The sequence below is a fragment of the Suncus etruscus genome, chromosome 1, assembly GCF_024139225.1.
Source record: "Suncus etruscus isolate mSunEtr1 chromosome 1, mSunEtr1.pri.cur, whole genome shotgun sequence".
Classification (NCBI taxonomy): domain Eukaryota; kingdom Metazoa; phylum Chordata; class Mammalia; order Eulipotyphla; family Soricidae; genus Suncus; species Suncus etruscus.
In genome coordinates this window covers 174,834,703-174,905,773 of record NC_064848.1, presented here as the reverse complement: position 1 = coordinate 174,905,773, position 71,071 = coordinate 174,834,703, and the positions used below count along the sequence as shown (strand labels likewise).

Here is a 71,071-nt window from a genome sequence, read left to right as displayed (position 1 = left end):
ATTTGAACCAAAACCACCTTAGGTCCTGGACTGGCTGCTTGCAAGGCAAAGGCCGCTGTACTATCTCTCCTCTCTGGCCCCTAAAGGTGAATACTTTCACATTGGGAAGTGTACAAAGGTTCTATCTGCCTCTTAGAGAAGCCTGCACTCTCTCTTGAGCATGTTACTTTCTCTTAATCTCTCCCTCCATTCCCTCAGTACCTCCAAATAAAACCTGGTTTACTTACTTGTTGTCTCCTAAAATTCTTTTATGAAAGGCAACAGATCTGAAAGGCCTGGTTAAGGACTTACTGGTTAGTCTTACTGCTGGTTAAGTTCTGACTACTGTTGAATTAAATAATTAACGATGGGGCTGGATGGCGGTGGATGGAGGCCTTTGTGCTTAGGCCCCAGCCACGTGGCTTCATCCCCCATCCAGCTGGCAAGTTCCAGGCCCAGGTAGTCGGCGTAATCAAGACTCACTCACACGCAGGCTTTAGGAAGAATCATCTTTATTTATGCCCTAGCCACCACAGGTGTGTGGCCTATGTCAACCTTTTAAGCATTCAGCTATATTTTGCTAGCCCTGCATCTTATCTCCTGTTAGCCATCTTCCCTTTGGGCTCCATGCGGCCCAAAGATCCAAAAGCCAGGAAACCGAGCCGGGCCAAGAGAGGAACGGCCAAAGGGCAAAGAGCCAAAAAGGGCCGAATTCCCTTGGTCCCAGCCTTATCTACCTTTTTCCAAACCCCTCCCAGGAATGGGAGGGGCTTGCAGGTAAAGTTACACCTACTATCCGGTTCAGACCCCTCCCAGAAATGGGTGGGTCTTAGGGTACACCACAGACTACTTTCCTGCAAAGAGCAAGGCTCACAGTCCTACATCTCCCCCAATTATTCTGGGGAGAAGAAGCTGTTAAGATTCCCTCTTTGAGGCTTCCTTCCCACTCACCACTCCCCTCCTTACTACTTCACATTAATCACTCTGGGATCTCCCCTAGCATCAGAAAGTGTTTTACTCTGGGACTACTGGGTCCATTTCTCCTTATCTTTTTTTTTGGGGGGGGGGTGTCACACTCCTGGCTCTTCTCTCAGAAATCACCCTTGGCAGGCTCGGGGGAACCTATGGGATGCCGGATTCTAACCACCATCCGTCATATGTTGGCTGTGTGCAAGGCAAACACCCTGCAGTTGTGCTATCGCTCTGACCCCCATTTCTCTTTATCTTAATTCCTTTACTATCTCATCTATTTTGGGTTTTAAGTTTTCGGCCACACTGGGTGGTACTCAGGGCTTACTCCTGGCAGTCAGTGCTGGGATATGGAGAATAATAATATATAGTGTATATGGTACAGAAGTAGGGGATAGGATAATATATACCAGGGGCAAAGATACTTATATCAGCTGTATTATTTGCTCTCCCCTCATTTTTTCTTTAAGGCATTGTTTGACTAGGGAATATGGCTCAGTAGTAAAGGGCATGCTCTAATATATACAGAAGATCTGAGTTTGATCCTGTGCACATTTTGCCAGACAAAACAGAGCACTCAACAGGCTGAGCACCTGCAGATAGGAAGTCAGGTTCAATTCCTGGTACTGCATGGTCCCCCAGCACCAAGTCAGGTGCAGCCCTGAGCACTACTGGATGCTGCCAAACAAAGCAAAATGGGAGGAGGGACAGTCTGGAGCATACCAGAGGTGCTCATTGCTACTCCTGGCTCTGTGCTTCAGTGTTTCTAGCAACACTCCAGAAACCATGGGGTGTTATGGATTGAATCTAGGCTTCCTGCATACAAAGGATATACTAAGTTAAGTATCCCTGTCCTCAAATTTAATCTTCCTTTACTCTTTTTTTTTTTTTTTTTTTGGCTTTTGGGTCACACCCGGCAGCGCTCAGGGTTTACTCCTGGTTCTATGCATGCAAGGCAAATGCCCTACCTCCATGCTATCTCTCCGGCCTTTTTTTTTTTTTTTTTTTTTTTTTTGCCACAGCCGGCAGTGCTCAGAGGATACTCCTGGCTCTGCACTCAGAAATCGCTCCTAGCGGGATTAGAGGACCATATGGGATGCTAGGAATCAAATCCAGGTCTGTCCCATTTTGGCTGCGTGCAAGGCAAATACCCTACCGCTGTGCCCTACATTATTTTTATGGTTTTCTGTTGGGGAATACACATAGCTTTGTTCAGCTGTGTGCTCAAGTTACTCTGTTGGTACACAGGAAATCAAAGGCAGTATAAGGATTAGAGTGGGTCAGCCACTTGTCTGTGATGCTAGACAATTTTGGCTTGGTTTAGTTGATTTTATTTTTTGTTTGTTTATTTCTTAAAGCTTGGTCACTTTTGTTTTGCTTTCTTTCAGCTTAGAAACCATACTTCATGGTACTCATGAATTACTCATTTTGGAGGTCAGATGATCAAATAACTAAAAGCTCCCCCAAACAGGCTGGAGAGATAGCACAGTGGCAGGGCGTTTGCCTTATACATGGCCAGCACAGGACGGATGGTGGTTCGAATCCCAGCATCCTATATAGTCCCCCGAGCCAGTTAGGAGTGATTTCTGAACATAGAGCCAGGAGTAACCCCTGAGTGCCACCCGGTGTGACCTAAAAACAAAATAAAACAAAACAAAAACGGTTCCCAAAACAAAGTCGGGTCTGGAGCAATACATTGGTTAGGCGTTTTGCCTTGTATATGGCTGACTTGCTTTGCTTCTCAGTATCCCCTATAGTCAGCTGAGCCCACTAGAAGTGATTCCTGAGTGCAAACTTGTGACCTTGATAATAAAAGGTTAAATTCATAATGAAAAAAGGCAAAAAAATTCATAATGAATTCTAAGAAATAATACTGTGAGCATGATAAAAAAAATTTCTTTTTTTTTTTGTCTTTGGGTCACACCCAGCAGTGCTCAGGGGTTACTCCTGGCTGTCTGCTCAGAAATAGCTCCTGACAGGCACGGGGGACCATATGGGACACCGGGATTCGAACCAATCACCTTTGGTCCTGGATCGGCTGCTTGCAAGGCTAACCCGCTGTGCTATCTCTCCGGGCCCGATAAAAAATTTTTTTAAATAACTTACAAAACTCACCTAATTTGTGTTCATGGTATCTTCCCTGCCAGCTAAGTATGAGTTGCTGTCCCCTCCTGACACCAGACCTTCAGATCATAAACACGCTGTAGTTACAGTCATTCATTTCAGGAATATATCGTGAATGAACAAACAAGCATTTCTTTTTTGTTTGTTTGTTTTTGTTTTTTGTTTTTTGGGCCACACCCGGCGGTGCTCAGGGGTTACTCCTGGCTGTCTGCTCAGAAATAGCTCCTGGCAGGCACGGGGGACCATATGGGACACCGGGATTTGAACCAACCACCTTAGGTCCTGGATTGGCTGCTTGCAAGGCAAACGCTGCTGTGCTATCTCTCCGGGCCCACAAACAAGCATTTCGACAGTCATTAACAGCCAGGTTAAATACTTTGGATACAGAAAAATTTTTTTTATAATTATGGATACAGAAATGTTTGCAGAAAAGACTTAACAGATATAATTTGGGAATGAAGCCAGGTGCTTCCGCCATTATTATTATTATTATTATTTTTGGCTTTTTTTGGCCACAACCGTTTGATGCTCAGGGGTTACTCCTGGCTAAGCACTCAGCAATTGCCCCTGGCTTGGGGGGACCATATGGGACACCGGGGGATCGAACCGCGGTCCTTCCTTGGCTAGCGCTTGCAAGGCAGACACCTTACCTCTAGCGCCACCTCACTGGCCCCAAAAATTATGAACAAATTTCTTTTTTTTTTTTGGTTTTTGGGCCACACCCGGCCGTGCTCAGGGGTTACTCCTGGCTGTCTGCTCAGAAATAGCTCCTGGCAGGTACGGGGGACCATATGGGACACCGGGATTCGAACCAACCACCTTTGGTCCTGGATCGGCTGCTTGCAAGGCAAACGGCGCTGTGCTATCTCTCCGAGCCCATCTTCCGCCATTATTAACATACTCCTACTCCTCTCCTTTTGAGTGTCCTCAGTCGGTAGTCACTGAAAGTGTTGATGAAAGGGCTAATGGAGTGGCCAATGTAAAAAAAAAAAATCCACATCTTAGTTCTTGAAACTGAGAACGTTACCTTACATTGTGACAGATTTGCAGATGACCATAAGAGTTCAAGAGATCTGGAGTAAGGGACCTGAATAATAGTAGAGTGGGTAGGATGCCTGTCTTGCACGGGGCTGACCCTGCTTCCACCCCCAGCATCACACATGGTTTCTACTCTGCTAGGAGTGATCCCTGAGCGCCAGAGCCATAAGTAAATCCTGAGCCCCACAGAATGTGTCCCCCAAACCAGGAAGATTTAAGGAAAGGGGTGATGGTAGAAGAAATGGAGCTGGAAAAACAGGACAGCGAGTAGGGTGCTTTGCACCCGACAGACCCTGTTGGATTCCTGGCACTGCTGATGCAGATGCAGGAGCGAGCGGTCATGGTGGTTTGTGAGTTCAAGTCTAATTTCAGGTTCAATTTTTCTTTTCTTTTTTTACTGATGGCAATCTGGGAATATGAGGGAGGATGACAAGAGATTTATGGCATAAGGAAAGTGAAGGAAGGTGATGAAGAATTCCAGAACAAAAAAAAAAAAAAACAGAATCATCAGCATAAAAAAGGAAGCAAAAAAGAGTTGGTTTAATGCAAAACATCTTTTTTGTTTGCTTCTGGGCAACAATTTTGCTTGTTGAAAGGCCACTTGAACAGAACAGGCTCAGTTCCAGGAGTTGCCAGGGCTGCCTGAATTCTTCCCCATACACCAATAATCCCCTTTCACTGTGTGTGTGTGTGTGTGTGTGTGTGTGTGTGTGTGTGTGTGTGTGTGTGTGTGTGTGTGTGTGTGTGTGTGTGTCATAATCACTCCTGGAAGGTAGGTGTGTGTGTGTCTCATAATCACTCCTGGAAGGTTCAAGGGACAATACACATCTGGGATGGAACTCGTGTAGGCCGCTTGAAGTTCCACACCATACCCACTGTGCTATCTATCCAGACAACCTAGTTTTATCTCAACTCAAGTTGTCTAAGACTGCTTACTTTTGTAGTAAAAATGTAAAATCTCAGAGTCGATCGTTTCTCTGTTCAGGACTGAGGAAGAGCATGGACAGAAGTCTTGGTTTAAACCTCAGAGAAAAACACAGAAATGTCATAAATATAGGGAGGGAGTTAAGTGAAGAGATGGGAAGACCTCACATCATCTGGCAAATGGAAACAGTACAGGAAGTAGGTGTGCCCCAGAAGTAGAAAGAGATACTGGGGGCCGGTGAGGTGGTGCTAGAGGTAAGGTAATCTTCGCTGCCTTGCAAGCCCTAGATAAGGAAGGACCGCGGTTCGATCCCTCGGCGTCCCATATGGTCCCCTAAGTCAGGGGCGGTTTCTGAACGTTTAGCAGAAGTAACCCCCTGAGCATCAAACGGGTGTGACCCAAAAATAACTAATAAAAAATAAGAGATAATGGATGAGCACCGGACATAAAACATGACCCGAAAATGGCAAGGAGAACCGAGCTTACAACGCCTCCTACTGGTAGGAAAAGAGAAAACGTAGTATATAAGATCTGTTTTTAAACAACGAATACCAGGGGAGAGCGCGAACGCAGTCCCCCACTACCACAAATTATGCAGTCGAGTTTCCCACATTTGGGGAAATCGCAGGGGTCAGCACATCCGGAGTGCAATGGATAAGCCTCGCCCTGGGGAAACCACCTTCGTGATCATGGTATCTCCCCTGCCAGGTAAGTATGAGTTGCTCGGCTCGCCCGCCGCCTCGCCCTCAGCTCGCACACACATCGCACTGACGGTTGTTTTCTCGGTCATGCTCAAACCCGGCACAGAACAAGTTTTGGTATGGACATTCATAGCCAGAGCAAAGAATTTGAATAGTAAGCGACTTTAGTTGAGACTAAATGGATATAAAATTGTAGACAGGAGCAGAGAATAGGAGCCTTATTAGCATAACCACGCCCCTTCCCGTGACATCAGCACACTGTTGGCGGTTGGCGTGGCCAAGGGTAAAATCCGCGTCCTGGCCTTTGAAATATGCCTTTCGTCGTGAGATCTGTGGATGGACCACCAGAGATCAGACAGATCCAGGCCAGTGGGAAGCAGACGATACCCACTCACCCGCATCGCCAGGAATGATCGCCACGCACAATACCAATGTGCAAACGACATGAAATTTAGTCGTGTGTGCATATAGCGTGTTCCATAGGGGTGGAGGGGAGGGGGAAGGGGGGAGTGAATGGAATGTAGCTCAGCTTATTCCTGATGGGAATCCTGGAGATCTGTGCCAGGCGAAGATCTCGTGTTTTAGGTTATTTTTTGTTTTTGTCTTCCGTTTATAAGATGTCGGGAGAACCAAACCTGGGTAAGCTTACGTGCAAGGATAACGCTGTGCGTTATCATTCCGGCCCCGAGTGCTTTATTTCTAAGCAAATACGAGAAGAAAACGGGGGAGGAAAATACCACTTCCCGCACATACAGTAGTCAACACCTTTAGTTACTAAAACCAGCTGGATTAAGCATAGCAGCAAGCAAAAAGCACTACTGACGCCTACTTAGAGAAGCCGGAACTAAACGCTGGCTTTGACATTCACTCCTGATTAGTTCTTTCGTTCAAACAACTAAATCAGGGGAGAGCGCGAACGCAGTCCCCCACTACCACAAATTATGCAGTCGAGTTTCCCACATTTGGGGAAATCGCAGGGGTCAGCACACCCGGAGTGCAATGGGTGAGCCTCGCCCTGGGGAAACCACCTTCGTGATCATGGTATCTCCCCTGCCAGGTAAGTATGATTTGGAAGCCGTTGGTCCACTACCCACCGACGCTTAAACCACTGTAAGATTCGGGTCACTGCACCTAATAGGTGTCACTCTAATAGGTGCTGATTTTACAGACAGTGCATCAAAAAGATGGTTCTTGAACTGTCTGTTATGTTATCACTGGTCATGAAAATAATAATGTGTGTCTTGCCAGAAATCGTGGCTCCAGTGGTCCTGTGCCTGATCTACATACTCCACCCCTAGCATTACGTCACGAGCAATGGCGCTGAGAGCAGGCAATCGCCCTGCTTGCGGATGCCAACTGCGTCCTCTCGTGGCTGTTTTAGGTGAAGCGCTAAGTCTGGTCCATCAGCTATTTTCCTGATGTAAAACCCTTCTTCCAGCCTGTGGTGCAGGGGTCACACAGTATGGTGTGTCCCTGAGTGTAGCAGGTCAGCCCCTGAAGAGGTTGACTGATGGAGGGATGGAGAATGAGGCCCTTTTCTTCCAGCTCGGAGCACGCGTCTGCCACCCTGTCTAGCCCACAGTTCTGAGGTGAAACGGCGGGTAAACAGCTCGCAGACAATCAGGCTCGTGGAAATATTTGCTTTATTCGGATGGACAAAACTGAAGTCCAAAGACTCAGATTCAGTTCCAGCCAGCCAAAGGCCCTCGCCTTCCACAGACCCTTGCTCTTATAGTCCAGAGTCAGGTCCCACCCAATGATGGGATCAGATACCAACCACCAATGGTGGAAGCAGAATCAGGTCCTACCCTAGGGTGGGGGCAGAATGCCAGGTCACACCCTAGGGTAGGGCACAATCACCTAATCAGATTAGGGTGAGCAACATAGTAATCCCCCAAAATATTTACATACACAACACCTGAGCAAAGGGACACAGTACATTTTTTAGTCCTTGCTGAGTCCAACTCTTCCTTTGATATCAACACTCTATTCCTGCACTGCCCAGCACCGTTTTTCATTTATTCCAAGGGCATAAGGAGCAAGGCCCAGAGTATTGTGCAAAGTGGCTGCCTGCCAGCAGATATACTAAAAGAGGAGGATCACTGGGATTCCAACATATGGACTGTATTTCAATGTGCACAATGCACACTGCTCTAGATAAATTGCTGGCTTCTAAACATGTTCCTCGTTTTCCATAAGGTGGAAAGGAGGCCTCCGACAGCTTTCCCAGCTGCAGGCCCACTACTAGTCTGGTAAAAACCCTGGCAGCTAAAATTGAAGTCCTTGGTAATAACTATACCAGTCATACAAACGCTCTATTCGCTTTACTCTCTCCAGCCCCTGGTTCTATAATTCTATTAGCAATTAATGTGTTTTTGACTAGGATAAATTTTTCTTGCTTGGGGCCAGAGAAATAGCATAAGTAGGACATCCTATATGGTTCCAAAACCCACCAGTAGTGACTACTGACTGTGCAGTCAGAATAACCCCTAGCTCCCAAGCACTGCTGGCTATGGCCCCAAAACAAAAAGATTTCTTTTTTTGGGGGGCCGGCACAATGGCGCTAGAGGTAAGGTGCCTGCCTTGCCTGCGCTAGCCTAGGATGGACTGCGGTTCGATCCTCTGGCGTCCCATATGGTCCCCCAAGCCAGGAGCGACTTCTGAGTGCATAGCCAGGTGTAACCCCTGAGAGTCACCGGGTGTGGCCCAAAAACAAAAAAACAAAGATTTTTTTTTTTTGGCTTTTGGGTCACACCCGGCAGCGTTCTGGGGTTACTCCTGGCTCCATGCTCAGAAAATAACCCCTGGCAGGCCTGAGCCTGCCCATATGGGATGCCTGGATTCGAACCACCATCCTTCCACATGAAAGGCAAACACCTTACCTCCATGCTATCTCTCCGGCCCCAACAAAAAGATTTCTTTTGGTCTTCAGTCTACTTTCTTTCTTTCTTTTTTTTTTTTTCAACAGTCTACTTTCTTTACAATGAAGTCAATCCAGATTTATTTGTTGTTGGGTTTTTTTCTTTTTGTTTCATTTTGTTTATGTTTTGGGGTCACATCCGGTGGTGCTCAAGGATTACTCCTAGCTCTGCACTCAGGAATCGATCCTGGCAGTCTGGGAGGACCTTATGAGATGCCAGGGATCTAACCCAGGTAGGCTGCAAGCAAAGCAAATACCCTACCCATTTTGCTATCGCTCCAGCACCCCAATCAGGTTTAATCCTCATCATCCCATATTATGGCTTAATAGTAACCCCTGGAGCTCTACTGGATGTGTGCCAAAAACAAACAAAACGGGGTAGGAGAGATAATACAGGGGGTAAGGTTCTTTGCCTTGCATCCAGCCTATCCAAGTGAGAACCCTGAGATACATGTTGTGCCCCACTACTGTTAGGAGTGATCCCTGAGCAAAGAGCCAGGAGTATGTTCTGAGCACTGACTGGTATAGCTCCCAAACCATGACTATAATAATTGGAGAGGGGGGCTGGGACCTTATTCAGGGACACTAAGGTACTGTTCCTGTCTCTGCTCAGAAGAACATGTGATGCCTGGGATTGAACCTGGTCAGCTGGCATGCAAAGCAATTTTTTTTGGCTTTGGGCCACACCCAACGGCACTCAAGGGTTACTCCCAGCTCTGCACTCAGAAATTGTTCCTGACAGCTCAGGGAACCATATGGGATGCCGAAGATTCAACCCGAGTCCTTCCTGAGTCGATTGTATGCAAGGCAAATGGCAAACCACTGTATTATCTCTCTGGCCCCATGTTCTGAATTAAATTGAGTTATATCTTCTGGGGCCAGAGTGATAGCACAGCTGTAGGGCCTTTGCCTTGCACGTGACTGACCTAGGACAGACCTGAGTTGGATACCAGGCATCTCATCTGCTCCCCTGAGCCTGCCAGGAGCAATTTCTGAGCGCATAGCCAGGAGTAACCCAAAAACAAAAAAATAACTGAGTTGTATCTTCAACCCTTTAATTAAAATAAGCTATGGAAGGGGAGAAAGCAATTGTACAGTAGATAGGGCATCTGCCTTACACATAGCTGACTGCGGTTTGATCCCCATCCTCCCATATGGTCAACTTCAGATAAGAGTGATTGCTTAGAACAGAGCCAGGAGTAACCTCTGAACACCGCTGGTATGGTCCAAAACCCAAAAAAGAAAATAAAAGATTGTGGAAATATAACTGACATAATTTATACTAATTTCATAAGAACATAGCGATTCTATATTGAGAAGCAATAGTCAAACTAGTCTGGTTACTGTCACCAAAGTTCATATAATATTGGGTTGAGGATATAGCTCAATGGGTCAGTGTGCATAACCCTAAACACTTAAGTTAATACAATATTATCAAATACATTTTATGTTGTACACCCTGTCTCCCAGTATTATTTTTGTTTTGTTTTGTTTTGTTTTGGTTTGGTTTTTGGTTTTTGGGTCATACCCGGCAGCTCTCAGGGGTCACTCCTGGCTCCATGCTCAGAAATCTCTCCTGGCGGGCTCTGGGGACCATATGGGATGCCGGGATTTGAACCACTATCCTCTGCGTCTAAGGCACATGCCTTACCGCTGTGCTAACCCTCCGGTCCCCTTTTTATTTCCAGTATATTTTTTATTTATTTATTTTTATATATTTGTTTTTTAAAAGGACCCTTGTCTTTTTTATTAATGTTTTTTTTGGGGGGGGCCCCACACCCGGTGACGCTCAGGGGTTACTTCTGGCTATGCACTCAGAAACCGATTGCTGCTGGCTTGGGAGACCATATGGGACTCCTGGGGATCAAACCGTGGTCTGTCATGGGTCAACCTCGTGCAAAGCAAATGCCCTCCACTGAGCTATTGCTCTGGCCCCTAAAAATTTTTATTATGACTTTTTATCTCCTTTTCTTTAGTTTCAATATATTATTTGTGCGGTAAGCACATGTAATTTGTATTTTTATCAAACTCTCCAGCATGTAGGATCATAAAGGCATTGTTATGATTTATTACAAAAGAGGATTCTGGGGGCCGGGCGGTGGCGCTAAAGGTAAGGTGCCTGCTTTGCCTGCGCTAGCGTTGGATGGACCGAGGTTCGATCCCCCGGTGTCCCATATGGTCCCCCAAGCCAGGAGCAACTTCTGAGCGCATAGCCAGGAGTAACCCCTGAGCGTTACCGGGTGTGGCCCAAAAACCCCCCCCAAAAAAAAAAAAAAAAAAAAAAAGAGGATTCTGGGGCCGGAGAGATAGCATGGAGGTAAAGACGTTTGCCTTGCATGCAAAAGGACGGTGGTTCGAATCCCGTCATCCCACATGGTACCCCAAGCCTGCCAGGAGCGATTTCTGAGCATGGAGCCAGGAGTAACCTCTGAGCGTTGCAGTGTAACCCAAAAACCAAAACCAACCAACAACAGCAACAACAACAAAAAAAGAAGATTCTGGTTTAACATAATTCTGAATTATAAACATAATCCAAAGGGTGAGCACTGAACAGTGAACCCTCCATCTTGACGGAAAGGGTAACAGTAATTAAATAAACTCCTTGAAAGACCAGACAGATAGCACAGTGGTAGGCATTTGCCTTGAACACAGCCGACCCGGGATGGACCCGGGTTTGATTCCTGACATCCCATAAGGTCCCCCCAAGCCTGCCAGGAGAGCGATTTCTGGGTGCAGAGTCAGGAATAACCCCTGAGCGCCACTGGGTGTGGCCCAAAAACAAAAACAAAACAAATAAATAAACTCCTTGACAGGTTTCTGGTTCCCAGGCACAAATCAAAATGTAGGAAGCCAATTAAAATCCCTAATTTTCATCACTTACAGTGAGGAACCCTCCAGAATGTTTCAGCCAGTTTCTATTCCCAGAAAACAGAATCCAATTGCTAGCTCACAACAAGGCAAAAAAAATCCTTATCAGTAGGAAGATGGTGGTATCCGAAAGGTGGGAAGAAACTATCCTAGCCTGACTCCAGGCCTAAATCACAAGGACAGCCTCCTGCTGGGATTTCAGGTATCTAACCTCAGCCTCTCTGGCCCTCTCTCATCCATTAATGCAACCCTAATCGCATCCATTAATCCGTTTTAGTGTTTAGGGGGTCACACCCTTTGTTAGTAAGGGGGGACTGAAAAAAAATATTCACAAGTTGTGAGACGATCCCAGAAGCTATGTTTCTAACCCCTTAGGCAGACAGGTTTGAAGAAGCAGAGTAGTGACAAAGAAATAATACCAAGCCAGTCAGGCAAGATATTGTGGTTAGTCTGCTTTTTGCTTCATGGCCTCTCTGCCAGGACCCTGTCTGCACCTTTGCCAAAGCCAAAAGTCCCTCCATTTCTCTTTGTCTCTGTCTCTGTCTCTCTCTCTCTTTGCGGGGGGAGGGTCACACCCAGCAGCGTTCAGGGTTTCCTCCTGGCTCTACACTCAGAAATCGCTCCTGGCAGGCTCGGGGGGCCATATGGGATGCCGGATTCAAACCACCATCCCTTCACATGCAAGGCAAACACACTACCTCCATGCTATCTCTCCAGCCCCTGGATGTGTGAACTTTATTTTATTTTTATGTGTGAACTTTATAATATGTTACCCAGAACTGAAGAGATAGCTTAATGGACTAAGATACATGCTTGCATATAAAAATGGTAAGAGTCTGAGTCTAGGCCTAGAGCACAGAGTTGGGGGATTAGGTTCAAGAATCCAGTATGACCCAAAACTAACAACAAAATAAGAACCTTACGTAATTATGTTTGAGCCATACCTAGCAATGTTCAAGGGCCACTACTACCTTTTCAGTCTGCAGAGTTACTCTCCTGGAACTCAGGAATCAAACAGTGCTGGGAACTAAACATAAATCTGGCTATCTCCAGATTTATGGGTGTGTGTGTTACTTGTTTTGATTGGAGGCTACAACTGGCAATGCTCAGGGATTAGTCCTGGCTCTGCACTCAGGAATCGCTCCAGTAGAGCTCGGAGGACTAGAGGGGGATGCCAGGGGTCAAACCTGGGTCAGCCAATGTGCTAAGGCAAGCTCCCTCCCTGCTTTATTCCCAGAAGGAATCTTTCTGTAAAGCCTCTCAAACAGTGCTCAGAAGTCCTAAGGACCCTAACAGCAACTCTCAACAACCAGGCTAGAAGCAATACAAGGACTCCAATACAAGAATGCAATACAAGCAATACAAGAATGCCACTTGTAAGATCCTGTGGTGCCAACAGGAATACTCAAATCACCTTGGCAGTGTTGGGAGCCCTCTAGGGCTACACCCAGCAATGCTCCAGAGGGGCATGGAATGCTGAGAACAGAACCTTGGTCAGGTACATGCTAGGTATTGGCCCTTTTCACTATATCACTTACTGACCCTTCCTGGTGATTCCCATTTTCTTTTGAGGGTGGGAGAGAGTCACACCCAGAAATATTCAGTAATTACTCCTGGCTCTGTACTCAGGAATTATTCACAGGAGTACTTGGGGTCAGTGCTGGGGCTAAACCCAGGTTGGCTATATACAAGGCAAGCTCTCTACTTGCTGTACTATCTCTCCAGCCCAACTCCTGGTTAATTCTAAAAGAATTCAGAACCATTGAACCCAGTCATATGTGAGAGGAAGTGAGATTGTGTTTCCCTTTTTTGTTTGTTTTTGTTTTTGGGCCATACCCAGTGATGCTCAGGGGTTACTCCTAGCTATGTGCTCAGAAATCACTCCTGGCTTGGAGGACCACCATATGGGACATTGGTAATCAAACCGAAGTCTGTCCTGGGTCAGTCACATGCAAGGCAAACACCCTAACTCTGCGCCACTGCTCCGGCCCCAGATTGTGTTTCCTATTAATCTTCTCATGCCATGTTCTCAATTCCATTCTCGCTGAATTCAATACTTTCCCTGTCCTGATTCTTTTCCTCTTCTTGTAAACAGTCATTGATCCTTCATACAAAAAAAAAAAGAAAAGAAAAGAAAACAAACAAAAAAAAACTTTCTCACTTCCATAGTAGTCTTACAATTTTCTTGCTGGGGCCAGGAGGTAGTATAGTAAGTCAGGTGCTTGCAGCAGCCGATCCAGGACCAAAGGTGGTTGGTTCGAATCCCAGTGTCCCACATGGTCCCCCGTGCCTGCCAGGAGCTATTTCTGACAGACAGCCAGGAGTGACCCCTGAGCACTGCCGGGTGTGGCCCAAAAAACAAAAACAAAAAAACAAAAAACAAAAAAAAAAAGTCAGATGCTTGCTTTGTTATATGGCCAACCTGGGTTTGAGTCCCAGCCCTTGAGTTCTAGTTAGATGTGTCCATCCAGTTTCCACAAATAAATTCACCCAAAGTAAAAACAACCAAAGATATACTGTAGATTGGTTATAAAAATAGTAATGGCTATGGTTAAATATTTAACCTTCACCTTGTTCTTTATTTATGTTAATGATTTGAAATTATTAATGTGTGGGGCTGGAGCAATAGCACAGTGGGTAGGATGTTTGCCTTGCACATGCTGGTTCGATCCCCAGCATCTCATATGGTGCCTCAAACCTGCCAGAAGTGATTCCTGAGGATAGAGCCAGGAATTACTTCTGAGAATCGCCAGGTATAGGCCAAAAACAAAAACAACCAACAAAACAAAAGTTACTAATGTGGCCAACTAATGTGGACATGTATTAACATTTTGGGGGGGGGGTCACCCCGGCAGTGCTTAGGGGTTACTCTTAACCCTGACCTCAAGAATCATTCCTGGTGAGCTTGAGTCATTTTGGGACACTGGAGACAAACCCAGGTTAGCCACAAGCAAGGCACTGGCAAATAAATGCCCTTCTCGCTGTACTATTGCTCCCACCCTGTTTGTATTCTTCTCACTTCCCTCTTTATTAAACTCACTAGGTGTTGCCCAAAATTAAACAAACTAAAAACAAGAACAAAAAGCAAAAACAAAAATGTATATGAAATCTATAGCTATACAACTAAATAATGTTAATGTCTTATTCTAGCCACTGAGTTACCTGTTATTATTATTATTATTATTATTATTATTATTATTATTATTTTGGTTTTGGGGCCACACCAAGTGGCGCTCAGGGGTTACTCCTGGCTCTGAGCTCTGAAATCACTCCTGGCAGGCTTGGGAACCATATGGGATGCCAGGAATTGAAGCTGGGTCTGTTCGGGTTGGAAATGTGCAAGGCAAATGCTGTGCTATATCCCGGCCCTACCTCTTTTTTTTTTTTTTTTTTAATTCTTTATTCAATGTGTAAATACTTATTTGATTATTTGTCCTGATTTTCAAGAACCCAAATGGTTATGAGATAATTTTCGTTCCTTGAGTCCTGCTTAAAGACCTCAAATATCATGCTTCCAATTCTGGACAGCTGGCTTTAGAAATGAATGGCCCTTCAACATAAGCAGGGCTCCAAATAAAATTTTGCCTCACTGGGGTCCACAGCAGTCTAGTTCCAGGGCTGCTCCTGGCCATACTCAGGAGATCATGTAGTAAGGTAATTGAACTCTGCTTGACCTTCAAGCAAACTATATGCTCAGAGTTTGGTTTGGCATACTGTGGTTGGTTTGTGTGTATGTGGTGCAGCATTCATGTAAAGAATTTAAACAATCAGGGGCCGGCAAGGTGGCGCTAGAGGTAAGGTGTCTGCCTTGCAAGCGCTAGCCAAGGAGCAGGACCGCGGTTCAATTCCTGGCGTCCCATAAGGTCCCTCCAAGTCAGGGGCAATTTCTGAGAGCTTAGCCAGGAGTAACCCCTGAGTATCAAACGGGTGTGGCCCGAAAAACAAACAAAAAGAACTTAAAGAATTTAAATAACTATTATCTTTTTTGTTTATTTTGGGTCACACCTGGGGCACTCTGCAGTTATTCGTGGTTCAGGGGTCAGGGATCAGAAATCACCCCTGGCAGGCTTGGGGATCATATGAGATGATGGGGTTGGAAACCTTGGTTAGTTGCATGCAAAGCAAATGCTCTTATTCTCTTTTTATGAAGCACTTAAATTATATCACTATACTACATAATATATATTATGCCACCTCCTCCCAAGGAAATGCTAGAGATAAAAACACTAGGGTTAACAAGTGATATGCACTTCCCAAAGTAGCAAGGAAGACAAGAGTCCAGAAATCAATCTAAAGTAACTATCAGCAAAAAGCACACAATAAAGGCAGTCTAGCACAGCAAAGTCTATCTTTTAACAACTAAGTCAGGGGAGAGCGCGAACGCAGTCCCCCACTACCACAAATTATGCAGTCGAGTTTCCCACATTTGGGGAAATCGCAGGGGTCAGCACATCCGGAGTGCAATGGATAAGCCTCGCCCTGGGGAAACCACCTTCGTGATCATGGTATCTCCCCTGCCAGGTAAGTATGAGTTGCTCGGCTCGCCCGCCGCCTCGCCCTCAGCTCGCACACACATCGCACTGACGGTTGTTTTCTCGGTCATGCTCAAACCCGGCACAGAACAAGTTTTGGTATGGACATTCATAGCCAGAGCAAAGAATTTGAATAGTAAACGACTTTAGTTGAGACTAAATGGATATAAAATTGTAGACAGGAGCAGAGAATAGGAGCCTTATTAGCATAACCACGCCCCGTTGAGTGACGCTAGCCCGTAGATGGCTGTTGGCGTGGCCTAGAGTAAAAATCCGCGTCCTGGGCTTTAAAATAGAAGTGGATATATCCACCAGGGTTCAAAAAGATCCAGGCCCGTGGGTTGCGGGTGATGCCCGCCCACTCACCGCATCGCCAGGAATGATCGCCACGCACAATACCAATGTGGAAACGACAGGAAATTATTCGTGTGTGTTCCGTAGGGGTGGGGACGGGGAGAACTAACTAGCAGAGTGGAAGTAGTAGTAGCTCAGAGCTTATTCCTGGCGGAATAAGCCAAGCCAAGATTTCGTATTTTAGGGAGAAGCAAACCTGGGGTTGGCAACGTGCAAGGCTAACGCTGTACCATTCCGGTACCACTCCGGCCTTGCGTGCTTTAGTTCCTAATGGAGCACGAGACGAAAATGGAGAAGGAAAATATCACTTCCAGCTTTAGCTACTAACACCAGCGGGTGAATAAGGGTCGTAGCAGACAGAGAACAAGGAAAACGCGCTTGACAAGTCAGGAAATAGGTCCTAGCTTGTAGACACTTATGGCTAGTGAATTCTTTCATTGGACAAGCAAATCAGGGGAGAGCGCGAACGCAGTCCCCCACTACCACAAATTATGCAGTCGAGTTTCCCACATTTGGGGAAATCGCAGGGGTCAGCACATCCGGAGTGCAATGGATAAGCCTCACCCTGGGAAAACCACCTTCGTGATCATGGTATCTCCCCTGCCAGGTAAGTATGAGTTGCTTTTCCTGCCAGACACCTCGCCCTCAAATTCCAACCACTTTTAAGGTAAGTCACTTTTCTTATTTAGTCTATAGAACCTTTATTTTCAGATAAAAAGAATGTACAGGTTGTAATAATTATACACTAGAGGTTGTTTGTCTAAATGTGACAAAATTTTGTGAAATACGATCTATTTTAAGTTGGACCAGAAGCCACTGCACTTATTTACATAGACCACGCCCCTTTCAATGAGCTCACTCAGTCGTTCAGCCTATAATAGTGGCTCTGGGCAAATAAGACTTATAGTCACTCCATTGATTTAAAAATAAGCAATCTGGGGGCTGGAGCGATAACACAGCAAGTACCCCTTTTGCCTTGCCTTGCCTTGCCAGCAGCCGACCCGGGTTCGATAGCCGGCATCCCATATGGTTCCAAGAGCCTGCCAGGATTGATCTGAGCACAGAGTCCGAAGTAACCTTTGGGTACCCGCCGTGTGTGGCCCCAAACCAAAAACAAACAAAAAGTATTTTTTAAAAAGGGGAGCGATTGGGGGCCGGAGAGATAGCATGGGGGTAAGGCGTTTGCCTTCCATGCAGAAGGACGGTGGTTCAAATTCCAGCATCCCATATGGTCCCCGGAGCCTGCCAGGAGCGATTTCTGAGCATAGAGCCAGGAGTAATCCCTGAGCACTGCCGGGTATGACCCAAAAACAAAGAAACAAAAAACAAAAAACAAAAACAAAAACAAAAAATAAAAAAATAAAAAGGGGAGCGATTGTACAATGGGTCAGGTGTTTGGCAAGGTCGATCTAGTTCAATCCCTGGTATCCCATTGGTTCCCCAAGAATAGCCAGGAGAAATTTTTGAGCATTGCCAAATATGTAAAACAAACAAACAAAAATCTAACAAAATAATAAACTAAATAAAAATAAGTAACCAGGGACCGGAGAGATAGATAGCACAGCGGTAGGACGGACGACAGTGATTGACAGTGATGCTTCTATTCCGGGTATTCCATAAGGTCCCCGTGCCTGCCAGAAGCAATTTCTTAGCGCAGAGCTGGGAGAGACCCCTGACAGCCGCTGGGTGTGACCCAAAAAAAAAAAAAAAGTAACCAAAGTCATTTTCTTCCTTCAAGGGTGTGATAGCTGTTGACCTCACTGTCATTTATGTTTTTCACAACTCAACAAGTTATTATCCACATAACTAAAAACAACTCTGAAAATGAGTGTTTAAAGAACTATATTTAAAAATCCAATTCCTGGGCCCGGAGAGATAGCACAGCGGTGTTTGCCTTGCAAGCAGCCGATCCAGGACCAAAGGTGGTTGGTTCGAATCCCGGTGTCCCATATGGTTCCCCGTGCCTGCCAGGAACTATTTCTGAGCAGACAGCCAGGAGTAACCCCTGAGCACCGCTGGGTGTGGCCCAAAAACCAAAAAAAAAAAAAAAATCCAATTCCTAGGGCCAGCGAGGTGGCGCTAGAGGTAAGGTGTCTGCCTTGCAAGCGCTAGCGTAGGACGCACCCCTGGAGTCCCATAGGGTCCCCCCAAGCCAGGAGCAATTTCTGAGCACAGAGCCAGGAGTAACCCCTGAGTGTCAAACGGGTGTGGCCCAAAAACCAAAAATAAATAAAATCCAATTCCTGTATTTCTTGAAGTAAAATGCAGGGTTTTTATACTAATGGTTAAGCTAGTGCAAAAAACATGCTCACTCTCAAGTGTGAGGCAAAAACATCACCCTTAGTTACAGAAATCACTGCACTAATACTTTATTAAACATAAATAAACTAGTGAAAGGTCATGTATTAACTCCTGACCAGGCATTATGAGGTATATGTGGAAAAAATTTTTTTCTGCTTTCTATTATATCAGAAATATTCATATTGTTGGGCCAGAGTTATGCTATAGCAGGACTAGAGCTTGCCTTACATCCATCCACCCAGTTTGATCCCTGGCACTCCGATATGATCACTGAATGTGGCCCAAAACCAACAACGAAGTAATTATTCATATCATCACACCCCCACCCCCGCCTGCAGGAAAGAGTCCAGTAAGCATGACAAAGTAAAATGTTAAGGAATAATCTGAATAGTTAGATTAACTATGGTTATTAACTATTAATAATGAGCAGTATTACTACTCTTAGTATGTCTAAATAACAATATCAGTCAAAATGTTCAGTGATTCTTGGGGCTGGAGCAATAATTGCACAGCAGTAGGACTTTTTTTTTTTTTTTTTTTTTTTTTGGTTTTTGGGTCACACCAGGCAGTGCTCAGGGGTTATTCCTGGCTCCAGGCTCAGAAATTGCTCCTGGCAGGCACGGGGGACCATATGGGACGCCGGGATTCGAACCGATGACCTCCTGCATGAAAGGCAAACACTTTACCTCCATGCTATCTCTCCGGCCCCAAGTTCTTTTTTTTTTTTTTTTTTTTTTTTTGGTTTTTGGGCCACACCCGGTGACGCTCAGGGGTTACTCCTGGCTATGCGCTCAGAAGTCGCTCCTGGCTTGGGGGACCATATGGGACACCGGGGGATCGAACCTCGGTCCGTCCTAGGCTAGCGCAGGCAAGGCAGGCACCTTACCTCTAGCGCCACCGCCCGGCCAGCAGTAGGACTTTTGCCTTGCTTTTGGCTGACCTAGGCAGACCAGGCATCCCATATGGTTCCTGGAACCTGCCAGGAGTGATTTTCTAGCACAGAGCCAGGAGTATCTCAAGTGCTGCCGAGTGTGGCCCAAAAACCAACAAACAAAATGTTCAGTAATTCCAATTAACTATAGACTACAAGAAAGGCCCCTGGTCCTTTACCCCCAAAAACTTGAGATGGGATTGGGAAGATAGATCAAAAAGTTGGAGTGAGGGCCCGGAGAGATAGCACAGCGGCGTTTGCCTTGCAAGCAGCCGATCCAGGACCAAAGGTGGTTGGTTCGAATCCTGGTGTCCCATATGGTCCCCCGTGCCTGCCAGGAGCTATTTCTGAGCAGACAGCCAGGAGTAACCCCTGAGCACCGCCGGGTGTGGCCCAAAAACCAAAAAAAAAAAAAAAAGTTGGAGTGAATGCTTTGCAATGAGAGTCCCATATTGATTTGGGTAGTTACCCAAAGGTTCTTATCAAGTGACCACCAAGCACTAAGCTAGCAGCAACTCAAGAACACCACTGGGTATAGCATGCAGGCACAGGCGTGCGCGTGCACATACATGGGCCGGAGAGATAGCATGGAGATACGGGTTTGCCTTGCATGTGGAAGGTCGGTGGTTCGAATCTACACACACACACACACACACACACACACACACACACACGCGCGCCAAAGAGATAGCATGGAGATAAGGCATTTGCCTTGCATGTGGAAGGTCGGTGGTTCTAATCCGGGCATCCCATATGGTCCCTAGAGCCTGCCATGAGCAATTTCTGAGCATAGAGCCAGGAGTAACCCCTGAGTGCAACCAGGTATGACCCAAAAACCAAACAACAACAACAACAAAAAACCCACAATAATCAGGGGCTGGAGCAATTACACAGCAGTAGGGCGTTTGCCTTGCACGCCACAGATTCATGGCAAACCTGGGTTCAATCCTGGCATCTCATATGGCCCCCAAGCCAGGAGCAATTTCTGAGCACATAGCCAGAAGTATACCCTGAGTGTCACCGGGTGTGGTCCAAAAATTAAAAAAAAAAAATCGTAACAGGTAACTCAATGGCTAGAATAAGACATTAACATAATTTAGTTGTATAGCTACAGATTCCGTATACTGCTTTGTTTTTGCCTTTTTGGTTTGTTTTTAGTGTGTTTAATTTTGTGCAACACCTAGTGACATTCAGAGTTAGTCTAGGTTCTATACTCAGGAAAGAAGGTTCCATAAGAGATTCCAGGAATTAAACCTGAGTCAGCTGCATACAGGACAAGTCCTATTTGCTGTACTAAATAGATCCAGATCCCATATTCTACGTAAACTCTCTATCCTCAAATGAAACAAAATTCTTCTTTTTTATTTTTTATTTTTTTTTGCAGGGGATGTTTTGTTTAGGGACTACTCCTGCAGTGTTCAAAGCTTACTCATGACTGCATTCAAGGGATATTCCTGGTGGAGTTTAAGGGACCTTATGTGGTGCCAGGGATCAAATCCAGATCAACTGCTTGCAAGGAAAGCACCCTATCTGCTGTACTATAGCTCCAGTTCAAAATTAAAAAAAAAAAACAAAAACAAAACATCTGGGAAAGGCATTTGGAAAATACCTGGAGATGCTGGTGTGTGTGTGTGTGGGGGGGACTGTGGGAGAATGCCACTCTTGACTGCTAAATGCTGGGTACTCTGGGGGAAATAAAATCTTGTTTGGGGGCCACACCTAGCAGTGCTAAAAGAACCATATGGAATGTTGGAGATTGAAACTGCATGCAAGGGGCCGGCGAGGTGGCGCTACAGGTAAGGTGTCTGCCTTGCAAGCGCTAGCCAAGGAAAGGACCACGGTTCGATCCCCCAGCATCCCATATGGTCCCCCAAGCCAGGGGCAATTTCTGAGCGCATAGCCAGGAGTAACCCCTGAGCATCAAATGGGTGTGGCCCAAAAAACAAAACAAAACAAAAAAGAAACTGCATGCAAGTCAAGTTGTACTATATCTCTAGCCCCAGCACCCCCAAAAAACAAAATTGTTAATGTAACTGACCAGTTTCACTGAATTTGATCAAATTAACATTTGAATATGTCCTGAATATGTTAACACAGAGTCTTCTTTACCCAAGACCCTGTATTATTTTTTCTTTAAAACAATAAAAACGTGGGACTAGAGCTATAGCACAGCGGTAGGGCACTTGGCTAACCCGATTCCATTCTCGGCATCCCACATGATCTCTGAGCCTGCCAGGAGTGATTTCTTAGAATAACCCAAGTGCCACCGGAAAAAAAAAAAAAGGAATAATAAAAATGTGGGGGCCAGAGAGATAGTAGAGCAGGGAAGGTACTTGCCAGCACATTGCCAATCCAACTCCCCCCCCACATACCATATGGTGACCCCAACACTGTCAGGAATGAGTCCTGAGTGCAGAGCAGGAGTAACTCCTGGGCATCGTGGGGTGTGGCCAAACATAAAGTAATATAAAATAAAATAATAAAAACATGGCTTGGGAGATAGTTTAAATGACTGGAAAGTTGCTTTGCCTGCTCGAGTGCTGTGCTAAATCTCTGGGACCACATGGTCCTGGAGCACCACCACCAGGTATGGTCTCAAAAAATAAAAAAGTAGGCGCTCAGTGGTTGCTCCTGGCTATACACTCAGAAATTGCTCTTGGCAAGCTCTGGGGATCATATGGGACAAAGGGATGGAACCAAGGCCTGTCCTGGGTCCCTCATGTGCAAGGCAAATGCCCTACAGCTGTGCTATCGGTCAAGCCCCAGGCCCTGGGTTTTATACAAGGTTCACAAAAGAAAAAAAAAGGCTAAACCAGTTTCCCTGCATACATTTCTGTAATGTTAACTGCAGGTCCAGATGTGGATCCTCCTGGAAGTTAAGCAATGTAGCAAGGATCAAATAACATTTTGATTAATCCTTCCAGACTTTTCCTAATCTACCAAAGATGGGGTGGGGTGTGGAATCTCCCAGGCCCCACTCCCTCAAGTAAGGCTCATATTTGGAGGAGGTAACTTGGGTCAAAGAAAGTGTACTCGGTTATAATTCTTTTTTTTTTTTTTTTTTTTTTTATCACACCCGGCAGCGCTCAGGGGTTATTCCTGGCTCTACACTCAGAAATCGCTCCTGGCAGGCTCGGAGGGTTCCTAAGGGATGCCGGGATTCGAACCACTGTCCTTCTGCCTGAAAGGCAAACACCTTACCTCCATGCTATTTCTCCCGCTCCATCAATTATAATTCTGACTTCGGGGAAAATGCTGAGATTCAATGCCATTTTTGTTTTAGTTTTTGGGGGTCACACCCAGTGGTTCAGGGATCACTCCTGGATGTCCTTGGGGACCATATGGGGCGCCGGGGTTCGAACCCTGATTGGCTGTATGTTACTCACTGTACTATCATTCTGGTTCCCTAAGTCTTTATTTCCCACATAAATTATGAGTCCTTAAAATCTACTGGTACTACAACCCCCGTGGTAACAAATCCTGATACCTAGGAAGGCACCAAGTTCATAAAGGCCCTAACTGCCAAAGAGAAGTTTTTTTAAAAAAGTTGTCTGTTATTACAAGGAACTTTTTCTTTTTTTCTTTTTGGTTTTTGGGCCACACCCGGCAGTGCTCAGGGGTTACTCCTGGCTGTCTGCTCAGAAATAGCTCCTGGCAGGCACGGGGAACTGTATGGGACACCAGGATTCGAACCAACCACCTTTGGTCCTGGATCGGCTGCTGCAAGGCAAATGCCGCTGTGCTATCTCTCCACGCCCACAAGGAACTTTTTAAAGCAGTCTGTCTTCGCAGAGAGGACGTTTGAAAAAAGTAGCACCTGAAAAAAATAATGCTTGAAAAAATAACCTGTACTCATAGGCATTAGGGCCCTGAAAAAAACCTTGGTTGCCTGTCCATGAGGCATTCAGGAAATAAAGGGGTGTAGCATAAATATTAGTTAAGACATACCTTCAGCTGACATTCTAAGATTACTCATATTTAATATTTACATGGCTTCAAATATTTTTTAATATTATTACTCACTTTTCTTAGAGCCTCTCTTAAAATTTACTCAGATATATAAACACACCTTATGACGAACATTTGCGTAGATTCAAGTATTTTTATTTAGTCCTATAGAATAATCACTCCCCCTCAAATCTAACATTGCTCCTAACCTACATGCAACCATAGTAAGAGTTACCATTTCAGGCTCCAGTTCAGTGTGCATAAAACCAAAACAATTCTCAACAGACCTTGCTACTGAGAAACTACTGATAGCAAAAAAGCAGCCTCAAAAGTGAAACTATCCTGCATCAGAAATATGCCTCAAACAGTTTGCCCCATGCCTTTTTCTGTAAATTAGCTTTATGTTCTGTCAAAAAATTGAGTGTAAGTATTCCACCTTATGCCTCGAATAAACGGAACAGAGCTGGAACCCAACTTGACTCTTGGGCCTCAGTTACCCCATTCGCCGATCCCGGTTCACAACTTTCAAGGGACCCCAAAAGATTTCCTCCTTGTGTCAAGACCAATCGGTCTACGTGACATACTGGAAACCTGAAGTACTTTTCCATGTTTCCCTCCTTCTCTATAGAGTTCACATGTTCCAAAGACCGTGGTTTGCAATATTTAAGGAGTTGGTTTAGGCCGCGGCTAAGACCATACCCAAAAGATTGTGCAAACAACTCGAGTTACCCCCCCAAAAAAAACAAACCCTCTTTGGGCAAGGAGAGAACTAAAGTTCACATTTTCCAAACTGTCCCCGGATCCACTCGAGGTTCTGGGAGAAGCGGCCCCTTGCTCACTCTTGAACCAGAACCCAGAATGGGGGGCCAGGGGGTCCTTGGGTACCCCACCTCCTCCCTCGGCACCCCCCAACCCAGGCACAGCCCCCTGGGATCCGAGGTGCTTACTTTGTGAACCACGCAGGCGACGAAGAACCAACGGCCTCAGAGACCACCACCAGCTCGGGACTCGAGGTGTGTGGGTGCGGGGCGGTGGGCGTGGGGCGTTCCCCACATCCGAGGGGCGCAGGCCCACAATGCCTCGCGAGGAGGCGAGGGCGGGAACGGGGAGGCGAGGGGGCGATGTGGGGCATCCGGTGAGAGGAGCCTCAAGGCCCTTCCACGTCACTGATCCAGGCTCTAACCCGCAGCTGCTTCCCAGTGTTTTGAAGCTAGCTCCCAGTCAGGATGATCATTCCTAGGAACCACCCCCAAAGTTTCCACTGGATGGGTCAGGATGAGATGAGATGTGTAGGTGAGGAGATGTGTAGGATCCAGTGGGCCTGGCTTTCCAAACTTGGATTTCCATCCTCTTCCCTGTGTAGCTCCCATTAGGGATGGGGTGATCATGCCTAGGAATCTCCCCCAAAGTTTCCACTGAAAGGGCCAGGATGAGAAGATGAGAAGATGTGTAGGATCCAGTGGGCCTGGTTTTCCAAAATTTAATTTCTATCCTCTTCCGTGTGTAGCTCCCATTAGGGGTGAATCATTCCTAGAAACCGCCCCAAATTTTCCACTTAAAGGATCACGGTGGGAAGATAAAATGTGTAGGATCCAGTGGGCCTAGCTTTCCAAAGTTTGATTTCCATCCTCATCTCCTGTGTAGCTCCCATTAGGGGTGGGGTGATCATCCCTAGGAACCACCCCCAAAATTTCCATTGAATGGGTCATCATGAGATGTGTAGGACGTGCAGGACCCAGTGGGCCTAGCTTTCCAAACTTGGATTTCCATCCTCTTTCGAGTTAATGCTTATCTTTGTTAATTTGGCTTTGGGGCCCTGAGGGGGGGTCACTCCTAGTTTTGCATTCAGGAAATAACTTCTGGTGGTGCTGAGGGATATAACTACAGGGGATATATATATAATCACAGGGGATGCTGGGGATATAACCAGGATCAGCCCTATCGTGGAAAGCTCTGTACTAAAATTTCTTTTTTTTTTTTTTTTTTTTTTTGGTTTTTGGGTCACACTCAATGGTGCTCAGGGGTTACTTCTGGCTGTCTGCTCAGAAATAGCTCCTGGAAGGCACAGGGGACCATATGGGACACCGGGATTCGAACCAACCACCTTTGGTCCTGGATCGGCTGCTTGCAAGGCAAACGCCGCTGTGCTATCTCTCCGGACTAAAATTTCTAGTCCTTTTTCTTTTTGATAAGGGCAGTTTGTACGTTTGGCGGGAAACCCTAATGGGACTGTGAAATAAGCACAATATAAGTGGCGAGAGGCCCCAGCGCGAAGACGGCGCAGCGTTGGGGGAGTGGCGAAGCCTCAGGCCGCGTGCCGCCGCCGGGCGGCAGGCTCCTCCCCTTCCGGCTGACGTCACACGACATGCGCATGCGCAGATCGTGACGTTTAGCCGCGCGGGATTGAGACTTCCGGGCCGCCCGGGCTTCGGACTCCCGGGTGTGAGCACGGCTGAGCGTGGCCGCGGCGGGCTTTGAAAATGCAGCGGGATTTGTTAAGTTTCCCTCTGTGCCCGGCTGTGCGGGTGAAGCTGGAGTCTGCGGGTTATGAGACTGCAGAGGAGCTCTTAGAGGTGAAACCTTTAGAGCTCAGCAAAGGTAAAAGACTCCAGCCTCAGCAGTGGAAGGCGTCCCCGGCTCCTGTCTCAAAAGTCCCGCTTTCGGGCTGTAGCTCCAGGTCTGGTCAATTTCAGCTGCGCCCCTTCCTCTTCCTTTCCCCATGTTTACATCCTGAAACTCCCTCCCTAACCCCGCTTAAAATAGCTTGGAGGAAAGAAAAATAAATAAGAAAGATAGGGTGGGTGAAAAAAAATAAGTAAAATAGTTTGATGGTTAGGACTTCCCTTGCTTTGTTTTTGTATTTTGGTTTTGGGGCCACACCCCCCAGGTTACTCCTGGCTCTGTGCCCAGAAATCGCTCCTGGCTTGGGACTCCGGGGGATCGAACCGCGGTCCTGTCTAGGCTAGCGCTTGCAAGGCATTGTAAGGCGTCTGCCTTACAGCTTGTGCCACCGCTGGAGCTCCAGGACTGTCGTCTTGATACTTTTGCTGGTTGCTTTCTCCTTCGATGCCGGGTGAAGACTAGATCCCGTCATTTGTATTTCTCAAAAAACCTCTTCCTGTAGCCTTATCTTAGCAAATACATAACGAAACTGATGTTTGGGGAGGTTAAGTCACTTTGGATGATTGAGCCAGGTAGTAGGGGAGTAGGATTGGAAACCACCCAGGCTGGCTGTCCAAAGCCAAGGGATTATTAAATTTGAGACATGGAGGATTTGTCACCAAGAACGAGGAAAACAGCACTGTTTATCGTGTGAATCTCTGGGAGACCCTCATCTTCAAAAAATATTGAGTTATTATGCATGCGTGCAAAATCCTTGTGTCCTGAGGTAGCTAAGAATGTAGCTGCTTAGTCCCGCTATGCACGTTCTATCCTATGCAGAGCATTGTGTTAAGTTAGAAGATGATTTAATTTCATTTGTATTTTGAGTCACATTTAGCGTGCTCAGGGGACTGCTCCCTTGAACCTGTTGAGCTTTCTCTCCCACTGTAGAAGATCCTAGAAAGCGGATTCTCACCTGCAGTGGCGCTCAGGTTACTCCTGACTGCAGAGCTCTGGAATTACTTATTCCTGGCAGGCTCGGGGGACCATTGGAATTCTGAGAATTGAATCCGGGTCGGCCCCGCTAAGTCAAATGCCCTTCCAGCTGGCCCCCTAGAAGATATTTTTCTAGGGCATGCAGGGCTGGCGGGCCACACTTTGCCTTTCTGGGGGGTCTAGCGGAATTCGAGCTCGGGTTCACTGCATGCAAAGCCCCTGTACTTTCTTTTTTTTTTTTTTTTTGGTTTTTGGGCCACTCCCGGCAGTGCTCAGGGGTTACTCCTGGCTGTCTGCTCAGAAATAGCTCCAGGCAGGCACGGGGGACCATATGGGACACCGGGATTCGAACCAACCACCTTTGGTCCTGGATTGGCTGCTTGCAAGGCAAACGCCGCTGTGCTATCTCTCCGGGCCCGCCCCTGTACTTTCTTTCTTTCTTTTTTTTTTTTTAAATGGGTCCCACCCAGCAGCGCTCAGGAGTTTCTCCTGGCTCTATGCTCAGAAATCGCTCCTGGCAGGATCGGGGGATCATATGGGATGCCAGGATTCGAACCACCGTCCTGCATGCAAGGCAAATGCCCCACCTCCATACTATCTCTCCAGCCCCATATAGTTAGTATCTTTAAGCCCATTATTAATTTCATCCCCACCATTATTTGTTTTTTATTTTGTTTCTAGTCATACCCAGTGGTGTTCAGAGCTTACTCCTGGCTCTGTGCTCAGAGATCACTCCTAGCAGGCTTAGGGTGCTTATGGATTGAACCCTATCTGCTATCTCTCCAACCCGTATTGTTTTATATGTGTTTGTGTGTAAGTGTGTATCTGTCTGAAACCAGATCCAGGGCACATGCAAGGCTACATCCCTAGTACCCACTGTATGCACACACCTGAATTTTTTTCCTGATCATATTTTGTAATTAGCATTCTTACTTTTCAAGCATAATTATTGTTGGATAGGAATGAAATTATGTAGTTGAGCAAGCATAATGTATTAAAGTATTTGTAGGTCAAATAATAATTTTCATTAAGTAGCAATACATAAATTTTCCATGGCTCTCAATCATGAATAATACTTAGTATTCTTAAAATTGCATCTTGTTTAGTTGTGCATTTAAGCTATTTTGTTTCATTTTAGGGCCACACCCAACAGTGCTCAGGGGTTATTCCTGGTTCTGTAGGTATCATCTCTGGCAGTGCTATGGGGGCCAGCCATATGGGATGCTAGGGATTAAGCCACCTTACACACTGTACTATCACTCCAGCTAGAGTTATTTTCTTTTTTTTTTTTTTTGGTTTTTGGGTCACACCTGGCAGTGCTCAGGGGTTATTCCTGGCTCCAGGCTCAGAAATTGCTCCTGGCAGGCACAGGAGACCATATGGGGCGCCGGGATTCGAACCGATGACCTCCTGCATGAAAGGCAAACGCCTTACCTCCATGCTATCTCTCCGGCCCCCTGCTAGAGTTATTTTCAATCTCGGCACTACATATGGTTCCCCAAGCATTGTTTGGAGTGGTCCTTCAATACTGAGCTAGGAATAAAATACTGCTAGGTATGTGCTTAAAATTAAAAAATAAAAAAATAATTTGTATTCACAGACCAGAGGTAACACTGTGTGGTGTATTTGCCTTACTTGTGACTGATTCAAGTTCAATCCCCAGTATTTCATATGGTCCTCAAGCTCACCAGGTGTGATCCCTGAGCATAGCTAGGTATTTCCCCCAAACAAAACAATTTGTATGCCTTATGACAATATATTAAATATATTAATATTAATTTTTTTTTGTTTGTGTGCTCAGAGGTTACTCCTGGCTCTGCACTCAGAAATCATTCCTGGCAGGCACGGGGGACCATATGGGATGCTGGGATTCGAACCACCGTCTGTCCTGGGTTGGTGCATGCGAGGCAAATGCCCTACCGCTCTGCTATCTCTCTGGCCCCCTAATATTAATGTTTTCTTTTTGCTTTTGTTTTTGGGCCACACCCGGCGATGCTCAGGGGTTACTTCTGGCTATCTGCTCAGGAATAGCTCCTGACAGGCACAGGGGACCATATGGGATGCCGGGATTTGAACCAACCACCTTTGGTCCTGGGACGGCTGCTTGTAAGGCAAACGCCACTGTGCTATCTCTCCGACCCCTGCACTCAGGATTTACTTCTGGCTCTACTCAGAAATTGCTCTTGGCAGGCTCGGGGGTCCATACCAGATGCTTGGCTTCTAACCATTCTCTGTTCTGGGTTGGATGGTGCAAGGCAAACACCCTACTATTGTGCTATCTCTCTGGCCCCGGCCCCTACTTTTTTCTTCCTATTTCGTGAGATACTCTTGTTGATATTCAGAAATGCTTTGGAATTCTAGGTGGTGGTCGTTGGTTTTCTTTTGGCCACAGTTGGCGGCAGTTGGGTTACTCCTGGCTCTCTGTTCAGAAATTGTTCCTGGCAGGCTCGGGGAAGACCATATAGTATGCCGGGAATCAAACCCGCGTCTGTCCTGGTAGGCCTACATGTAAGGCAAATACCCTACTGCTGTGCTATCTTCGGCCCTGGAGTTCTAGATTTCTGAATTATACTTCTTGCATAATAGGAAAATCTTTCAACTGGTATATAAATATCAAGAAAACAGATAAGGGAGAGATAGTACAGCAGTAGGGCGTTTGCCTTGCAAGCAGCCGAACCAGGACAGACAGTGGTTTGAATCCCGGCATCCCATATGGTGCCCCTTGCCTGCCAGGAGCGATTTCTGAGCACAGAGCCAGGATTAACCCTGAGCACTGCTGAGTGTGACCCAAAAACAAAAACAAAAAAAAAATTAAGATAGTTGAATACCGTTTTATACTTCTGGTTCTCTCAAATAATCAGGGTGTTGGTTTTGTTTGTTTCCCTTTCAGAAGTTGGGATATCTAAAGAAGAAGCCTTAGAAACTCTGCAAATTATAAAAAAAGAATGTCTCACAGATGAACCAAGATATGCTGGTACAGCTGAATCAGACAAGAAGTGTACAGCACTGGAACTTCTTAAGCAGGAGCATACCCAGAACTTTATAATTACCTTCTGTTCAGCACTAGATAATATTCTTGGGGGTGGAGTACCCTTAACCAAAACAACAGAGATTTGTGGTACACCAGGTGTTGGAAAAACACAATTATGGTAAAACAAAATGTTCTTCTCTTAAGGGTGGGCTTGGTCTAATTATCTAATTAAATATTGTGCTATAGATGTACAGTCAGGAGACCTAAAAAGGCATGCATGTACTCTTCCATTTGTTTTTTTGAGCCACACCAGCGGTACTCGAGCTCTTGGCTTACTCCTGGCTCTGTACTCAGAAATTGCTCCTGGCAGACTCGGGGGACCATATGGGATGCCGGGATTCCAACCTTTTGCATGCAAAGCAAACATCCTACCTCCATGCTATCTCTCTGGCCCCTCCTTTTTTTTTTTTTTTTTTTAAGACTTCCTAAGTTTAAAGCTGGTGAACTTAAAATTTTTTTTTCATTTTATCTTAGGCCCATTTCTAGTGTGTTCAGGGTGTACTCCTGGCTCTGCACTCAGAAATTAGTACTGGCATTGCTTGGAGGAACATATAGGATGCCTCAGATCAAACCCAGGTTGGCTGGTTGCAAGGCAAACACTCAACCCTCTGTACTATGTAGCTCTCACTCTTCCTGATGGTACTCCCAGGACTGATTGTTGTGTTAAGGACCAAACTCCAGTCAGTAGCATGTAAGGCAAGCTCCTTAACCTCCATATTATCTTTCTAGCTCCCCTCCCCTCCCTGTGTTTTTTTGTTTGTTTGTTTGTTTTGGGTTTTTGGGCCATACCTGGCAGCGCTCAGGGGTTACTCTTGGCTTAGCGCTCAGAAATTGCTCCTGGCAGGCTCAGGGGACCATATGGGATGCCGGATTCAAACCACTGTCCTTCTGCATGCAAGGCAAATGCCCTACCTCCATGCTATCTCTCTCGCCCTGTATAATTCTCTCTCTTTCTCTCTCTCTCTCTCTCTCTCTCTCTCTCTCTCTCTCTCTCTCTCTCTCTCTTTGGTTTTTGGGTCACACCTGGTGGTGCTCAGGGGTTACTTCTGACTGTCTGCTCAGAAATAGCTCCTGGCAGGTGCGGGGACCATATGGGTGGGACCCCGGGATTCGAACCAACCACCTTTGGTCCTGGATTGGCTGCTTGCAAGGCAAACGCCACTGTGCTATCTCTCCGGGCCCGTATAATTATTTCTTGAGACTTAAAGGTAAATGTTTGAAAGTAGATTTATCTATAATGAGAAAGGATTCCTTCCCAAAGGCCTAAACATTTAAGTGCTGGGGATGTGCTCAATGTTAAAGGATCAGTCCTGGGCACCACCACCAAAAAATAAAAAAGAACCAGTCTTGGGGCTGGAGCAGTAGCGCAAGCTGTAAGACTTCTGCCTTGCTAGCCTAGGACAGACCTCAGCTCAATCCCCCGGCGTCCCATGTGGTCCCCCAAGCCAGGAGCAATTTCTAAGTGCATAGCCAGGAGTAGCCCCTGAGCATCACTAATCTTAATTATGATTCTCTAGGCACAGCAACTCCCACCTCCAATCCTAGCTGTCATTGATGTACATATTTGGATCATTTTTATTGCCTTGAGAATATATGTATATTTCTGAAGTGTTTGGTCTCTTAGAACTATCTCCCCAATGTGGATAGTGATATGGAGTTCAGCAAATACTGGCTTAAAGGCAAATGATTTCATACTTTGACTTCTTTCTCTTGACAGTTTCCAGTTGGCAGTAGATGTACAGATACCAGAATGTTTTGGAGGAGTGAACGGTGAAGCAATTTTTATTGACACAGAAGGAAGTTTTATGGTTAGTAGAGTGGTAGACCTCGCTACTGCCTGTATTCATCACCTTCATCTTGTAGCAGGAACTCATAAGGAAAAGGGTAAGTTAACATGTTGGAATCACTCCTGATGGGCTCAGAGGATCCTATATGTGAGAGAGGATGAAATTTGGTTTGGTTCTGTGCAAGGCACGTTCCCTACCCTAATCCCTAGCTACATCCCTAGCCCTAATTTTTGGATAATTCTAAAATGATTTTCTTTTGACGGGGGCACACCTGGTTATGCTTAGGAGTTACTTCTGGCTATGCGCTCAGAAATTGCCCCTGGCTTGGGGGACCATATGGGATGCTGGGGGATCAAACTGAGGTCCGTCCTAGGTTAGCCGCACCCGTTAGTGGTGGTGCAAGGCAAGCACCCTACTACTTGCACCACCACTCTGGCCCTTAAAATGATTTTCATAAAAGTTTTTTCCTTCCTTAGATTAAAAAAAATCTTAGCTCAATGGCTGAGTATTATGCTTTGTGTGTAGGAGGCTAGGCTTGATACCAAGCAGTGCACCCTGATGATCATGGGTGTGGCCCAAAACAAAATTAAATTAAAAATAGTTTTCAATAACTATCTTTAGGGCCAGAGAGATAGTATAGGGGTTAAGGCTTGATCACCAGTCTTCTACCATTATTTAAAAATTGACTTGTGAAAGAAATAGAATTCCTGTCTTGAGTACAGGAGATAGGAGACATTGATGGTGGGAAGGTTACACTGGTGAAGTAGGGTGTTCTTTTTTTTTTTGGGCCACACCCGGCAGTGCTCAGGGCTCACTTCTGGCTGTCTGCTCAGAAATAGCTCCTGGCAGGCACGGGGGACCATATGGGACACCGGGATTCGAACCAACCACCTTTAGTCCTGGATCAGCTGCTTGCAAGGCAAACGCCGCTGTGCTATCTCTTCGGGCCCTGGGGTATTCTTTTTTACAACTGAAATTCACCTACAAACATGTTTGTAATCATGGTGCTTAAATAAAGATATGTAAAAAAAATTTTTTTTTTTTTTGGGCCACACTCGTGGCGTTGCTCAGGGGTTACTCCTGGCTGTCTGCTCAGAAGTAGCTCCTGGCAGGCACGGGGGACCATATGGGACACCGGGATTCGAACCAACCACCTTTGGTCCTGGATCGGCTGATTGCAAGGCAAACGCCGCTGTGCTATCTCTCCGGGCCCAGATATGTAAAAAATTTTTTAAAAAATTGATTCGTTGGGGGAGCCGGCGGAGGGGGTGGGGGATTGATTTGTTTAGGTTCTCAGAGATAGTGCAGGGTCAAGACTCTTTGCTTGGGGCCGGAGAGGTGGTGCTCGAGGTAAGGTATCTGCCTTGCAAGCGCTAGGATGGACGGACCGTGGTTTGATTCCCCCAGCATCCCATATGGTCCCCCCAAGCCAGGAGTGACTTCTGAGCGCATAGCCAGGAGTAACCCGTGAGCGTCAAACGGGTGTGGCCCAAAAACCAAAAAAAAAAAGACTCTTTGTTTGGCAAGTGGCAAACCCACCCCGATTAAATCACTAGTACCACATGTTCTCACAAGGGTCTTGGGAGTAACCCAGAGTACTACCAGATCCCTTATATTTTATCTCCAGAGTATGAAAAAAAATTAAAAATACTTGGGGCTAGAGAGCTAGCACAGCAGATAGGAAATCTAAGGAAGGAATTTTATATTTTTCATAAATAACATTTTTTTATTTTTTTAATTTATCATACAAAAAATTTTTTTGGACTGGAGATAGAGTATAGGGTATGTTGCATGCATCTGAACCAGGTTCAATCCTTGGCTCTGTAAGTAGTCCCCTGAACACTGCATGATCCCCCAAAAGAAATCAGATTTTATTTTGTTACTTCAGTTTAAGTCACTATCCAGAAATATGAAAAGGAAAGCTTTAGAATTATAGTAGTAGTTCTGTTTTTTTCTTTTCTTTTCTTTTCTTTTTTTTTTTTTTTTTTGGTTTTTGGGCCACACCCAGCAGTGCTCAGTAGTTATTCTTGGCTCTGCACTTAGAAATTTTTCTAGTTTTTGACCCACATTCAGGACTCAGGGCTTATTCATGACTATGTTCCAGATTCACTCCTGGTTGAACTTAGGATCATATGGAGTGCTGTGGATTCAGCCCGGGTTGGCCATGTGCAAGGCAAGCACACTACCTGCTGTATCCTCAAGTACAGAGCAGGAGTAACCCAGAGCACCACAGGGAAGAGTGGCCCAAAATAAACAATTATTTTTTGAAGAACCTTGTATACAGGGGAAAAAAGTGGAAAGATGGAAATAAGTCAGAAATTGTGAAATTTTAAATTATGAAAAATTTGCTTCAATTTTAATATCTTTTAATTCAAGGAAAAGGTTTTAAAATTATTTTTCTTTAATCAGCATATCGAACCAGATTAAATTGACTACTTACATTATGTTTCAGAGTATTCAGAAGCTTTGGAGGACTTCACTCTGGAAAATATTCTTTCCCATATTTATTATTTCCGTTGTTGTAACTACACAGAACTATTGGCACAAGTTTACCTTCTTCCAGAATTCCTTTCAGAACACTCAAAGGTATGTTTCAAGTGCTGAACTAGAACTAACCAAACATGTATGGAATTTTTTTTTAAAGGCATTAGTTTATTTACTTATTTATCTATTCAAATTGGTTTTGTGGTTTTGGGGCCACACCCTGCAGTTTCTCCTGGCTCTGGCTCAGGGGTTACTCCTGGCAGGCTCAGGGGACTATATGGGATGCTAGGGTTCAAACCTATGTCCACAGCATGCAAGTTAAACACCCTACCCAATATGCCATCATTCCAGCCCCCTAGGGTTTATTTTTTGAGATTTTTTTTCTCTTCTTTTTTGGTTTTAGGGCCACAGCTAGCTTTGCTCAAGCTAGTCTCTGCTCAGTATCTGAGGAGATGCCTTCAATGGGCAGTAACTTGGGCCTCTTGCATGCAAAACATGCACTTAGCCTATTGAGCTTTCTCTCTGGTCCTAGCCACGTTTCTTTGGAAGTATTTAGTTACAATGAAAAGTAAGAGACAACCATTCTGACTATCTCCTCCTGGGCTCAGAGAGACAGTGGATAAGGCACTTGCTTTGTGTGTAGCTAACCAAGGCTTAATTCATTGCACTATATATTGGACTCTGAGCACTGCCAGGAGCAATCCATGTGCACAAAGTTAGAAATAAGTCTTAGGAGCCAGAGAGATAGCATGGAGGTAGAGCGATTACCTTGCATGCAGAAGGTCGATGGTTTGAATCCTGCCATCCCATATGGTCCCCTGAGCCTGCCAGTAGCGATTTCTGAGCATGGAGCCAGGAGTAACCCCTGAGCACTTCCGGGTGTGACCCAAAAACCAAAAAGAGAAAAAAAAATAGAAACAAGTCCTAAGTACAGGTGAGGGTAGGGGCCCAGGAACTACTCCTCCTGTCATCAAATAAAACATCCTGTCCTAAAGTTTAGGGTTTTATTTTTATTGTTGTTTTGGGGCCACACCCAGAGGTGCTCAGGGGTTACTCCTGGCTCTGTGCTTAGAAATGATTCCTTGCAGGCTCAGGGGACCAACCATATCGGATGCTGGAAATCAGGGATCAAATCCAGTTGGCCACATGCAAGGAAAACACCCTACCTGCTCCTAAACTTTTTTGTTTTGTTTTGTTTTTGTTTTTTTTGTTTTTGGGCCACACCTGGCGGTGCTCAGGGCTTACTCCTGGCTGTCTGCTCAGAAATAGCTCCTGGCAGGCACAGGGGACCATATGGGACACCGGGATTCGAACCAACCACCTTTGGTCATGGATCGGCTGCTTGCAAGGCAAACACTGCTGTGCTATCTCTCCGGGCCCGCTCCTAAACTTTTTTAATTTTTTATTTTATTTTATTTGGTTTTTGGGCCATACCCAGTGATGCTCAGAGGCTTTTTCCTGGCTATGCATTCAGAAATTGCTCCTGGCTTGGGGGATCATATGGGACACAAGGGAATAGAACCTCAGTCTGTTCTATGGTAACCTGGGCAAAGCAGACGCCTTACCCCTTGCACCACCGCTCTAGCCCCTCAGGCCCCTAATTTTTTGTTGTTGTTTTGTTTTTTTTTGGGGGGGTCACTTCTGGCTCTGTGCTCAGAAGTCGCTCCAGGCAGGCTCAGGGGACCATATGGGATGCAGGAATTCAAACCAGGATCTGTCCTGTGTTGGCCACGTGCAAGGCGAATGCTTTACTACTGTGTTATAGCTCCGCCCCCCCTCAGGCCCCTAATTTAAAAAAAAAAAAAAAATCCTGAAAGGACTGGAGAAATGACTTACATATTTTGAATGTGGGTTCCTTGGGTTCTGTCCCCAAAACTTCCAGTCCTTTCTCAAGCACTGCTGTGAGCAAGCATTGAACCTGAGTAGCCCCTAAACACTGCAGGGTATAGCCAAAAATAAAATCAAAATATCTGTCAGGACATTGTCCAGTTGCAAAAAATTGTTTTTTCTTATTGTTGATTTTTTTTGTTTTGTTTTGGTTTTTGGGTCACACCCGTTTGATGCTCAGGGGTTACTCCTGGCTATGCGCTCAGAAATCACCCCTGGCTTGGGGGGACCATATGAGACGCCGGGGGATCGAACTGCGGTCTGTCCTACGCTAGCGCTTGCAAGGCAGACACCTTACCTCTAGCGCCACCTTCCAGGCCCCTTCTTATTGTTGATTTTATTTTAAGTTGATACACGATCAAATTAAGAGTACATATTTGTGGCCCAAAAACCAAAAAAAAAAGAGTGCATATTTACTTCTGGTGACTAGAATGTTACATGAATGACATATTACACAAGAATAGTATGGCTTTTGGGTGTTGGAGCAGTGGCACAGTGGTAGGGCATTTGCCTTGCACATGGCTAAACTAAAGTAGGACGGACCACGGTTTGATCCCTGGAGTTCCATATGGCCCCCCAAGACAGGAGCAATTTCTTTTTTTTTTTTTTTTTTTTGGTTTTTGGGCCACACCCTGTGACACTCAGGGGTTACTCCTGGCTATGCGCTCAGAAGTTGCTCCTGGCTTCTTGGGGGACCATATGGGATGCCGGGGGATCGAACCGCGGTCCATCCTAGGCTAGCGCAGGCAAGGCAGGCACCTTACCTCCAGCGCCACCGCCCGGCCCCAGGAGCAATTTCTGAGCACATAGCCAGCAGTAATCCCTGAAGTGTCAGCTGGTGTGGCCCCCCCAAAAAAAAAACCAAAAAAAAAAGAATAGTAAGACTTTTGGAAGTAGAACACTGGATATTACATAGTTTCCCTCCTTACCCCAAAATGAGTAATACTTTTTGCATTCTTTTTTTGTTAGTTTATATTGGGTACCTAATCTCATTGTGTTTCCTGTTTTTAGGTTCGATTAGTGATAGTGGATAGTATTGCTATCCCTTTTCGGAATGATATTGATGACCTAACTCTTCGTACTCGTTTACTAAATGGCCTATCTCAGCAAATGATCAGCCTTGCAAATAATCACAGATTGGCTGTAAGTATTACAAAAGAATTTTTTTTAAATGTACCACAGTTTCTTTTGCCATTCCTCTGTTGAAGGGCATCTTGGTTGTTTCCAGAGTCTGGCCATTGTAAATAGCACTGCAATAAATATAGGTGTGAGGAAGGGGTTTTTGAATTGTATTTTTTTTTTTTTTTTTTGGTTTTTGGGCTACATCCGGCGATGCTCAGGGGTTACTCCTGGCTGTCTGCTCAGAAATAGCTCCTGGCAGGCACGGGGGACCATATGGGACACCGGGATTCGAACCAACCACCTTTGGTCCTGGATCGGCTGCTTGCAAGGCAAACGCCGCTGTGCTGTCTCTCCGGGCCCTTGAATTGTATTTTTTTTTTTTTTGGTTTTTGGGCCACACCCGTTCGACGCTCAGGGGTTACTCCTGGCTATGTGCTCAGAAATCGCCCCTGGCTTGGGGGGACCATATGGGACGCCGGGGGATCGAACCGCGGTCCTTCCTTGGCTAGGGCTTGCAAGGCAGACACCTTACCTTCAGCGCCACCTACCCGGCCCCTGAATTGTATTTTTAAAAGAAAATTTTATAACAAAGTAAAGATTGTATAAAACGTTAATGTCTAGGGCCAGAGAAATAGCTCAATGAATTGGAGTGCATGCCTTGTGTGCAGGAGGCCCAGGTTCCATTCCAGTCAACATATGGTCCCTTGAGTGACTCTAGAGTACAGAATTGATCCTGTTCTGCCCACAATAAATGATGCTAGGACTAGCAAAATATTATCTACCTCACTACAAATAATTTACAATGTAAATAATGTAAATAACTTTTTTTTAAATGTAATTTTGATTTGGTTTGAGTTCTGTAAAATATTTGTTATAGGGTTGGAGTGATAGCATAGTGGTAGGGTGTTTGCCTTGCAAGTGTCCAATCCTGGACAGACTCCAGTTCAATTCCCGGCATTCCATATAGTCCCCCGAGCCTGCCAAGAGCGGTTTCTGAGCGTGGAGCAACAACCCCTGAGCACCACCAGGTGTGACCCCCCTCCAAAAAAAAAAAAAACAAATATAAAAATTTTCAGTTATAAGTGTCCTCTATCAGTTTCTTAAAAAATAACAAGTGTAATCAGGATGCTTTTCTAAAATTTACTTATTGTGATACCATGCGTCAAACTCGGGCCTCACACATGCAAAGTCTGTGCTATACTCCTTCATTACATCCTTGGCCCTGCCTTATTTAAAAAGTGAACTCTGGGGGGCCGGGCGGTGGCGCTGGAGGTAAGGTGCCTGCCTTGCCTGCGCTAGCCGAGGATGGACCGCGGTTCGATCCCCCGGCGTCCCATATGGTCCCCCAAGAAGCCAGGAGCAACTTCTGAGCGCATAGCCAGGAGTAACCCCTGAGCGTCACAGGGTGTGGCCCAAAAACCAAAAAAAAAAAAAAAAAAAAAAAAAAAAAGTGAACTCTGGGGCTGGAGTGATAGCATAATGGGTAGGGCATTTGCCTTGAATATGTCCAACCCTAGTTTGATCCCTGGCATCCCATATAGTCACCTATGCCTGCCATGAGTACAATATTTCTGAGTGCAGGGGCTAGAGTGATAGCATAGCAGTAGGGCATTTGCCTTGCATGCAGACAACCTGAGACAGACCCTGGTTCAATTCCCAGCATCCCAGTGGTCCCCTGAACCTGCCAGGAGTGATTTCTATTTTTTTTGTTTTGTTTTGTTTTGTTTTGTTTTTTTTGGGTCACACCTGGCATCGCTCAGGGGCTACTCCTGGCTCTGTGCTCAGAAATCACACCTGGTAGGCACAGGGCACCATATTGGATACTGGGATTCGAACTACCATCCTTCTGCATGAAAGGCAAATGCCTTACCTCCATGCTATCTTTCTGGCCTGATTTCTTTCCTTTTTTTTTTTTTTTTTTTTGGTTTTGGGGCCACACCCGGTGGTGCTCAGAGGTTACTCCTGGCTGTCTGCTCAGAAATAGCTCCTGGCAGGCATGGGGGACCATATGGGACACCGGGATTCATTCTTTCTTTCTCTCTCTCTCTCTCTCTCTCTCTCTCTCTCTCTCTCTCTCTCTCTCTCTCTCTCTCTTTTTCTTTCTCTCTCTCTCTCTTTCTTTCTCTCTCTCTTTCTCTCTCTCTCTCTCTCTCTCTCTCTCTTTTCTTTCTTTTTAGGTTTTTGGGCTGCACCCGGTGATGCTCAGGGATCACTCCTGGCTATACACTCAGAAATCACCCCTGGCTTGGGGGGGGGACCATATGGGACGCTGGGGGATCAAACCACAGTTCATCCTAGGCTAGCGTGTAAAAGGCAGGCGCCTTACGCCCTGCACCACCACTCCAGCCCCTGGAAGCTATTTCTAAGCACTGAGCCAGGAATAAACCCTGAACACCACTGGGTGTGACCCCAAAACAAAAAATAATATTTCTGAGTGCAGAGCCAGGAATTACTCCTGAGTGCTGCTGTGTGGTCAAAAGGCCCTTTTTAAAAAAAAAAGAAGTGGACTCTAGGGGCTGGAGTAATAGTACAAAAGGTTGGGTATTTGTTTTTCTTGCGGTCAACCTAGAATTGAACCCTGGCATCCTATATGATTCCCCAAGTCTGTAGCAATAGCCAGAAGTAATCCTGAGCACTGCTGGATATAGCCCAAAACCTTAAAAAAAAAGTGAACTCAGGGCCTGAGAGATAGCACAGCGGTAGGGCATTTGCCTTGCAAGCAGCTGACCCAGGATCAGTGGTGGTTTGAATCCAGGCATCCCATGTGGTCCCCTGTGCCTACCAGGAGCAATTTCTGAGCATAGAACCAGGAGTAACCACTGAGTGCCGCAGGGTGTAGCCCAAAAACAAAAAAGAAAGTGAACTCTGGGACTAGGTAGTTTAAAGAGACAGTAGGTTCTGCTATCAGGATATAGAATATTTGCATTACAAGATATTTTGGTTTGATACCCATTGTTCATGGTACCCTGAACACTGCCAGGATTAAACCCTTCACAATGCCAAGTGTGGCCCCAAAGACAAAGAAATAAAAAAGCTTTATTCAGTAACAAAATGCCACTGTTGGAAATTGCAGTATTTTATTTGTTTTGGGATTATACCTAGCAGTGCTCAGGGGTTACTTCAGGCTCTGTGTTCAGAAATCGCTCCTATCAGGTTCCTGGGACCATTTGGGATGTTGGGATCGAATCTGAGTCTGCTGCATGCAAGGCAAACACCCTAACTGTTGTACCATCTCTCTGGCCTCAATTTAGTTTTTTTCTTTTTTTTGTTTTTGGACCACACCCGGCAGCACTCAGGGGTTACTCCTGGCTCTGTGCTCAGAAATTGCTCCTGGCAGGCACAGGGAACCATATGGGATGCCGGGATTCAAACAACCATCCCTCCTGGATAGGCTGCTTGTAAGGCTAATGCCCTACCACTGTCTCTCAAGCCCCTCATAGTAATATTTAAGGTACATAGTGATAATCAGGGACATTCCCACCACCAGTGTTGTCCTCCCTCCACCCCTGTTCCCAGCATGCATCCCATATCTCCCTCATTTGCCCATCAGACTTCTAGTGTAACTGGACATCTCTGTGTATAACTTGTTGTAGATTGGGTATCGATTCTGTAGTCGTTGACTTTGGGTTTCATGGTTGAGTCTGATCATTTTTTATTTTCACTCAATGTTCATACGACTATTTGGTCCTGGTACCCTCCATTTTTTCCCCCCTCAATTCATGAGGCAGAACAAGATGATTCCAGTTATGTGGTTCTGTTGGGAAAAAAAAGAAAAAAAACTGGGAGGATTTCGTCTAGAAGTTATAAATACCAATTTAAAAGAAGAAAGGGGGGCCCAGAGAGATAGCACAGCGGTGTTTGCCTTGCAAGCAGCCGATCCAGGACCAAAGGTGGTTGGTTCGAATCCCGGTGTCCCATATGGTCCCCCGTGCCTGCCAGGAGCTATTTCTGAGCAGACAGCCAGGAGTCACCCCTGAGCATTGCTGGGTGTGGCCCAAAAACCAAAAAAAAAAAAAAAAAAAAAAGAGAGAGAGAGAGAGAGAAAGAAAGAGAAAAGAAAAGAAAAAAAGAAATAAGATGAAAAAGAAAAAAGGAAGGAGGGCTGGTGTGGCAAGGTTTTGTGTGTGTGTTTTTTTGTTTGTTTGTTTGTTTTTTGGGGGGGCACACAGTCACAGTAAGTATTGGGGAAATAAGTATTGGCCTAGGAGATACATGGTTTCTCCACCCTTGAAGCATACTGCATGGGAACAGCTACAGGCCCCATGCACATTCATTGTCACACCCCAAGGTCTTTTTATGGTGCCAGGAAACTGCACAGGAAACTTTCTGCTCAGTTGTGGATGATAGCATCATGCCTCTGTAGCTAGAGATCTTGGTATTTGCGCAGGTCATAGGACAAAGACTAGGATAGTCTTTACGGTTCTAGTTTTGTTTCATCACTGTTGTTGTAATCAGTCTTCTGTAATTAGTAGTCTTGGTTTTTGCTCAGATCCTAGGACTAAGCCTGGATGGAGTCTTTCATTATGGTTCCAGAAGTTATGCTCAGTCAAAGTTATCTAATTTCAGACCTCTGAAATTAGAAATCTTGGTTTATGTACAAATCCTAGGCTGAAGCCTAGGCTAGGATCTTTCTTTTTTCTTTTTTTCTTTTTTTTGTTTTTGGGCCACACCCGTTTGACGCTCAGGGGTTACTCCTGGCTATGCGCTCAGAAATCGCCCCTGGCTTGGGGGGACCATATGGGACGCTGGGGGATCGAACCTCGGTCTTGATCCTTGGCTAGCTCTTGCAAGGCTTACCTTACCTCTAGCGCCCTGGCTAGGATCTTTCTTATTGGTTCCATGATAGGTTCTGCCCAGTCATGTTTGTCAAAGTCAGTCTTCTGTAGTTAGCGGTCTTGGTTTTTGCACAGAGCAAAGGATGACTTGTTTTCTGATTTCATCTTACCGTTAGGTGATAAGATAGGGCAACCTACTCTTAGATCAAGTTGCAGTTTCTCTTTGTTAGTATGTCATATCAAAACTGGTGCAAGTTGGTACCAGAGCTGTTTTAGGAATTTCCCAGCAGGGAGTTGGTTCCTGGTGCTTTTGCAGGGAACTGTGTCGGTTTTAAGTCTGAGATCTCGGGTTCTGGGTTGGATGGTTGCTGTCCAATCACATGGAATCTAAGTTGGGTCCACATGTTCAGGTTCGGAGGGGCCCCTGTATTATAAAATGTATGGGTTCTTATCCCTTATAGATAAGAGCTTGTTTCTGTGCATAAGATTTTCCCTTTTTAAGAGTGCCTATGCAAAAGGGAATGGTGCCATATTATATTGCTGGTGCATTTGGGGGTAAGAATGACAGGCACGGGGCCAGAGAGATAGCATGGAGGTAAGGCATTTGCCTTGCATGCAGAAAGACAGTGGTTCAAATTCCGGCATTCCATATGATACCCTGAGCCTGCCAGGAGCGATTTCTGAGCCTAAAGCCAGGAGTAACCCTTGAGCGCTGCCGGGTATGACCCAAAAACCAAAAAAAAAGAATGGCAGGCGTTACCCAATCTCTGCCCTAGTTTTGACCTGAGCAAAAAGAAAAGAAGAAAGAAAAAAAAAGGGAAATGGTAATTTGCAGAAACATATTCTATGAGTGGGACCTGTAACATAAGTCTGTGGTGTGCCATTGACTGTTTTAGTGGTCTGAATGATCATGTGCGTTAGGTCCCTCTCCCAGAGCATTAGGGACCAGGCCTAGATAGGTTTTTCTCAGAATGGCTTTAATAGGGAACAGGTACAATAGAGAAGCCAGGGTCCTTTTAGCCAAAATCAGTAGAGAAGTCTTTCAGGGAAATGCAGCCAGTGTCCAGGAGATACATTCAGAAATAAATGCCCAAAGAAGCAGCTGCTACATGAGCATCAGCGAACTAACCAACCAACCAACAACCCCCACCACACTCCAGCTGGGGCTTCTTATCCCCCTCTGGACATCTTCTCAGTTATTTATTAGGGGTCTCCATTTGAGAGATTTTTCCATGCTTAAAGGGATAGATCTCTTCAGGAGAATCATTCAAGAGTTACCACTTCATACTGTGCAGGTCTGTCATATGCTTGGTTGGGCAAGTAATGAAAGGACTGACTGCTTCATTTCTTTTTTGTTGTTGTTGTTTGCTTTTTGGGCCTCACCCTGTAGTGCTCAGGGATTATTCCTGGCTCTGTCCTCAGGAATCTCAAGTCATAAGTACATATACCTGTAATACATTATAAAGAATTCAGTACAATTATTTCAAAATGTACATCTTCAGAATTTTTAGATTTTATTTTGGTTGTTGTTAAATGCTGAAAGTTTTAACTGGCCTGTCTGAATTATTTCTTACCACTAATTTATAATTTAGCTATTTACTATCAGTGAAGAGCCCCAGTAGGGGGCACTCAAGACTGTGTTACAGTGTTCCTTAGGTTTGGTTTAGTTCAGAACAAAAATTTCTGCATCAAGAGAGACAGGTACCGGTAAGTATTTGCATGCAGTCAACTCATAGATCCCTCGCATCTCATATGGTCCCCTGAACCCACCAGGAGTAATTACTTAGTGTAAAGCTAGGAATACCTCTCAGGCATTTCTTGGGCAAACCAAAAAACTTGTAGAAAGTAAAGCAATTCTGGTACCCATCACCCAGAAAATATTACTTTGGTGTACATATTTTTCAAATTTATTCTAAACATTCATAAATATATATACATATATATATATATATTTCTCCATGCTTTTGTGTTTTTGACTATTTTGGTAGTGCTCTAGGGGTTACTTCTGGCTGTACTCCTGGGGTCATGCTGTGCCAGAGATCAAGAACCTGGTGGGGGCATACCCAAAATCTCAAGAGTTACTCTGTCTCTACTCCGATTACTCTTGATGTGCACAGGGTACCATATGGGATGCTGGGTTGGCTACATACAAGACAGATGCCCTATCCCCAGTATTATCACTCCAGCCATAGTAGACACTAGCTTTTTGAGCTATCTCTCTTACCCCGCCTTAAAATAAGTTAATTAAAAATTAATTTTAGGGGCCAGAGTGGTTCAAATCCTGGCATCTCATATGGTCCCCTGTGCCTGCCAGGAACGATTTCTGAGTGCAGAGCCAAGAGTAATCCCTGAGTGCCACTGGGTGTGACCATAAAATCAAAAAAAAATATTTAATTCTAATTTATTTTGGATTTTAGAGCCACACCCAGAAGTGTCCTGGGTCCAATCATAGTACTATTTATGGGACTCACTCCTTTTGATGATCGGGTGAGCTTGCAGTACCAGGGATTGAACTGGGATCTGCTGTATGCAAGGCAAGAACCTAAACCACCGTATTATCTCTCTGGTTGAAGCATATTTTTTTTTTTTTTTTTTGGGCCACACCCGGTGACGTTCAGGGGTTACTCCTGGCTATGCGCTCAGAAGTCGCTCCTGGCTTGGGGGACCATATGGGACGCCGGGGGATCGAACCGCGGTCCGTCCTAGGCTAGCGCAGGCAAGGCAGGCACCTTACCTTTAGCGCCACCGCCCGGCCCCTGAAGCATATTTTTCAAAGTGAGATTTCATGATGTAAACAAATAAGTTTGTTTGGACCAAACTTGGCGGTACTTGGGCTTACTCCTGGTTTTGTACTCAGGAATCATTCCTAGCAGGACTCAGGGGACTACACAAGATACTAGGGATCAAACCTGAGTCATCCACATGAAAGGCAAGTGCCTTTTCACTATACTATTTCTTTGTCCCCTTGTTTTTACTTTTTGTTTGTTTGTTTGTTTTTGGGCCACCACTGGCGGTGCTCAGGGGTTATTCCTGGCTCTGTGCTCATAAGTCGCTCCTGGCAGGCTTGGGGGACCATATGGGATGCCAGGGATTGAACCCAAATTCATCCTGGGTTGGCTGTGTACAAGGCAAACACCCTACCACTGTGCAATTGCTCCAACCCCTATCCCCTTGTTTTTATTTTTTTTTTTGAGGGAACTCTCCCTTTTTAGTGCTCACAGATTACTCCTGGATGTGTTCAGGGAACCACGAAGCTCCCAAGAATCAAACCCTCTAAGCCTCTGGTATGCAAAGGATGTACTTCAACCCAAGATAGACCTTTCTGAAATATATTCCAATTCCTTTATTGTTTGTTTACTTTTGATCCATACCTGGAGGTGTTTAGGATTTAACTCCTGACTCTACTTCAGAGTTCATTCCCGGTGGGTCTCAGTGGACCATATCAGCTATTTGGGATCAAAAGTGGGTCAGCCATGTGCAAGGCAAGCACCCTAACAGCTATACTATATAGCCCCCTGAATTGAATAGGTTTTTGTTTTACTATGCACACAGAATTGTGCAGTCATTGAATGTTTGTTTGTTTGTTTGTTTTACAAATTTTAATTATAACACTACAAGTTACCAAGTTGTTCATAATACAGTTTTTTCAGGCATTAAATATTCCAGTCACCAGTTAGACCTCCTTCCAGTAATGTCCTAGTTTTCCACCCACCACCTCAGCCTGCCCCCTTAGCGGAGACAAATTTACTTCAATTGTAACAACACAAAGTCAAATGGAAATATCAAAACTTAGATCTTTAAAAGTCAATTTATAATATTTGTTATTGTATAGTGGTGTTACTGATATCATTTTAAGAGGATTTATTGTGTTGTTGGTTCTAGTTGAGTTTTCTGTGTTTAAGCTTACTGAATTTGGTGCTCTTCTGTGCAACTTTTACCATCAGATTTACTGTGATACTACTGGGCTGACAGAAGTATGAATTTGGAGGTGTCATAAAGCCTCACATGCAGCTGCGCAGTCCAGGAGCTATAGAAAGAAAAAAAAAGAAATCCCTTATCCATTCGGAGCCTACATTCTACCTCTTCCTCCAATAGATATGAATTTGCTTTATAAATCTTTGGGTTTCTTTTAGAGCCTTGTTTTTTTTTTTTTTTTTTTTTGGTTTGTTTTGGTGGATATTGATTCCAGTAATGTGTGGGACCAATTTCTAACTCTTTGCTCAGGAATAACTCCTAGGGATACTTGAAGGCCACATGTAGTACCAGGGATTTAAATGCAGGTTAGCAACATAGTGAGCAAGCACCTTAACTACTGTTCTATATCTTTGGACTTTTTCTGGATCAGGGGTCTTAAACTCGCGGCCCACAGGTCATTTGCGGCCCTCCATACAACATTTTGTGGCCCGCGACCGACCTTCAAATATTGCAGTATTCGCGATTATTCGCTTACCAAATAATTGCAATAAAAATCGCATTAGTGGGGCCGGGCGGTGGCGCAAGAGGTAAGGTGTCTGCCTTTCCTGCGCTAGCCTTGGACGGACCGCGGTTCGATCCCCCGGTGTCCCATATGGTCCCCCAAGCTCAGGAGCAACTTCTGAGCACATAGCCAGGAGTAACCCCTGAGCGTCACAGGGTGTGGCCCAAAAACCAAAAAAAAAAAAAATCGCATTAAACATTCGCATACCTCAAGCAGTTCTGTTCATGGTATGCAAATGTTTAATGCGATTTTTTGCGATTTTTTTTTCTTACTAATGCGATTTTTTTATTGCGAATATTCGGTAAGCTAAATCCCTTATGCGGACCTGCCTCACCCCAATTTTGCCTCCTGTGGCCCCCAGGTAAATTGAGTTTGAGACCCCTGTTCTGGATGCTTGATATAAATATAGTTATACAGTTATGTGGTCTTTTATACTTAGTTTTTCCACAGCATGATGCTTTTTTAATATTTCTTAATATATATATATTTTTTTTTGTTTTGTTTTTTGGGCCACACCTAGTGGTGCTCAGGGGTTACTCCTGGCTGTCTGCTCAGAAATAGCTCCTGGTAGGCACGGGGGACCATATGGGACACCGGGATTTGAACCAACCACCTTAGGTCCTGGATCGGCTGCTTGCAAGGCAAACGCTGCTGTGCTATCTCTCCGGGCCCTTTTTTTGGCTTGGTTTGGTGGGGTTTGTTTGTTTGTTTGGTTTGGTTTTGGGTCCACACCTAATGACGCTAAGAGGTTACTCCTGGCTATGCACTCAAATCACTTCTGGCTTGGGGACCATATGGGATACCAGGGGATCAAACTGCGTCTGTCCTAGGTCAGCGCATGCAAGGCAAATGCCCTACTGCTTGCACCACCGCTCCGGCCCCTGTCTTAACATTTTTTATTTTTAAATAATTTTTGGTAACATCTTGCAGTACTTAGGGGTTACTTGGTATTTGGTACTCAAGGGTTGCCCCGATGGTGCTGGGGGACCAACGGTGCCATGGATAAAACCTGCAACTCCCACATCCAGAGTATTTGCCCCTGCCCTTTGAACTATTTTTCTGGCTCTAAATTTTGCATTTTATTTTCAGTAAACCACACTGTGTATCAACTCAAGGATATTTGGGTGTAAGAAGTATTTTTAGGGCCAAAGAGATACCGCTGTAGACTGAATTCATGCTTTGCCATGAGGAGGCTCAAGTTCAGTCCACAACACCGCATGGTATCCTGAGCACTACCAGGCAACCTCTGTGCATTGGACAAATATTTTAAAGCAATGAGATTTAGGGACCATTTTGATAGTACAGTGGGGAGGGCACTTACCTTGCACAAAGCCAGCCTGGGTTCAACTCTCTGGCATTCCATATGGTCTCCTCCACTCCACAAGGAGTGATTACTGATCTCAGAGCCAGGAGTAACCCCTAAGAACCACTGAGTCTGGCCTTAAAACAAACAAACTGAAAATTAAGCTCATAATTTTTTTTTTTTGTTTTTTTTGTTTTTTTTTTTTTTTTGGTCACACCCGGCAGCGCACAAGGGTTACTCCTGGCTCTGCGCTCAGAAATCACTTTCTGGCAGGCTCGGGGTGGGGGTGGGGGCATATGGGATGCTGGGAATTGAACCAGAGTCTGTCCTGTGTTGGCCACGTGCAAGGCAAATGCCCTAACTCTATGCTATCACTTCGGTCCCTGAAGTTCATTATTTTATTTCTTTATTTGTATTATCTGGGATCAAACCCAGGATCTCACCTGTGAAGGGAAGGACTCAACCACTTACGGCATATGTCTCCAATCCCAAAATTTCACAGTTTCAGGGTATCAGCTACACCCAGAAGTATTCTGAGGCCACACTTGGCTCTGTGCTCAGGGGACCTATGGCCATAGTCACATACAAAGTAAATACTTTAACCATTGTACCATCTATCTGGCCTCCGGGTTTCACAAGTCAAGACTGATTGTTAATTCACTCTTTTGAAGGTCCATTCTTTAGCAAGTTGGAGTAATCACACAATAATTTTCACTTATATTATGGAAAACCCAGCATTTGTGGGGGGGGTTTGAGCCACACCCAGTGATGCACAGGTGGTGTTACTCCTGGCTATGAGCTCAGAAATCACTCCTGATTTGGGGGACCATATGGGATTCCGGGGGATTGAACCGTGGTTTGTCCTAGGTCAGTCGTGTGCAAGGCAAATGCCCTACCGCTGCACCACCGCTCCAATCCCCAAAACCCAACATTTTTCAGAAATAGTGTTAATTATGTTATAAGTATTTGCTAACAGTGCAGTTTCTAATTTTGGGATGTTGAACAGCTGGTAAGCCAGCATGTCTGTTTACATATTTCTCACGATAGGTAATGACAAACCAAACACTTTCTAAACCAGTGCTCTCTAGTAGCACTTTTCTACAAAGATGAAAATGCTTTGTCTAATCAAGTTGTTGTTTATCAGTTGGACATTTGAAATATGATTACTACTATGGAGGAGCCTCATTTCTCATTTTAATTTAATTTTAAAGAGCAATGTATGGTAGTAACTGTAGATTAGATGGCGTACCTTTGGATAAAAGGACAATGTGCCTGGGGCTGGAACAAAAGCACAGTGGGTAGGGTATTTGCCTTGCACGTGGCTGATCAGGTTTGATTCCCCAGCATCCCATATGGTCCCCTGAGCGCAGAGCTAGAAGTAATCCTGAGAACCACTGGGTGTGCCCCCCTCCCCCAAAGAAAGAGAGATGATGTGCAAAAACATGTAGGGATAGCTAATATCTCAGCTGCTAGAGCATAAACACTTGGTAGTTCATAGAACAAAGGGTATTATTTAGTGTTTTGAAGACACTACTTAGCCACATACATTGGCAATTTAAATTCCTGCTTAGCTTGTTTGAAGATAATGCCATGAAATAACACAGGGAGAAGCAATTTAGGGGAAAGGAACTAAAAAGAAAGCAATATCATGCTCTTTTTTGTTTTACTTTTGGGCCACATACAGATGTGCTGGGGCATTAAACTGGCTGTGCACTAAGGTCATTCTTGGCAGTGGATTGGGGACTAATTGGGTTGCTGGGGATTGAACACAGGAGGGCAGCATGCCAGGCAAGCACCTACCTAGCCTGCTGTATTCTCTCTCTGGTCCTCAACTATCATCCTTCTGACACAGATGAGAGCTGCCTGGATCATAGACTTCTTTATTGATAAATACTTAATCTGACTTATTATTCGGCTGTGATAAGGCCTTACTCTTGCCTCTGAGCTCAGAGATCATTCCTTGCTGTGTTGTGGGGACTACTGGGGGGGAGGAGGGCTGTGGATCAAACTTGAGTCAGCTCCTATAAATAAAAGATTTTCAGTGTTATCACCACAACAGAAATAACCAAAGTGCCTTTTGTTTTTCCTTATGGAAGTGATACCATTTTAGAGTAGGTACCTTTCTCATTACTTTTTATAGATGTTCTTCATAAGTTTCACCTTGCAATGGAACCAGGCCTTAATTCTGGAAGGAGAACCTGTATGGAAGAATATATAAAATAACTTTCTAGATAATTCTGAATGAGAAGTTGTAGGCCAAATATTGATAAGAATGCCTCTGTCCCCTAAGCACCACTGGAGTGATCCCCTCTTCCACGAATGTTTAGATTGTTTAAAATTGCTAAGTAAATCATGTTCTGAGATAATTACTCGTGTGTACGTAAATATGTGCCACACTTACTTTTTTTTTTTTTTTTGGTTTTTGGGCCACACCCGGCGGTGCTCAGGGGTTACTCCTGGCTGTCTGCTCAGAAATAGCTCCTGGCAGGCCCGGGGGGGGGGGGGGGCATATGGGACACCGGGATTCCGGGATTCGAACCAACCACCTCTGGTCCTGGATCAGCTGCTTGCAAGGCAAACACCGCTGTGCTATCTCTCCGGGCCCACACTTACTTATTGATGTATCACCACAACCCTTTGAGCTATCTCTTCAGCCCCAAACTACTCATTTTGTCATTTTATTAGTTTATTTTAAAAATTAGAAGGGTCAGAGCAATAGTACTGTAAGTTATTTGCCTTTATGTAACCAACTTGGGTCAATTTCAGTACCCAATATGGTCCCCTAGAAGGCGGAAGCTATAGTATAGTCACGCAGTGGTCCTCAAACTATGGCCCGCGGGCCACACACTGTATTTGTATCTGTTTTGTTTCTTCATTGCAAAATAAGATATATGCAGTGTGCATAAGAATTCGTTTATAAGTTTTGTTTTTACTATAGTCAGACCCTCCAGTGGTCTGAGGGACAGTGAACTGGCCCCCTGTTTAAAAGGTTTGAGTGGGTAGGGTGTTTTGCATACAGTCAACCAGGGTTTGATCCACAGTATCCTGTATGGTCCCTCAAACCTGCCAAGAATGATTCCTGAGTACAGAGCCAGGAGTAACCCTTGAGTACTGCTGGGTGTGGCCCAAACTCTCACACCCCCAAAAAGGTACCTCTACCCACTCCAGGAGTGAGTGCAGAGCTATAAGTAATTACTGTGTACTGTCAAGTGTGGTGACAAAAGCAAACAAACAAAACACAAAATCATTTTTAGAAACAATTTTATTACTTAAATGTCTTTTTTAAATTTTTTTTTTTTTTTTGGTTTTTGGGCCACACCCGGTAACGCTCAGGGGTTACTCCTGGCTATGCGCTCAGAAGTCGCTCCTGGCTTGGGGGACCATATGGGACGCCGGGGGATAGAACCTCGGTCCGTCTCCTAGGCTAGCGCAGGTAAGGCAGGCACCTTACCTCCAGCGCCACCGCCCGGCCCCACTTAAATGTCTTTTTAAATAAGATGATTTATATTTAGATTAAGAAATCACAGAGGAGGGCCCAGAGAGATAGCACAGCGGCGTTTGCCTTGCAAGCAGCCAATCCAGGACCAAAGGTGGTTGGTTTGAATCCCGGTGTCCCATATGACCCCGTGCCTGCCAGGAGCTATTTCTGAGCAGACAGCCAGGAGTAACCCCTGAGCATCACTGGGTGTGGCCCAAAAACCAAACAAAAAAAACAAAAAAGAAATCACAGAGGAGCCGGAGAGAGAACATAGAGGTAAGGCGTTTGCCTTGCATGCAGAAGGATGGCGGTTCGAAACCCGGCATCCCATATGGTCCCCCGAGCCTGCCAGGAGTGATTTCTGAGCGTAGAGCCAGGAGGAACCCCTGAGCACTGCCGAGTGTGACTCAAAAACAAAAAAAGAAAGAAAAAGAAATCACAGAGCTAATGATAGATTTTTTTTAAGGAGTCTCACCAAATTTTCTGACTTTTTTTTGTAGGTAATTTTAACCAATCAGATGACGACAAAAATTGATAGAAATCAAGCCTTATTGGTTCCTGCATTGGGTGGGTATAAGATAAGCAATTTTAGTTAAATATTTATTGAATGTCTACTATATCCTACCTATAGAATCAGGTCTTGAGCATATCCATAAGATGGCTCTTGCCTTCAGAAAGCTTAATTTTAGGCAGGAGGAAAAGCAAATCATAACAAGACAAATACCACATTCATGAATAGACTTCTGAGACTGTTTCTAACACCAGTCATGATTTTGTTAAAATACAATCTCCAAGATTTATTTCTCGGGCTGGATAGATAGTACAATAGGTAAGATACATGTTACACTCAGCTGACCTAGATGCAATCCCTGATGATCCATATGGTTCCCTGAGCCCACCTGAACTAAAAGTCAGGACTAATCTCTGAGCTCTGCTGGATGTGGCACCTCAAAAAAAAAAAATCAACAAAAAAAGAATTATTTTCTTAAATTTTTTAAAAATATTAGAATATTGGGGCCGGAGTAGGGCATTTGCCTTGCACACAGCTGATCTAGGAGGTTTGATCCCCCCGGCGGCCTATATGGTCCTCCAAGCCAGGAGCAATTTCTGAGCACATAGCCAGGAATAACCACTGAGCATCACAGGGTGTGGCCCCAAAAGCAAATTAAAAAAAAAAGAATATTAGAATATTGCTTTTCTGAGTAGATTTACAGATTGACTCAAACTGTGTAGTTTCCTAAAAACATATAGAGAATAATGACTGGCAAAATTTCCATTAAAAAGTAAAGATCAATTGAGTTCAGGATTTACCTATATGCCAGGTATGTCTGTGTTTTTGTGTTTTTTATTTTTGAGTTTTTGGCTCACAGCTAGCTCAGAGCCTGGCTCTGCACTTAGGGATAGCTCCTGATGGGATGCTGGGGATTGAACTCAAGTTATGTATAAGGCAAAATGTCTCATCTGCTATACTGTCTTTCCTCCCCAAAACAAATCTTTTTTGTTTGTTTGTTTGTTTGTTTGTTTGTTTTTGGGTCACACCTGGCAGCGCTCAGGGGTTACTCCTGGCTCTATGCTCAGAAATGGCCCCTGGCAGGCTCGGGGGACCATATGGGATGCTGGGATTTAAACCACCAACCTTCTGCATGAAAAGCAAATGCCTTACCTCCATACTATCTCTCTGGCACCCCAAAATAAATCTTGAAGCATGTATTATAACAAGACCAGAGCTGATACAAAGAATAGAGTCAGAAGTCTTAGTTATTCATGATTTTGAAATTTGTCTTTAAGTGATTTGCTTTTCCTCCCCTCTAGAACTCTGGCTCCAAGATTTTGTGTGTGTATGTGTGTGTTTATATGTGTATATGTATATATATATTTATATTAAGTAAAATAATACTTTTATCAGAAAATATCTGAGAAACATAATTTATAAAATAATGTTACTTCATTCTATTTCCCTCAGGAGAAAGCTGGGGACATGCTGCTACAATTCGGCTAATCTTTCAGTGGGACCAAAATCAAAGGTCAGTATAGAACCAAGTTAAGCATTCTGAATATTGGGTTAATTAAACTGAGGTCTTAATCAGTTTCCTAGAGCTGTTCAGTGAATGAGGTCTACAGTGCCTGGGGACTGGTGCCTTTGTTGCCTTGTCCTTTATCACCTAGAGCAGACATGAAAACATGTTGTTATACTGCACAGTTAGCTACATAGGAAATTTTTTAGAATACTTAAATGATGGGGTGCACCTGAAATGAGTAGGTGGCCGAGGAATGTTACCTTCTAAAGCTCTTTGAAATCAAGTACAATATATTAGCCTTGCAGAAGGAAGGAAGTACCCAGTGTCCCTGGAAAGGACTGAGAGAAGAATAAAATGAGTACAAAAGGAAAACTTCTGAGGTTAGCTTTAGGACTTAATTTGGTAGAAAATAGGAAAAGTTACTTAATATATTTCTTGTATGAAACTGTGTCTATTTTTGTTTTCTTTTGTATTTTCCTGTCCTGCTTTTGTTATCATGTTCTTACCTGCCTTTCACAGTATTGTTCTTTAAAATAAAACTATTCAGCATGAAACCTTTGTACTTGTTTTTAAAGCTGCTGAGCAAGTGAACAAACCAGCTTTGATTTTCTCCAAAATAGGTAGTTGAAAGCTCTGAAGTCTTTTATTCGACACTTCTAGAAATGTCAGATTGATGCTGGCCTGGCCTCCATACTTTAAGATTGTTGGTATAAACTAGAGAACTTGGTTTGGAAATGCAGTAATAGGGCAATTAAAACATCATGTGATAAAGATCAAACAGTTTCTTTTAAAATTGTTTTGGGGCAAAACCAACAGGACTCAGAGGTATTTCTGGGTCAGTACTCAATGGTCACTTCTGGCAGTGCCAGGAATAAAACCCCAGTTTCTACATGCAAAGCATGCTCTCAGCCCTTTGAGACATTTCACTGAAAAAAAAATTTTTTTTTTTTGGTGACACCCAGAGTTTTCAGGGGTTTCTCCTGTCTCTGTGCTCAGAAGTTGCTCCTGACAGGCTTGGGAGATCATCTGGGATGCCAGAAATTGAACTGGAGTCCGTCAGGGTTGGCCATGTGCAAACGCCCTACTGCTGTGCTATCGCGCTAGCCCCCTGAAAAAAATTTTTTGAGGGTAGATGGGGATTTTATTTGGGCCATATCCAGTTTTTTATAATTACTCCTGAGTCTCTGCTTAGAAGTTGCTTCTAGTGATATTTGGGAAAGCATAGGCAGTCAGGGATCTAACCCTTGTTGACTGCAACACAAATACCTTAACCTCTATGCTATCTTTCTGACAGTTTTAAAGTTTTACTTTCCCCACCAGGAGTGAGATCTGAGCATAGTGAGAAGCAAAACATGAGCACCATTAGTGTGGCCCTCTTCCTCACCGAAAAGATTCAATTTTAAGTTACAATTTTTTTTCTCAGGGCTGGAGAGATAGCACAGGGGTAGAGAGCATTTTCCTTGTACACAGCTGATCCAGGACAGACAGTGGTTTGAATCCCAGCATCCTGTATGGTCCCCCGAGCTTGCCAGGAGTAACCCTTGAGCGCTGCCAGGTATGACTCACCCACCCATCTACCCCCCAAAAGAAAAGAAAAGAAAAGAAAAGAAAAGAAAATTTCTTTCTCAAATTCTTTTTTTTTTTTTTTTTTGACGTTATCATTTTATTTATTTAGTTAGTTAGTTTTTGGGTCACACCAGGCAGTGCTCAGGGGTTCCTCCTGGCTCTACACTCAGAAATCATTTCTGGCAGGCTTGGGGGACCATATGGGATGCCAGGATTCAAACCACTGTCCTTCTGCATGCAAGGCATGCATGCTATCTCTCCGGCCCCTCTCAGATTCTTTTGTATAAGTAAATAAAATTTGGGGCCATTGAAATAGCACGGAGGTAAGGTGTTTGCCCTGCATGCAGAAGGACGGTGGTTCAAGTTCCGGCATCCCATATGGTCCCCTGAGCCTGCCAGGAGAGATCTGAGGGACAAATACTGGGTATCAGTGATTAAACTCAGGTTGGCTTCATACAGAACAAGCACCTAATCCATTGCACTATTTTCCTGACCCTTACATATGTACTTTTTTTAAACCGTTAATTATTTTCTCAGCCTTTGGGTAGCGGGGTGTTACAGAGGTTTGAGGCAACACCCAGCAGTGCTTTGGAGATCCTTGATTGAACCAGATTGGCTGCATGCAAGACAGGTGCTTTTAACCTTGTACTATCTCTTTGTCCTGACCTCAACTTCTTAATAGTCCTTACCTAGAAAGTAGAGAATAGTTTAGGATACTATAACTGAATATCAAAGTTAAGGGGAGGGGCCGGAGATATAGCAGAGTGGTAAGGCGTTTGCCTTGCATGTAACCAGTCCAGGGCAATGGTGGTTCAAATCCTGACATCCCATATGGTACCCTGTACCTGCCAGGAGCGATTTCTGAGCTCAGAGCCAGGAGTAACCCGAGCACTACTGGGTGTGACCCAAAACCAAAAAAAAGGAAAAAGTTAAGGGGAAATTGTTTTGTAAAAATTTTCCTTTGTTCCACACATTTTCGGGAGGGGGGGGCACATCCCATGATGTTCAAGGGTTACTTCTGACTCTGCACTCAGGTATCACTCTTGGTAGTGTTCAGGGGACCATATGGTATACTGGAGATTGAATCTGGGTTGGCCATGTGCTAAACTAGGTTCTGGTCCAGCTGTACTATCTCTCCAGCTCCAGTTCTATACTATCATTTTGGTGAGTTCATGGTTGTACTAAATATTTAACTGGGTACTTTCTTTTTTGCAGCATTTCTTATACTCCCTTTTTTTTTTTTTTTTTTTTTTTGGTTTTTGGGCCACACCCAGTGGTGCTCAGGGGTTACTCCTGGCTGTCTGTTCAGAAATAGCTCCTGGCAGGCACAGGGGATCATATGGGACACCTGGATTCGAACCAACCACCTTATGTCCTGGATCGGCTGCTTACAAGGCAAACACTGCTGTGCTATCTCTTCGGGCCCTCTTATACTCCCTTTATTTTTAAATTTTTATTTTACTTTTTGGGGGAAGGTTTCACTTGGCAGTATTTAGGGCTTGCTCCTGTTGGTGCTCAGGAATCACTGCGTGCTACCATATGCAATATTACAGATTGAACCCAGGTGTCCACTTGCCTTCAAGACTTTCTGCCCTAATGTCTTTCTGGCCCCTCATAAAATCTTTTCATAACTCTGAAGAATTAATACTTTATATCATTAACTATGAGAAAACAAATATTAGCTAATAGCTTTCATTTATTGAATTTTTTTTTTTTTTTTTTTTGCTATACCCGGTGACGCTTAGGGGTTACTCCTGGCTATGTGCTCAGAAGTTGTTTCTGGTTTAGGGGACCATATGGGATACCGGGGATTGAACCCAGGTCCGCCCTAGGTCAGCTGCATGTAAGGCAAATGCCCTACCGCTGTGTTATCGCTTTGGTCCCTCATTTATTGAATATTTAAAAACTGTCCTTTATGGGGCCGGGCGGTGGCGCTAAAGGTAAGATGCCTGCCTTGCCTGCGCTAGCCTTGGACAGATCTCGGTTCGATCCCCCAGTGTCCCATATGGTCCCCCAAGCCAGGAGCAACTTCTGAGCACATAGCCAGGAGTAACCCCTGAGCGTTACCGGGTGTGGCCCAAAAACCAAAAAAAAAAAAAAACTGTCCTTTATTGTGCTAAGAACTTAAGTTTTTTTTTTGGTTTTTGGGCCACACCCAGCGTTGCTCAGGGGTTACTCCTAGGTGTCTGCTCAGAAATAGCTCCTGGCAGGCACGGGGGACCATATGGGACACCGGGATTCGAACCAACCACCTTTGGTCCTGGATCGGCTGCTTGCAAGGCAAACACCGCTGTGCTATCTCTCCGGGCCCAGAACTTAAGATTTTAATGATTTATTATGTTAAGTATTTTATATTGGGGGCCAGAGAGATAGCATGGAGGTATGGCATTTGCCTTGCATGCAGAAGGGCAGTGGTTCAAATCCTGGTATCCCATATGGTGCCTCGAGCCTGCCAGGAGCGATTTCTGAGAGTAGAGCCAAGAGTAGCCAGGAGTAGCCCCTGAGCACTGCTGTGTGTGACCCAAACACCCCCCCCCCCAAAAAAAAGAATTTTATATTGCTAAATAAAGGGAGATGTGTATATGTTATTTTGTCATATTTTCCAAATAACTATGAAATAGGTGGTAATATCTGTATTTTATAGATGACTTTTTTTTTTCTCATAACTGCTTTTTCTAGAATGTAATTATAGTTTTGCATTGATTGCCAGGAAATTTGAAGGCATAGCTCTTATCCTTTTTAAATAAAATCCATTTTCTTCAGGCTATTTTTGTTCCAGACTAAGGATATACAGTAAATAAGATGCATACTTTATTGTTGTCAGAATAAGTTAACCTAAGTTAATAGTATGAAAATAGGTGCTGGAGAGATAGTATAGCAAGTAGGATGCTTACTTTGCATGCGGCTGTAATGGACTTGATCTCCAGTACCCTACATGGTCCCCCAGACCCCACCACGAGTGATTCTTGAGTGCAGAACCAGAAGTAAGCCCTGATCACAACCAGGTGTGGCCCAAAACACAACAACCACTAACAACAAAATAGAATGAAAAATATTTTTGTTCTTCTGCATTGTTTAAAAATCATATATTTGGAGGCCAGAGCGATAGCACAGCAGTAAGGCAGTTGCCTTGCATGCAGCCAACACAGGACAGAGCCCGGTTCGAATCCTGGCATCCCATATGGTCCCCTGAACCTGCCAGGAGCCACTTTTGAGCACAGAGCCAGGAGTAACTCGTTACTGAGTGTGACCAAAAAAAACCAAAAAATTATATAGCTGTAATTCATCATTGTTCCATGAAATCATGTATGCATTATAAAGTTGTTTTGAAAGGATGAAAATGAAAACCAGTGGCAGAGAATAGTTATGAACATTAATATTTCTATCTACTTTTAGCAAAAAGCCAAAAAATTGTACTAGTCAAATTTATAATTAAAGTAGACTTTAGTGTCTTTTCTGATTTCTCATTTTTCATTTCCATCATTAGGAATATCTGATTTTTGAGCCCAGTGCGATAACACAGCGGGTAGGGCATTTGCCTTGCACACAGCTGACCTGGATTCGATCTCTGGCATCCCATATGGTTCCCTAAGTCTGCCAGGAGAGATTTCTGAGTGCAGAACAGGAGTAACCCCTGAGCACTGTCAGGTATGGTCAAAAAAAAAAAAAGAGAGAGAGAGAGAGAAAAGGACATCCGATTTTTACCCTTTAACTAATAATGAAATTGCATTTTAACAGTTATTAAAAGAAATACATTTATCTCTGTCCTATATATTGTGTGGGTTTTCCTCCCATTTGAATATTTATAATAATCTGAAGCGGAGAGTGTTCAGAATTCTACCACTACTTGCCAAGAAGATCTGGTGGTAAAATGGAGTAATATATCAACACCCCCACACAATGTTTCATATGTGTGCTCAGCTTCAGAGCACAAATTGTGCTTCTGCCTTGTTTCTTCCTGACCCAAACTATGGAGTTCAGCCATATGTTAAGCTGCTTGTCAGCTAGGGATAGGAGCCAAATGATTCGTGGCTTTACTTTGTTGTTGAAAAGTTCTCTTGATACATCTTCTGAGATAACATAAAATATAAAATGTGATTTTTACTTAGAAATTTAAGGAAATTTCAGCCTGAATTTGGATGCACTTTGGACTGTTGGATCTTTTCTTTTTTTTTTTCCCCCCTTTTTTTTTTGAGGGGTGAGGTTTGGGACAAAACTAGCAATGCTTGGGGGTTACTCCTGGTGATCAATCCTGGCAGTGTTTGGGGGAATTATATGGGATGCCAGGGATTAAATCTGTCCAGTCATGTTCAAGGCAAAAGACAACCCATAATTACAATACTATTGTTCTGGCCTCCTCTTTTTTCTTTCATTTTTCCTTTTTTCTTTTTTTTTTTTTTTTTTGTTTTTTTTTTTTTTTGGCCACATCCTGTGACACTCAAGGATTACTCCTGGCTATGTGCTCAGAAATCGCTCCTAGCTGGGAGGATCAAACCAAGGTCTATCTTAAGCTAGCACGGGAAAGGCAGATACCGTACCACTTGCACCACCACTCTGGCCCCTCATTTTTTCTTTTCTTTTTTTTTTTTTATTTTACTTTATTTTATTTTTTTTGTTTTTGGGCCACACCCGGTAACGCTCAGGGGTTACACCTGGCTATGTGCTCAGAAGTTGCTCCTGGCTTGGGGGACCATATGGGACACCGGGGGATCGAACCGCGGTCCATCCAAGGCTAGCGCAGGCAAGGCAGGCACCTTACCTTTAGCGCCACTGCCCGGCCCCTTTTGTTTTTTATTTTAGACGACACCCAGCAGTGAGTAGAGGCTACTGTTGACTTTAGGAGCTGTGCTCAGAGTATGATGTGATGCTGGATCCCACATGACTTTGTGCTCAGGAATGTTTCCTGGTGGTCTTTGGTGAATCATATGCGGTGCTAGGGTCAGCTATTTGCAAGGCATGATTTTTTTAAAAGATTTTTTTCTTCTGGGCTTTTTTCTTTTTTTTGTTTGTTTGTTTTTGGGTCACACCTGGGAGTGCTCAGGGGTTACTCCTGGCTCTACGCTCAAAAATCGCCCCCAGCAGGCTCGGGGGACCATATGGGATGCCGGGATTAGAACCACCGTTCTTCTGGATGCAAGGTGAACATCTTACCTCCATGCTATCTCTGGCCCCTCTTCAGGGCTTTTAAAAAGAATTTGTTTACTTCTTAATTATTTTCTCAGAAAAGTCAGATGCATTAGTAATCTTTTTGAGCATGATGATATAATAGGTGATTTAGATAGTAGATATTAATTTTTCAGAAGCTTAGTTAATTTTGGATTTTATTAAGTTGAAAGCAGGTGGTTTTCTGTTTTGTTTTTGTTTTTTGTTTGTTTTTGGGTCACACCCGGCAGCGCTCAGGGGTTCCTCCTGGCTCTACGCTCAGAAATCAGCCCTGGCAGGCTCGGGGGACCATATGGGATGCCGGAATTCGAACCATCGACCTTCTGCATGCAAGGCAAACACCTTACCTCCATGCTGTCTCTCCGATCCTGCTGGTGGTTTTCTGTCCTGGAGAGGTGATTCAATGGTTGAGAGCATTCTTTTTTTTTTTTTTTGTCTTTGTTTTTGTTTTTTGGGTCACACCCAGCAGTGCTCAGGGGTTACTCCTGGCTCTACACTCAGAAATCACTCCTGGCAGGCTCAGGGGATCATATGGGACGCCAGGATTCGAACCACTGACCTTTTGCATGAGAGGCAAACGCCTCAACTCCATGCTATCTCTCTGACCCCTAGAGCATTCTTTATATGCAGGAAACTAGGATCTAGTCTTCACATGGTTCCCCAAATACAACTGGAGTAATTTCCATGTACCAAGACAGGAGTAGCGTGAGGTTTCTAGGTGTGACTCCCCCAAAAATGTAATTTTCTAATGAGGTAGGTTAAAAAAATGCCATGCCTAGCTTTCCCAGTATGTTTTACATTAAATTAGAATATTAACCATAGCATATTGTAACATATGTAATTTCAGAGGTTGGGGGTATACAGTATTGGGATTAGAGCCCACACAAGACATGCATCCAAGTCTTGTTCAATCCCCAGTACTGCATTGTCTCCTGAGCATAGTCCTTAAGGCCTGCCTCGATCCTGGAGATAGCTCAGGTGGTTATGAGCTCTCAGCCAGGTATCTTTTTTTATAATTTTACATCGTGTGTATGTGTATGTAAAATTTTATAATTTTACATCGGCGGTGCTCAGGGGTTACTCCTGGCTGTCTGCTCAGAAATAGCTCCTGGCAGGCACGGGGGACCATATGGGACACCGGGATTCGAATCAACCACCTTTGGTCCTGGATCGGCTGCTTGCAAGGCAAACACCGCTGTGCTATCTCTCCGGATCCGCAAGGCAGATTTCTTAACCTCTGTAATATCTCTCTGGTTCCACTGTGTATTGCTTAGTTGTTATTTTATTTATGCATACATTTGAGGTTATAGATTATTTGACATTTTGATTTCCCTTGGTTTCATTCTCAAGTGTAGAACTGAAACATTAAAATAATGAAATATAAAAAAATGAATGATGGTCTGTGATTGCTTTCTTGAAAAAGCATTTTAATTGTTATTTACCTTGTAGTAACAACATTTTTATTGTAATCTGTAATTTTTATGTAAACATAATGTAAGATCATACAGCATGACTTTTGCTTAATATTACTTTCCTGTTAAATATTTATCTTGTAAGTATCTGTTCATGCTAGAATAATTTTTATGAATTAGTCATTGGACTTTCAGGTTGCTATAAAATTTTACTTCTGTAAATAGCTATTACTACTATCTATTGTAATTACATACAGACAGCTATTGTTTGAAGGTGGTTTTCTTTTTTTGAAGGGCAAATTTTTTTTTTTTTTGAAGGGCAAATTTTTATACTTTTTTTTTTTGTTTTGTTTTTTCATGCCACACCCGTTTGATGCTCAGGGGTTACTCCTGGCTAAGCGCTCAGAAATCGCCCCTGGCTTGGGGGGACCATATGGGACTCCGGGGATCAAACTGCGGTCCTTCCTTGGCTAGCGCTTGCAAAGTAGGCACCTTACCTCTAGCACCATCTCGCCGGCCCCATTTTTTGCTTTTTCTATTCTCAGAGAAAAATAATAGAATTAGTCAAAAATGATAGATTTAAGATATGAAATAAGCTATCTGAACTAATATACTAAGGTCATGTCTTTATGTAAGTTTATTTCTTTTTCTCCAAGCAGGTTGGCAACATTATACAAGTCACCGAGTCAGAAGGAAACTACGGTGCCATTTGAAATCACAGTCAGTATTATTTGGTTAGAGCGGGTCTCTGTGTTGGTGGGCAGTGATTATCTGAAGAGAGCATTTACAAGTTGATTTTGTTAACTTCTGTAGGCAGCAAACATATTTCAGGACAGCTTTTGATGCTTAGAACATTATCCTCAAAATAGTAGTATACATAGGGAATATTCTAGTCACAATTGGACTGGAATGAATTCTTAAGAACAGAGAAAATATTTGTAGGGTAGTATGTTCTAGCCCATATGCAATGCCAGGCTATTAAAAGTGTTTTGGGGGCTGGAGCAATAGATAGCACAGCATAGGCCATTTGCCTTGCAAGTGGCCAACTCGGGTTCTGTCCCTAACATTCCCTATAGTCCCTTGAGCATACCAGGCATAATTTCTGAGCACAGAGCCAGGAGTAACCCCTGAGTACTATCAAATATGTCCCAAAACCCCCCAAAAATATTTTGGGGGATGAAGGGGTTGTACCTTGGCTGTGCTCAAGTCTTATTCCTTGCTCTGTGCTCAGGGATCATTGCTGGCAGTGTGTGAGGCAAGCACATTAGCTATTCAGACACAGGATATGAAAAAGTTTTTGTTTATTTGCCTTTGGATCACAGCTGGATGTGCTCAAGGCTCACTCCTGGTGGTTCTCTAGGGATCATTTGGGTGCCAGGAATTGAGCCTAAATAGGCCTCTTAGCAGGCAGTAGCTCTATCCACTGTGCTATCCAGGGATAAAACTCAGGTCAGCTGTATGCTAGGCAAGCACCTTGCCTGTAGTTCTATCTCTCTGGCCTTGATATTAAAGATTTTTAGGGAGACTAGGGTCTGCCACCAAGATTGGAACACATGCTTTGATCTTCTGCACCATATCACTCCCTGAGCATGCCACTCAGAGTACAACCACGCACCATTTGATGCAACCCAAAAGCAACAGTAAAAGGTTTTTTGTCTTGTTTTGGTTATGGGGCTCACCTGTAGGTGCTTGGGGGTTATTCTTGGCTTTGTGCTAAGGAATCACGTTTTTTTTTTTTTTTTTTTTTTTTTGGTTTTGGGGCCTTACCCGGCAGCACTCAGAGGTTACTCTTGATTCTGCACTTCGAAATTACTCCTGGCAGGTTCTGGGGGGCCATATGGGACACCAGGGATCGAACCCAGGTTGGATGCATGCAAGGCAAATGCCCTACACTCTGTGCTATTGCTCCAGCCCCCTCAGAGGCTGACAGAACTTGGGGTCCATATGTGGTGCCAGGGATTGAACCCTAATTTGGTTGCATGCAAGGCAAGCACCCTATTCACTGTGCTATCTCTTCCACCCCCCAAAAAGAATTCTATTTTTATTTCTTGGATCCACACACATCGGCACTTAGGGGTTACTCCTAGCTCTAAGCTCCGAAATTACTCCTGGTAGGCTTTGGAGATCACATAGAATGTCAGGAATCAAACCCTGATTGGCCGCATGCAAGCCAAACTCCCTACTTTCTGTGCTATCACTCTGGCTCCAAAAGAGATTTTAAAGTGAAAGTTTACAGAAGAGAAAAGAAATTACAAAAATATTATTTTGTGGGGCCGGAGAGATAGCATGGAGGTAAGGCTGCCTTTCATGCAGGAGGTCATCGGTTCGAATCCCGGCGTCCCATATGGTCCCCCGTGCCTGCCAGGAGCAATTTCTGAGCCTGGAGCCAGAAATAACCCCTGAGCACTGCCAGGTGTGACCCAAAAACCACACACACACACAAAAAAAAAAACCATATATATATATTATTTTGTTCTATAGATATAGCTCTATTCACGCCTACCAAATAGATCCCATTATATGGCAGGGGTTGAGGTTGTGGTGTTTGGGCCATACTCAGCAGTAACTAGGTGTCTAGTCCTTAGTTTTGTGTTCTTGGTATACAAGGGACCATATTAAGGACCTTCCCTTACATACAACCACACCTACCTCTGCTCTGTGGGCCATACTATGACATACATGGATTGAGTCATGGCATCAAGCATACAGAACATATATTCAGTCCAGTGAGGTTTCTCTGACCCAGAACACACATTTTAGACTGAAAGATGCATATTTATCAATATCGATTACCTATATTCTTTACCATCTCTTGTTGGGGGTGGAGGCATCTTTTTCTTAAAGGGCAAAATCATAAATAGGGCTAGGGAGCTAACTCATAGGGTCCTGGAATGCCTGGGTATGATCTTTGTCACCTGATGATTTCTCTTGGCATTGCTGGTAGTGGTTCCCAAGCTGAGAGTTCGCTGTGAACCCCTGGGGTGTGAGAGCTAAAACCCAACAACAATAAGAAAGTAGAATCAGATTTTGAAACTGAATTGTCCATTTAAAGTCTCTGTACTTCCAAGGTGAATTTAAGTAAAATCTTTTCTTTTCTTTCTTTTTTTTTTTTTTGTTTTTGTTTTTGTTTTTTTTTTTTTGGCTACACCCATTTGATGCTCAGGAGTTACTCCTAATAGCCCATGGTCCTTCCTTGGCTAGTGCTTGCAAGGCAGACACCTTACCTCTAGTGCCACTTCGCCAGCCCCCCCCACCTTTTTTTTTTGTTTTTGGGCCACACCCGGCTATGCTCAGGGGTTACTCCTGGCTCTCTGCTCAAAAATAGCTCCTGGCAGGCACGAGGGACCATGTGGGACGCTGGGATTCGAACCAACCACCTTAGATCCTGGATCGGCCACTTGCAAAGCAAACACCGCTGTGCTATCTCTCTGGCCCCATAAGATTAGGTAGTTTGTTTTTTTTTTAATTTTTTGTTTTGTTTTTGGGTCACACCTGCCACCGATCAGGGGTTACTCCTGGCTTTATGCTCAGAAATCGCTCCTGGCAGGCTTAGGGGACCATATGAGATGCCGGGATTCGAACCATCGACCTTCTGCATGAAAGGCAAACGCCTTACCTCCATGCTATCTCTCCGGTCCCCATTTAAGTAAATTCTAATTGGAGACTATATTATGGAGTATCTAATTGTGGAAATTAATTTGTCAAGCACCTACATAATTAGTGCATGTTACTTCCATTCAGTTCTTTTAATTGAGCCTCCTATAAAACTTGTTAGAATTGTCTTTTAGGGGCCGGAGAGATAGCATGGAGGTAAGGCGTTTGCCTTTCATGCAGAAGGACAGCGGTTCAAATCCTGGCATCCCATATGGTCCCCTGTGCCTGCCAGGGGCAATCTCTGAGCATAGAGCCAGGAATAACCCCCGAGCGCTGCCGGGTGTGGCCCCCCCAAAAAACAATTAAAAAAAAAAGAAAAGAATTGTCTTTTAGAAAATATAATGAAATGCTTTTATTTGCTTTTTTTGTTTTGTTTTGTTTTGTTTTGGTTTGGGGACCAATTCTAGCGGTGCTCCTGGCTTACTCCTAGTTCTGTGCTCAAGGATCATTCTTGGTAGTGTTCAGGGGACATTACGTTATGCCAGGGATTCAAATCAGGGACAGCAGGAATACAAGACCATCTTAACTCTTGTGCTATCTCCCCAACCCCAATGTAACTTACTGCTGTTTCTGTATACATGTATATTGATAAGTGTATACATGGGCTGAAGAGATAATTCATGTACTTTGCACGCAACAGGCACAGGTGGCCCAATTTGATCTCTGGTGCTACATGGTCCCTACAACTCTTCTGTGAGTAGTCCTTGAGTACTGCAGATGTGACCCCCCCTAAAAAATAAGACAAAAAATACCCACTCCAGCTATCCATGTATAATAGATACAGCCTTGACTTAGACACCTATAAATTAGTCTCTTTATTCACAGCAGTTGATGACCAGTTCCAAGAATAAAATTGTTCTTTTATTAGTTACTTAAAAATATTTGGTTAGACACATTGCTATTTTACTTGTTCTTTTTTTTATTTTGGTTTTTGGGCCACACCTGGTGACACTCAGGGTTTACTCCTGGCTATGTGCTTAGAAATTGCTCCTGACTTGGGGTACCATATGGGATGCTGGGGATTGAACTGAGGTCTGTCCTGGGTCAGCCATGTGCAAAGCAAACGCCCTACCGCTGCTTTATCGCTCCAGCCCATTTTAGTTGTTCTTAAGACGTATAGTTTTTTCCTTTTTGTTTCTTCCTCAGTCCCCTAGACATGTATTTTTTTTAATTTTGCAGCCTCAAGGATTTAGAGATGCTGTTGTTGCTACTGCGTCTTCGTCGCCAGCAGAAGGTTCACTAAATCCCCGGAAACGATCACGAGAATCAGAATAAGAACAGAAATCCAAAGACTTGTCAGAGTATATTGTATTTGTTGATGTTCTTAGTTGTAAGCATATAGGTTCATGGTGTAGTGTGTGTTTATATTTAGTGTGTGTTTTTATTTTAATAAAGTGATTAATGAATCAGGTGAAGTAAATGGGAAAATAAATACTTTTTAAGTAAAAGCAGTATTCTGCAGTTATGTTTTGCCCTCTTTTAGTTTTCAGTAACATTCATTAGGGATGACACAATTATTGTGTTTTACTGTTCTGGAAAGCTTCATCTCCTGGGGCAAGTCTGAATTTCACATTTAAACTATTTTCCTACTCTCTTTCCCAATATTCTAAGAAATGCTAAGAAGAAAAGATATTTTCACATATCCATGTGTTATATTGTGTACTTGTACCCTTGTTCTCTGCTTACTTGAATATGCACTTTGATTATTTTTAATATTTATTTATTTATGTATTTTGTTTTTGGGTCACACACAATGGTGCTCAGGGGTTACTCCTGGCTCTGCACTCAGAAATTGCCCCTGGCAGGCTCGGGGGACCATACGGGATGCTGGGATTCGAACCACCATCCTTATGGATGCGAGGCAAATGCCTTACCTACATGCTATATCTCCGGCCCCACACTTTGATTTTTTTTATATTTATTAATTTTGTTTTTGGGTCACCTGGCTCTGCGCTCAGAAATTGCTCCTGGCAGGCACAGGGGATCATATGGGATGCCAGATTCGAACCACCGTTCATCTCAGATCGGCTGCATACAAGGCAAACACCTCCAGCTCCTTCACTGTGATTTTTATTTTTTTATTTTTATTTTTTTTGTGTGTGTTTTTTTGGGTCACACCCGGCAGTGCTCAGGGGTTATTCCTAGCTCCAGGCTCAGAAATTGCTCCTGGCAGGCACAGGGGACCATATGGGGCACCGGGATTTGAACCAATGACCTCCTGCATGAAAGGCAAACGCCTTACCTCCATGCTATCTCTCTGGCCCCCGTGATTTTTAAAACATGGCTCATTTTTGTTTTAGGGCCACACCTGCTGATAATCAGGGATAACTCCTGGCACTATGCTTAGGAGTTATTTCTTCAGGGCTAAGGGGACTATATGGGATGCCAGAAATAGAATTCTGGCCAGCTGAATGCTAGATACCAGGCCTGGCAGGTTCAGGAGAAGATAATACCGGGGATTGAACTTAGGTTTGCATTGTGCTATGGCTCTGGCTCCTCTCTCTCTTTCCTATTCCTCTTGGTACTGTCCTTTCGTCTTTTGTTGTAGTATCTCTACTTGTCTAATTTTGAGGTCTCTATCAAATATTGGATTCTTGAGTGTTTCAAAATCCTCTAAAAACTTTTTTTGGTTATGCTGAGTACTTTTCTCTTAAAAGTTTTGTATTAAGTGGGGGGTGTTCTTTTTATGACTAAAACCAAACTACAAACATGTTTGTAATCATGGTGCTTAAATAAAGATATTAAAATTAAAAAGTTTTGTATTTAAAGTTCTTATCTAATAGAGATAGGAACACACTAATTTTGTAAATAGTTGGGCCTTACACCCTGAACATTGTCATAATGACTTGGCTTAGGCCTCAGAAGATTGGGCATTCACCCCTGCACCGTGGATACCATCTACAGAAACAACCACAGTTGTCAATAACATCACTAGGAAGCAAACCTCTACCAGGGAAGACCCTACCACTGGCCTGGCATTGACTTACTCCAAAGAGGGTCCTTTTAACACCCAGACAACTTAGCAACAGCAACAACCTGCTCTCAGGGCAGGACTCTCCTCATTGCCCTCTAAGGGTGAGGTGAAACTAGACGATGCTCCACACCATCCTGACTTCAATGTAGGATATGCACAGAAACCAGGATCTCTCAGTACAGAAACCTGACATCAACAACAGTGATTGTTTGAAAAAATTTTACTGGAACCACAGAGAATGACTCAAGGGTAGAAAAATCTAGTATGCCTGGGGCCCAGAGTTGGTCTTATGCCAGAATACTTCAGGGGTAAGGACTCCTTCTATTTAGGCCAAGGCTTTTTCTTTCTATTTCCCCCATATTTTGCTGGGCCTATGCAAACAATTACCACTCTCACACCCTTTTTACTGTATTTCTTTAAATCTTATCCTTAAAAAAAAAAAAAAGCTTACTAAACCTGCTATTGCTTTAATGAGTGCATTGGTGATACAATAATTTTCACTAATATACTTGCTATTGAACTTTTCTTTTCCATTTTTTAGTTTTTTTGGGGAGTTGGGGGGCCCACACCTGGTGATGCTCAAGAGTTACTCCTGGCTATGTGCTCAGAAATTGCTCCTGGCTTGGGGGAACATATGGGACACCGAGGGATCGAACAGCAGCCCATCCTATGTTAGCGCTTGCAAGGCAGAGCCTTACCACTAGTGCCACCACTCGTGCCACCACTCCAGCCGTAGTTTTTTTTTTAATTTTTTTTTATTTTTCTTTTTTCAATAAATTTGCTTTAGATCATCTTGAAACAAGTATATTATGATCAGTTATATCAAATATGTGATGCATTTAATTTAATTTTTTTTAGGCTAGTCAAGTGAAGCAGTGGGAGTGGAGAAGAAATAAAGAAATCTGTAATTGGCTGTGATCAATTAGTTGTAAACACCACTGCACTCGGACCAGCTAAATAAATTTATTTTTAAAAGTTGTGTATTTACAGTAGACGATAACTTTAAATTATTGGATATTATATATTGTAATAATAGTATTTTAGAGTTTTTAGCGATAATGGTATTTTCTGTCCCTGAATAACTCTTCTGTAGCTAATTATACATAGAATAAACATAATTTGGGGCCAGAGAGAGAGCATTGAGGTAGGGCATTTGCCTTGCATGCAGAAGGACAGTGGTTCGAATTCTGGTATCCCATATGGTCCTGCGAGCCTGCCAGGAGCGATTTCTGAGTGTAGAGCCAGGAGTAACCCCTGAGCACTGTTGGTTGTGACCCAAAAACGAACAACGGAAAAAAAAAAAGAAACGTAATTTACTAGGACTTTTATGAGAGTGAAAGTAAGCACTGCTAGCAATTATGGGATAGTAGACATAAAGTAAAACTCAGAGAAATCAGTTAAATAATCCTAATTGTGTAAGACTAATTTCAGATGACTATTTCAGGACAGGGTAACTGAATATTCACATGTTTTGGAACCAGAGCAATAGCATGGCGCACAGCCATCCTGGGTTTAAAAGTTTTATTTCTAGGTTTTAAGATATTTAAACATTTTATTTTAACTACTGCAGACATTGTAAAATGTAATCATTGTAATCTTATATTGAATTTGTTCAGAGAATAAGATCCATAGAGTTAAGGGGTTGAAAATGATTAATTATTGATGTTAACCAACTGTCTATAAATAGAATCTTTTATAAAGCATTTTTTAAAACACTGTACTTTAAAAATTGAAAAATAGCCCCAATCTCTCTACCTTTTCTCTCCCCTCTCCCATTTTCTCTCCTCCTCCTCCCTCTCCTCTTCTCCTTTCCCTCCTTTTCTCTCCCTTTCGTTCTCTCACCCTCCCTCTTCTTTTCTCTCCCTCTCTGCTGCTTCTCTCTCCTCTCCATAAAATAAGAAAAATATATACAAAAATAAAACTACTCTGAAGAGCCTTAGGACTCTGAATGTAGACAAAATTAAATATACTTATTTTTGTTATCATCTTTAAATAATTATTTAATAGCCTTTCCAAGTTAGTATTATTAAGATATTTGTTTTTGAGCCATACCTCATGATGCTAACCGATTATTTTTGGCTTTCTGCACTCGGGTGACCGGTGCTCAGGGGACTATATGGTATGCCTAGGATTGAAGTTGGGTCAGCCAAGTGCAAGTCAAGTGTCCTATCCACTGTACTATCTCTCCTAAAATACTTATTTTTTCTGGTTATAATTAGTCTTCTTTGACTATCATAACAAAATAATATAGAGAATTTTCTCACAATACTGGAGTCTTGAAGATAAGCTCAGAGTGCCAACATGGTCTGCTTCTGGGGGGCCTCCATTTCTGAATTATAGAAAGCGTTTTCTGCTGTGTGAGAAGGCTTTCCTTGGTGAATGTTCTTAGCTTTTTTTGGGGGGGGGGTGAGGGAATTGTAGGGAAGCTTCCAAACAGTATTAGGAGAATGGCTGAAGTTGAGGTCTTGGGGATGAGGGATTCAGTGCCTTGGGTCTAAGAATCCTTGCACCAGTGCCAGGACCTCCAGGATTCCCTGACAGTGTTTGGGATATCTCTTGGGCCTTACCCAGTGGTGTTGAGGCTTCTGAGGATACATCTGTCAATGCTTAGAAATCATGCAGTGCTGGAGTTCAAGTTGGGGGGTCTGAAGTTCCAGGTTCTTTTTTTTGGGGGGACCACACCTGGTGACACTCGGGTTACTCCTGGCTATGCACTCAGAAATCGCTCCTGGCTTGGGGAACCATATGGGATG

The 71,071-nt window shown here is 44.1% G+C and overlaps 2 protein-coding genes and 4 non-coding genes across 6 annotated transcripts; 2 read left to right on the top strand and 4 right to left on the bottom strand.

Annotated features, from left to right (window-relative positions):
* Window positions 1–5,587: 5,587 nt before the first annotated feature.
* Window positions 5,588–5,751, bottom strand: LOC126025056 (U1 spliceosomal RNA). Its single transcript, XR_007501109.1, has one exon. It is a non-coding gene; the product is annotated as a U1 spliceosomal RNA (small nuclear RNA).
* An 886-nt stretch (window positions 5,752–6,637) lies between these two features.
* LOC125997234 (U1 spliceosomal RNA) lies at window positions 6,638–6,801 on the bottom strand. The gene has a single exon (XR_007491647.1). It is a non-coding gene; the product is annotated as a U1 spliceosomal RNA (small nuclear RNA).
* A 9,088-nt stretch (window positions 6,802–15,889) lies between these two features.
* On the bottom strand, window positions 15,890–16,053 carry LOC126024934 (U1 spliceosomal RNA). The gene has a single exon (XR_007501011.1). It is a non-coding gene; the product is annotated as a U1 spliceosomal RNA (small nuclear RNA).
* Window positions 16,054–16,861: 808 nt separating this feature from the next.
* Window positions 16,862–17,025, bottom strand: LOC125996950 (U1 spliceosomal RNA). The gene has a single exon (XR_007491604.1). It is a non-coding gene; the product is annotated as a U1 spliceosomal RNA (small nuclear RNA).
* A 9,045-nt stretch (window positions 17,026–26,070) lies between these two features.
* Window positions 26,071–30,340, top strand: LOC126007465 (DNA repair protein RAD51 homolog 3-like). The gene is made up of 2 exons (XM_049772749.1): window positions 26,071–26,188; window positions 30,078–30,340. The coding sequence occupies exons 1-2, from the start codon at window positions 26,071–26,073 to the stop codon at window positions 30,338–30,340; spliced, it is 381 nt and encodes a 126-aa protein (XP_049628706.1).
* A 514-nt stretch (window positions 30,341–30,854) lies between these two features.
* Window positions 30,855–66,619, top strand: LOC125995660 (DNA repair protein RAD51 homolog 3-like). Its single transcript, XM_049764708.1, has 8 exons — window positions 30,855–30,898; window positions 31,936–32,102; window positions 34,458–34,591; window positions 37,388–37,519; window positions 52,032–52,098; window positions 53,495–53,555; window positions 62,350–62,410; window positions 66,524–66,619. Exons 1-8 carry the CDS (start codon window positions 30,855–30,857, stop codon window positions 66,617–66,619), a joined length of 762 nt encoding a protein of 253 aa, XP_049620665.1.
* Window positions 66,620–71,071: the final 4,452 nt, after the last annotated feature.

Excerpts from the sequence above, each read along its gene's own strand:
- LOC126007465 (XM_049772749.1), top strand. The coding sequence starts at position 26,071 with ATGCAGCGGGATTTGTTAAGTTTCCCTCTGTGCCCGGCTGTGCGGGTG. Across the intron at positions 26,189-30,077 it reads ACCTTTAGAGCTCAGCAAAG|AAGTTGGGATATCTAAAGAA; the intron begins GTAAAAGACTCC and ends TTTCCCTTTCAG.
- LOC125995660 (XM_049764708.1), top strand. The coding sequence starts at position 30,855 with ATGGTACTCCCAGGACTGATTGTTGTGTTAAGGACCAAACTCCA. Across the intron at positions 34,592-37,387 it reads TCCTTTCAGAACACTCAAAG|GTTCGATTAGTGATAGTGGA; the intron begins GTATGTTTCAAG and ends TCCTGTTTTTAG. Across the intron at positions 37,520-52,031 it reads CAAATAATCACAGATTGGCT|GTAATTTTAACCAATCAGAT; the intron begins GTAAGTATTACA and ends TTTTTTTTGTAG.